This window comes from Nicotiana tabacum, chromosome 1 (assembly GCF_000715075.1).
Source record: "Nicotiana tabacum cultivar K326 chromosome 1, ASM71507v2, whole genome shotgun sequence".
NCBI lineage: Eukaryota > Viridiplantae > Streptophyta > Magnoliopsida > Solanales > Solanaceae > Nicotiana > Nicotiana tabacum.
Genome location: NC_134080.1, coordinates 26785765 through 26857853, shown reverse-complemented (window position 1 = coordinate 26857853; position 72089 = coordinate 26785765). Strand labels below are relative to the sequence as shown.

Sequence of the window (72089 nt, the reverse complement as noted above, 5' to 3'; positions counted from 1 at the left end):
ACCTCCAAATTCTATTGATTCATTTGCTATGCTTGCAGATTCCTTTGTTAAAGCCCATCCTGGCGCTATCAAGATTGATACAAGGAAATTAGACCTCTTCAAAGTCAAGTAAAAAGACAACGAGAGATGCTTAGGGAGTTCGTGTCGAGGTTCCAGATGGAACGAATGGGCCTGCCCCCCGTCGCAGATGATTGGGCCATTTAGGCGTTCACTCAAGGGCTCAACCCCCGAAGTTCCATTGCTTCTCAAAAATTGAAGCAAAACTTGATGGAGTACCCGGTGGTTACTTGGGCCGATATTCATAATAAGTACCAATCAAAAATCAGAGTCGAGGACGACCAGTTAGGAGCCCCCTCGGGGACTATTTACCCTAATAGAGCGAACGACAAATCTAAAATAGTTATAGAGCAGAAGCCTAGGCCGGTCCGAGATTGGTAGCAGCTATACAACTCAGATAGAAGGGGAAATAGACCCGAGTCGCCACCTAGCCAGGAACAACAGGACAAGCGACCAAGGACTTGGAAACCGAGGTCTGATAAGTAAGAATTTAGTAGATTACTTGGGGCAGAGAAGCCCCGAGACTCTCAGAATATAACTTCAACGTGGATGCTACGAGTGTAGTATCGGCCATTCGTCGCATCAAGGAAACCAAATAGCCTAGGCCACTTCAGTCTGATCCCGCACAACGGGAACTTGGTATGTAAATCACCACGGTACTTACAGTCACAGGACCGAAGATTTTCGACAACTAAGGGAAGAAGTAGCTTGTCTATTCAACTATGGGCATCTTTAGTAATTCCTATGTGAGCGGGACAAATATTATTTCAAATATAGGGACGCCAACAAACAAATTGAGCAGAAGGAGCCTTAACACATGATCAACATGATCATTGGGGGAGTGGATGTCCCACAAGGGCCAATGATAAAGCGTACCAAAGTTTCTATCACAAGGGAAAAATGCACTCGGGACTACATCCTAGAGGGGTCCATCTCGTTCAACGACGAGGGTGCCGAGGGCATCATCCATCCTCACAATGACATACTGGTAATATCCGTACTTATTAATAAATCTCGAGTTAAGCATATATTAATTGATCTAGGTAGCTCGACCAACATCATCCAATGGAGGGTCGTAGAATAATTGGGATTATTGGACCAAATCGTACTGGAAGTAGGAGTATTGAACGGGTTCAACATGGCATGCGAGATGACAAAGGGTGAAATAATTCTACCAGTAAACACTGTTGGACCACCCAGGAAATGAAATTTTATGTGATTGAGGGAGATATGAGATACAATGACTTGTTCGGGAAGCCATGGGTCCACAGCATGAGAGCAGTGCCTTCGACCTTACATCAAGCGTTGAAGTTTCCCACCCCAAGTAGAATCAAAATGGTCTATGGGGAATAACCGACCGCAGAGGATATGTTCACTATCTAGGAAGTGATTCAGGTGCCCGAGATCATGACATCAAAATGTAAGGACTGGTCAAAGAGAGAGAAACCAAATAGCAATCAGTAGGCCCGACCCTGACTAGGACGAGGGAACAGGGGGAACACATAACAAACGAGGAGGATGATTTCGGTGTCCCGAGATTCTTTATAGTACCCAACGAAAACGATGCCACCAAATCGAGGAATTGGAATAGGTCATACTGATCGAGTACCTATCGCATAGAAAAGTATACTTGGGCATGAGATTAACTCCCGAGCTTAGAAAAAAACTTATTGATTTCCTTAAAGCTAATGCTGATTATTTTGCCTAGTCCCACTTCGACATGCCAGGGATCCTACCGGAGCTGACAACTCACAAGTTAAGCTTGGATCCAAAGTTCCACCCAGTCAAACAGAAGAGGAGGCCGCAGTCCAATATCAAACGCGCATTCATCAAAGAAGAGTTATCAAAACTTCTGAAAACAGGTTCTGTTCGGGAAGTTAAATACCCATATTTGCTAGCTAACATAGTGGTCGTACCTAAAAAGGAAACAAACTAAGAATGTGTGTAGATTATAAGGACCTAAACAAGGCATGTCCGGAGGATTCATTTTCTTTACCTAACATCAACCGAATGATCGACGCGATGGCCGAGAATAAGACGTTGAGTTTTCTCGATGCCAATACCGGGTACAACCAAATACAGATGGACCAGGCGATTAAGAAAATACTTCTTTTATAACTAAATTCAGGATGGGGAGCAGCGTACATGGGGCATCAAACAATGAGAAAGAATAAATAAGAAAATAGGGTGTCTATTATTTGGCTATATAATGCCAATTGTTTGGGCTATTTTTGTCAAACCTAATGTAAGGCTAAAAAATTGTCAATTCATGTTATGTGTTGTCATAGGATGCCAATTTTTCTTTCATTTTTGTGCCAAATTTTGAGAGTTTCGAGTCAGAATCACGACCCTCTTGACCAGACGACATTAGAGTTGTTCTTGAACAAAGAAGGAGTTTGGGGCTGAGCAACTTGAAGAGTCTGTTACCTTTTTTTATTGTATTTCAATGTATCTCGCTGTATTCTATGTTTTTATTGTCTTTTTCCCCCATTTTATTTCAATGTATCCCGCTATATTCCATGTATTTTTTTGTATTCAATGTCTCGCTATATTCCATAAATGTATTCATATATTTTTTTTAATTAATATAATTTATGTATTCAAATGTATATATGTATTCAAATGTATCTGCAGTATGTATTCATATGTTTTTGCCCTATAGATGACCTGCTATACCTCATGCATTCAATGTATTTTTTTGTATTTAACTGTATTCAATATAATTTCTCTGAAGATTGCTATGTTTTAGGGTGTTTTTCGATCGAGAATCTTTTTTATAACTAGAAATACAAATTGTGTGTTATAATTGAGTTTGAGTTATATTAGGAGTCTATTATGTTAATTGATTCACTTTCCGTTTAAAAACAATTGAACAGACCATGAATTGCGCTATTTACGTTACTGTATTCACAAATACATATCGTGGATACAATCTGTGAGCACGTAATTTTTGCCTTATGTGAAATACTCTTACAAATTACAGCTTGTTTGGATGGTTGTTACCCATTATATCGTATCGTATTGTTACTTTAAATACAATGTTTGTTTTGATTGTTACTTAAATTTTATTGTGTCGTATCGTTAAATCCGCTGTTACATAACAACGAAATGTGTCACTTTATGTAACGACCGATTTGGTGTGGTCGTGTCGTTACCTTGTCTTTTTCTCTCAATCTCACCCTCTATTATTATTAAATTATTTTATTTTATCATTTATCCTACCTTTTTATATAGTAATTTTACGTTGTATCATAATTTTTCTTTATAATATTGCAAGTTTATTCTTCATATTGCTGGTGCGTGATATCATGAAACGATGGCAAACGACACAATCTATCCAAACATTTTATTTATCAAATGATACAGTACAATACAATACAGTACGATACGATACATTATGAAACGATGCGTAACAACCATCCAAACAAGGTGTTAAAGAAATAATTTTTTTCCAATTATTTGCAATTTTATAGGATTTTCGTAGGAATTATTTTGTTAAATTATTTGCATTTTTGTGCATGTTTACTTTTATTAAAGTCATGAAAAATACCAAAAAATACCATGCATTGCATTTAGATTTTTGTTCATATTTTAGGATTAATTAATTAATTAGTTGCTTTATTAAAAAGGAAAATCACAAAAATGGCTCATTTTTACATTCTTAGCTTTAAATTTTTGATTATTAAGTTTTCTATTTTAATTTAGGATCAACTAATTTTTATAAATATTACGGTTAGATAGTTAGCTTGATTTTACAATTTGAATTAATGTAGGAATTTAATTTAGATTTTTTTAAAATTAATTAAAGAAAGAAAAGTAAACAAAAAGAGAAAAGGAAATTGGAAAAGGCTGGTTTTAAATTGAATTGGGCCATACATTTTAGAAGACTAAATTTTTCTCCAACCCAGCCCAAATCGGGTCGACCCGACCCGAACCAACACCCAAACCCAAACCCCTATGCTTCTTAATTGAGTTCGTAACCTAAATATTATTTTTTTGGACTCAAATTACCTTAATAGGTGTTTAAAAAAATACATTTCTATATATAGCGTGCAAATACAAAACTCTATACATTAACGGTAACGTCTGACGTTAAGTTATAGCGTCTTGTATTCATACGCTATACATATAGCGCCCAAAAAAAACACTATACCCTGAATATGGACCCACCAATAAGTGAACTGACAAATACAATAATTTAAATGTGTATAGCATATATTTAAAGAACGCTATACGGTAAAAAAACTCCATATCCCGGGATAGCCATTTCCTATATAAAATGGTTAGGATTTTAGGAAAATTCGTTCACATAAAATTCTAACTCCCGTTCAATTTTTTCTTGTTGTTAAATTCTGAAGCATTTTTTTCGTAATGTCTGAAGAGCATAAAATAAGAGTTTCATTATAATTGGGGGGGAGGGGGAGGTTGTGATGGATAATAACTCTGTGAGGTATAGTTTATCTCCACAGGGTCATGTTAAATTACTACTTACAATAGAGTACGATAAATTGATATCGTTGTTATGCAAAAAAATGGGTGTGAGGAAATGTTCAGTGATACTTAAAGTAACCGGAAGATATCCATATTCTGTTACTCCGCAAGGGGCTGCTTTTTACTCCGAGTTAAACATCTACGATGATGAAACTTTGATGGATTTTCTAAGGACTCTGGATGAATACCGGGAATATCTTGTAATAAATATGTTGGATATGTACGTCAAGGTCGAAGACGTTCCAAACAATGAGGTTGCCGGATAGGTTCTGGATAACCCCCAGTCATCGAATGGCTATTCTGGAGGAGTTTTTGCCGGACAGGTTTCGGATGAAAGAGTTTTCTGTCACGATCCAAACTGGAGGGTCATGACTAGCACCCGACTATATTTGCCGAACACCAACGTACATTTTATCTAACCTTCTTTATTATCTTTTAGGGCTAACGAGATCAATATAAATGGTAGACATGGATCATGGACAACCAACCATAAAATATGATGGCATGAACATACATAACACGGGATGACCAGACAATCAAGAAACTATATATATATGGTACGAGCTACCATGCTACCATGAAAGACTATACAACAAGAACCAGCCGACAAGGCATACCAAACTATACATGAGTCGACACCTATCTATAAGCCTCTAAAGGAACATAAGTGCTGCAACATAGCTGGAACAGGGCCCCGACATACGCATAATGTCTATAACAAAAAATGCATACCAAGACCACGGCAAGTCCGGAGAAGGGATCTCGCCAATCACCGCTGAACTGGACAGCCTACTGTGGTGGGGGAGCTGCACCTGCCTGTCTATCAGGACCTGCAGCACGACATGCAGCGTCCACAAACAAAAGGACGTCAGTACGAATAAAGTGCTGAGTATGTAAGGTAGGGAACCATAAATACGAACAGTAATGTAAGCAGGGATAGAGAATATACAACCTGGAACATCTGAGTACCTCTGAGGGCTACTGACATGCAATGCATGATACATATGTATGTATACATAAACTTTTAAAACATACACCTCTGTGGGCATCATCATCATCATATCGTACCCGGTCGTAATAGGCTCGGTAAAAACGTACCCGGCCATCACAAGGCTCGGTAGAATCGTACCCGGCCACGTGGAGCTCGGTAAAACCCAACTAATCAGTGGTTGCACAATAGGTGCCATACCCGGCCGACTATAGCGCGGCTCGGTAGAGTAAAATAGATACATATATATAATGTATGCTCGACTCATGGAATCACGTTCTAACCCTTTCGGAGTGATGGAATCACATTCTCAACCTTTAGGAGTGATGTAAGGTCGGTAACCTCTGTACACGTTAATAGGATTAACTCTTCACTATGAACCTTATAAGAATCAGGAAGTACCAACAACATTGATAACATAAAAATAAGAGAAGCAACATTAACATCTATCGTTCCATAAGAGGGGAAACAATGTAAATATTGCTAGCTTCTAAGAGTAGAGTATCTTTGGAAGCTCGTTCATTACATTATGTACAATCAGAGTCGTGAAAAAGAAGGAAAGGGATAACCTCACATACCTTGTATATACTGCCCCAATCTCAAGCTATGCAATTGTCACAAATCCTTAGTCTACAATAAGAGAAACGATACTATCGTTATCATTTAAGCGTCATAACTATTATGTATCGACCACAACCTATTTTATGATGAAACGGACAGCATCTCCCCTATATATATGACTTCACACAATTCAAAACAATCACCAAATAGTCCAAACAACATCAATAATAATCATAGCCTCCCAAACAGTCCACGCACAACCTAATCACTTCATACATATGACAGTCACTGTAGTCGTGTCAAACGATCCGAAAATGTTACGAAGAACTATCAGCCTAAAACCCTACATATATATTGTGTTTCTCCACACCCTTACACCTCCAAAACTCCACAAAATAGTAGTAAAACATGCAGCCCAACAGCAACACAAAACAGTCCGCTACAAGTGAATAACTCGAACTCACGGCTTCCGATCACCGTCCCGTGAGTTCTTACATGTATAGAACGAATTATCATGAATTCACAGCAGATAAAAATGTATGAAAGATGGAAGTAACTTACCTTACTTGTTGGATAACTCAGCCCTTCCCTTTATTCTTCAAACTCTAAGTTTTACCTTCAAATAGAACTTGAAAGAGAGGGAAAATCGATTAGAGTTTGTGTGGTATTTTTGGGGAGGATTTGCAGGGGTTAACTTTGGTTTTGAGGGTCTGAAATATGGATAAAATAATTGAGTTCATAACCCCTTAAAAGTCCTCTCTTATCCGACTTAGGTCTTTTAATTTTGTCCTATCATTTTGGCAAGTAGGTGATGCACCTACTTGTCATCTACCAATCTGCGCAGGCTTGCGAAAATATGAATATCTCTATACTCCGAGATCGTATTGACAAAACGGTTTAATGCGTTGAAAACTATACTCATAGATATTTAATTTTGTGGGTAGATCACCCCGTAATTCCTTGTAAATTAGGAGAAAAGCTTAGAAACATTTGACCTAATGTTTAAGTAAAAGTATGAACCTAAGTTGTGACAATATTTGTCGACTTTTGTTTCATAACTCGTTTGACTTCAAGAATTATGATACGGATATCATATGATTAAAATACCTTAATACATGACCTCTTGAGTATATTAAGAACCTCTAGGTTTACCTGAAAATACGAGTTACAACATCCTTGATTCGTTTAACTTCTAATACTTGTTAATCACCCTTATACACCCTTGTATCACTTAAGACCAATAGGATTAACTTCTTATCATCTCAAAGGTAATTCCTTCTTGGATTTATGTTAACTAACATATGACATGAACTAACGTGTGTGGATATGGGTTGTAACATTTTCCTTGCTTTAAACTTATCCCCGCCTGCTTTACATAATTCACAAGACGAATGGTAAGCTTCAATTTTCCTTTGTGTTACGATGTACATTTTAGTTGTATTGAATTTGTATTAACGCTCATATATTTAACAGGGGGTACAGGCCGGATATGAATTTTACAAATTATGAACCTAAGCATAGTTTTGGTGTATTGGATCATGGTGGTCCATCCGGGAGCCATCACCTAAATGAAAATGTCCATCATGGAATTTCATCACATTACGACTTGTAAGTGAAGTGATATGGCTATATGGAAAGTATTTATTAAATTCAACATCTTATTATTTTGTTGATTGTGTAGTGAAAACGAGCAAGTTGAACCAAATGTACTCACTCAATTGCCCGAAGACGACGTATTAAATCAGGATCTGGCAGATGCATAGAGTGAGGAAGAGAACAGTGATTACGACAACAATGCTGATGAATCTGGAGATGAGACACCCTTTTCTCGTGAGGATGGTGATGAGGAGGATGATAAGGAAAGACCTGATTTGACGAGAGAATATGATCCACCCCCTAGATGAAGAGTGTACGAGTCCTAAGTGTCGTTTCATTCAAGGGAGATTCCTTACCTTGATAACTTGCCAAGCATGCCGGATGTGGAAGCTCTCTCAAGGGATTTTGATGAAATTCGGACAACAATGTAGGATGATTCTAGACCAACGGTGCTGGCAAAGGGCATGCTTTTTCCTGATAAAGCGCGCCTAAGCAGGGCTTGTAAAATGCACAACGTAAAAGAGTGTCGTGAGATGATGGTATGGGAGTCAAGTCCGGGTTGTATACAAGTGTAACGACCCAACTGGTCGTTTTGAGATTTTCCACTTTGATCGCCAGTTCTCGGGCATGACTTTCCCAGTGTAATGTATTATGATTGATGTAGATCATTGGTTTTGGTTTTCAGGAAAATTTGGAATGAATTTGAAAGAGCAGTCTCAGTTGAAAGCTTTGAATTTGAAAGGTTTGACCAAGAGTTGACTTATTTGTATATGAGTTCGGATCGGAATTTTATGATTTTGTTAGCTTCATTGGGTGATTTATGACTTAGGAGCGCGATCGAAATGCATTTTGAAAGTCCGTGGAAGGATTTGGCTCGAATTGGCAAAGTTAGTATTTTGGCGAATTCCGGTTGATAGATGAGATTTTGATCCGGGGGACGGAATGGAATTCCAAGAGTTGCTGTAGCTTCATTATGTTATTTGGGATTTGCGTGCAAAATTTGAAGTCATTCCGGATTCATTTTATACGTTTCGGCATGCGCTTTGTAAAAGGAAAAGTTGAAACTCATAAGTCCGAATTGAGGTGTGAATTGTAGTTTCGACGTTGATTGGCATGATTTGAAACTCCGAGTAAGTCCGCATGATATTTTAGGACTTGTTGATATATTTGGTTGAGGTCCCGAGGGCCTCGGGTGGAGTTTGGATGGTTATTGGAGTTTAACTTGGGCATTTCAAGAATATTTTGATCTCGTTCTTCAAGAGTAAGTGGTATCACATTATGCAAATGAGCTCCAAATTCAGTTTTTATTGAAGCATTAGATCCATATCGAAATTTCCTAGCCATATCAAAAAGAATCATCCAATTCGGACATCGTATGAGAGAGTTATGCCCATTTTCGTGTCGGGGAAAAATAATTTCCCATCGCCAGCGCCTAGGGTAGAGCGGGGCGCCATCCATGGCGACATGATTTATTTTGGCTACTGGAACCAGCGCCACAGGCAGCGCCCGGCGCCACCTGTGGCGCCCGAATCGGAAAATGTTATAAAACGGGGTTTTTGGCCATTTTTGACAAAAATAGAGTTGGGGGAGCTCGGGTGAGGCGATTTTTCGAGAGATTTTCAAGAAAAACATTAGGGTAAGTGTTCTTAACTCAATTTTTGGTTAGATTACTCGAATCCATCGTTGTTTTTAATATTTAATTGGTGATTTTAGTTGGTAAAATCTTGAAAACCCTCTTGGTTTAATTTGAAGATTTGAGGGTCGAGTTGATGTCGGATTTTGGTAAAATTGGTATGGTTGAACTCGTGGGGAGATAAGGAACCAGTTGATGTAAAAATTTCTGAGTTTCGAGAAGTGGGCCCGGGGCTCGGGTTTTACTAATTTTGAGAGTTTTGGTGTTTTTGATTTTTTTTGCTTGGGCCTTGTTCCCTTAGTATATTGTGATTTTAAATAGATTCGACGCGCGTGGAGGCCAATTTGAGGGGCAAAGGCATCGCGGGCTAGAGTTTTAGCCAGTTCGAGGTAAGTAATGTTGTAAATGATGCCCTGAGAGTTTGAAACCCCGAATTTGCACATCGTAGTGCTATATTGAGGTAAGACACGCTAATGATGAGCGCGGGGTTGTCTTACTATTTGGGGATTGTGACTTGGTCTGTCTCGATTGATGATTTTACTGCGTATTTGGCTGAAACCTGTCTATTAGCATCATGAATTGGATTGATTGCCATACTTGGGTTTCGTGCCAATTATTTGAACCCTTCGGGGATTTTTGTCACTATTTCCTCATTGTATTGATTTATTACTCGAACTCAGTCCTGTTGATAATTACTATTTTACAAACTTAGCCACTTTTATTCGTATCTGAACTTAAATGATATTTCTAAATGATGTTTTGGGCTGAGAACTACTGTTTTACTAATGCCCGAGGGGCTTATGTGATTTTTGACTGAGTAAGGCCGAGGGCCTGTATTGACTTTTGGATCAGGCTGCATGCCACAGCAGTGTTATACTGATTTATATGAGGTCGCGTGCCTAGATTTGATGTCACGAGATGGCTTGATATTGTGCTTGGGCTGTAAGGGACCCCTCCCGGAGTCTGCACACCCCCAGTGAGCACCGTCGACGAAATATATGGATCGGGCTGCACGCCGCAGTGGTGCTGGTACTGTTCTATGTGTTTACTTTATTTCATTTGTTTGCCATTATCTGTTGCTTGTGCTACTTCATGTGATATCTATCTGATTGCCTGGCATTATCTGTTAATTGAGTGTTGTGCCCGAGGGGCGGATTTCTGTGCTTATCTGCACTATTTGTTTTGCACTCATTTGCGTAACCGTTGAAAAAGTCATTCTTAAAAGAGGTTTAAACTGAGCTAAGATTTTTTTTTCCCAAGGATTTCACATTTTTACTGCTTTTACTCAAAGGGTTTTAGACTGCTCTCTATAGCATGATAGTTTGTTTTACGTGGTTTCTTACCGCTCAATTATTATTTACCTTTATTACTCACTGAGTTAGAGTACTCACTTTACTCCCTGCACCTCGTGTGTAGATGCAGATATTTGTTCACCCGGTAGCGGGTTTTGAGCTGGTCGGAGGCTAAGTTATCGGGGTCCAATGAGGTGACTGCCAGCATTCGCAACACCGTATTTATTCCTTTTGTTTATCAGTCCATTTTTATATGTTTCAGGCCTTGTAGTTGTATTTATACTCTAATAGATGCTCGTGACTTGTGACACCTCAGTTTGGGCTGTGTTTGGGTTGTATTCCGTACTTAATACAGAGATCTTCTTCTTAGTTTGTGGTTATCTAATCATGAAAATTGTTTATTAATATTATCTATTCTAAAAAGGCGAAATGGGTTAGTTGGCTGGCCTTGTCTTCGCGAAAGGCGCCATCACAACTGTATCGAGGTTTGGGTCGTGATAACAAGGTTGTTTGTCGCAGGTGGTTTTGGTCATGTCATTGGATGTTGCGTGCGAGCGAGAAGAAGACAGGTCTGTGGAAAGTGGGTAAATACATTCCCACCCACTCATGTGAAATGGACACATTCAATGGGAATCACTTCTACTTGGATATTGACTTGATTTCTCTTGTTCTTATTCCATACATCGAAGCGTCCATAAGGTATAAAATCAAAGAGTGCATTACAGCAATCCACCAGGAACATGGCCATACCATTACTAAAATAAAGGCATGTCTCGGGCACAAACGAGCGTTTGAAATAGTCTATGGTAACTGGGATAAGTCATTTGCAGATCTGTCTAGGTACATGGCTGCACTGCACCAGTTTAACCCCGGGACGGTTGTTGAATGGAAGCTTGAGCGGATTCCAGGTAAACCAGAATATATATTCAATTTCGTGTTCTGGGCGTTTAAACCAACAAATGGTTTTTCACAAAGTCGGCCCGTAATATCCATGGACGACACTCATATCTATGGAAAGTATGATATCAAGCTGTTGAAAGCCGTGGCAGTAGATGCTAATGGACAAATATTTCCTCTAGCTTTTGCTATTTGTGCCAATGAAAGCCAAGATACGTGGACGCTGTTTTTGAACCACTTGAAAGAGCACATTGTCAAATAGCATTTCGGTATTTGTCTAATATCTGATCGGTACGGTGGTATCTTAAGTTCTGTGGAGAACTTGCCTGCATGGCAAGAACCTTATGCCTACCATCGTTACTGCGTTAGGCATCTTAAAGCAAATTTCCAGAAGGCATATCCCAACAAGGACTGCATGATTTGATGTGGATGACAGCAACAGACCACCAATAGCATAAATTCTGGAGGCCCGTGGAATATATTAGGCAAGAAGACGAGGTAGCCTATTGTTGGTTAATGTGACATGACCCTGAAAAGTGGACTTTGCATGTGGATGGTGGCAGACTATGGGGAACTCTGACTACAAATGTGTCAGAGTCTTTCAACGGGTTATTGAAGTCGGCAAGAGGATTGTCTGTCACAGCCATGGTGCGGATGTCGTTCAAGCAGATGGCAGAGAGATTTGTTGAAAGGTCTGCAGCTGCAACGTCATTGATGGAAAGGGGTGTTGAATTTATGCTAGTGCCGATGCAGAGATTTGAGAAATACAGACGGCGAGCGCATTGGCATTCATTTTTGCAGTATGATAACGAAAGAAATGTTTTTGAAGTTCGCACCGCTATCCATCAAAATCGGGGTAATAATGTACATACCGTAAATGAATCTACAAGGTTATGCTCTTGTGGAAAATGGTCCATCTACCACATGCCTTGCTCACATGCCATCAAGTGCTTTCAACAAGTTGGTTTATGTGTAACCAACTATGTTGATCAACAATATAGTGTTGCAAAGTACCTAAACATATATAGTGGGCAATTGCAGCTAGTGGGTGCTGAGCATTATTGGCCGCCTGAACCATTTAAAATGGTGTGTAACAAGTCCTATTTGCGTCGAATATAGGTGAAGAAGAGAACGCGTATATGGAACCAAATAGATGTTAGTGATACCGTTTATGCGTGCAGATGTGGTATATGCTCGCAAACAGGACACGACCATCAAAAATGTCCTCCGGGTGGCAATAGTAATTAAGCTCGGGGTGGGTGTTCTTCTATTGTGCCTAACTATCAATGAGTTTGTGTTGTAATATTTAGTTATTTTGTTTATGTTGCAAGATTTATAAAATAAAATTATGTTTGTTAATTATGAGTTGAATTTCTCCATTCAGTTTATTAATGATAATAAAAAAAATTATATATTCGGAAGAACTAGAAACAACATTGAACTTTCATAAATCTAATTAATTTATGACTGTGTGTTGTCTTGTCGATCTGAAAAAGCTAACCAACTGACATAAAGTTGTTTCGTACCCATTAGAACATTTAACACGCAAAGCATAGCACGGGTAAATACTACGTTTTGTTTATATATAGCGCGGTTAAATATTATGTTATGTATGTGTGTTATCTTGTCGATCTGACATAAAGCTGCCCAACGGACATAAAGCTATTTCGTACTCGTTAGAACATTTAACACGCAAAGCATAGCGCGGGTAAATACTATGTTATGTCTATATATAGCGCGGTTAAATACTACATTATGTGTGTGTGTGTTGTCTTGTCGATCTGACATAAAGCTGTTTCGTACCCGTCAGAACATTTAACACGCAAGGCATAGTGTGGTTAAATATTACGTTATGTCTATATATAGAGCGGTTAAATACTACATTATGTGTGTTGTCTTGCCTATAAATGACGAGCTCATTCTACATATTTTCTTCGCTCAAAATTAACTAATAGCAAATCTTCCTTGAAAAGCAAGTTTTTTTAACAGAAAAATGTCTCAGCCTATTTATGTCCCAAGGTGCAAGTGCGAAAAAAATACCAGATGCAAAGTTGTTGGGATAATGGTGCAGCTGGACGCTGCTTCTGGGAATATTTGAACAAGTTTTATAAGGTTCTCGGTGAACCTATTTGCGATTTTGAGGTATGGATTGATGAACCTTGTCATCAGGAATACTACAAAGGATTGTTGAACGATCTTAATGATTTGTGTTTAAAACAGTGGGAACGTGAAAAACAACTTAAAAAGAGGTTGTGGAGTTGAAAGCGAAACTTAAAGAGGTAGAAGAAGAAAAAAATAAGTTTTAGAACAATTTAAGTGGTTGGAGCAGAGAATAATGGGCGGCAGTGACTAAATGTATATATTTAGTGTATCAATTTATCTTTATGTGTGTTGTCGTGTATTTTTATTAGTTGTACTGAAGCATTTTTTTTATGTTAAGTTGCTATGTTTGTGTTCATGTGGTAGTATTAAGCTAAAGTAGTTGTAATGAACTTTATTTTCAGTCATTGTAATGGAATTTTACTTCTTTACGACTTGTGTTTGTGTTGTAGTACGAAACTAGCTAATTAACGAAGAAATAAAAAAGTAATGCACATATAATATAAAAATTGTTGTTAATGTATGTAAAAAAATATTATTTACATATAATACAAAAAAAGAATAAAATCAATGTGTCCCGCATCCAGTGTGATTTAATGCAGCCACTGACCTGAGGCGCATCGCATCCCGCCTGGGTACGCTATCGGGATCGTCATCATCAAGTCGCCTCCTTATAGCCGGATGCGCCGCTGCATGATCATCAGTGGTGCTGACAGGATCAGTAGAGGGGTCGTTAGTCCAGTAGAAACCTAAATAAGAATAAAAAGCTCAAAATAACAAAGTATATAATAAGTCACAACAATTTGAATTGTCGTACCACTATCTCGTCGGGCTCCTGAATGTAATCATTTGTCGCAGCCATGTCAACATCACGTTCAGCCTTAAAAGGGAAATTAACAAAGTTATGGAAAACAAAAACAAATTCTAATTCAATACTATGAAAACCATACCTGCGAACATGATGATGAACCATAACTCAGTCGGCGCCCACTATGTAAATCTCGGGCCGGTCGCTCCTCAGCAACAGTAGACGGGCTTGGAAAGTATGTATCCCAATCCACTCCAGAAAGGTGCGTGCCCATGATCAATAATTGACCTGACGGGGTCACCTGCAAAGTCCCTAGAGTGAGATCTATCCCAAGACTGTATAATGGCATGTCCGTCTCATATAGGCCACCCGACAGATCGGCAGCAACATAATCAGCAAGGGCCTCAACGTCCCCTTGTTGGGGACCACCTCCTCTCCTCTCATCGCCATGTCTTCCAGCACCCCCGCCTCGTCGGGCACCACCACCTCGTCGGGCACCTCCACCTCGTCGGGCACCACCACCTCGTGCCACACCAGGGCCTCGCTCATACTGCTCTGGCTCCACATAATAAGCCATGTGTGCCAAACGCTGATCCTCCCGGGCTTGCTGCAGTGTCCGGGCAGCCAACTCTACAAATCGACGACTATAATCCTGCAAGGCGTCCGCAGGATCGCCGACATAATCTTGCATCTGCAGCCCTATCTGATAGACTGTGTGTAGTCCTATAGCTTGCACAACATATAAAATATAAACTATGTATATTGCACTAAAATAAAGTTATATAATGAATAATAATAAAAAATATACCAGGGCCTCGTGTCACCCGGCGTATGGAACATACTGAACGCCAGCCTGATGAATAGGGTCCCGATAAAAATTCGGGTGACGTGCCAGTACCAGGACATATACCTCTGAAGATCAACCTCCTGGATATGTGTAGGTGGGGGCAGAATCATCTGATCTCGATGGTCCCAAATATGGATCTGCGCCGCTAACCATGCCATAAATGCATCGTCCGTCCTGCAACGATCATCCCTATGATAATGTGTAGGCTCCAATATAGGCCCCCTCGGTATATACTACAGGCGGCCAAACTGCCGAAGTACCCGCTCCAAGGCATGATGCTCCACAATATCGAGGAATATGAGTGGGGAAAAATGCTCCAAATCAATCCGTCGGTCGAGCAATAAGGTGGAAGGGAAGCTATCAAATCGTCGTTGTATGGCATCCAGATGAACTATCAAATAAGAACATGAAACGTGAGAATATGCAACACTAAGTTAATCTACACCAGGTAAGTTTAGGTACATATATCCAACACATCCCTGCAGAGGGGGAGATTATGATGAGCATCATGCTCTCATGAAAGTGTACGGCGGAGAACCCACCTCCTAGCTAGAAGGAGAAACATTGGTGCTACAGTAGGAGGTAATTGTGGTCGCGGTGGCTGAAACTGCAAGAACCTCTCCCAGGTCCAAACCTAACATACAAAATTGACGTAATGTTTAAGATAAAGTCTAACTAGGTAAAGTTGGAACTGATGAACACTTTATTTAAATATGTTGTCACTTGTAAAAGCAGCATAAAACCACAAACATCTCTTTTAGTGCCCATGCTCGTCCGGCACATCTTCATATATATGTAGCCGAGAACAGCATCACCCCAGCTGTAATAAGGTAACTCATCTAGCAGCTAAAGATGATGCAAAAATCTAAGGCTGACTAGGTTCCCCGAAGTGTTCGGGAACAAGACCCCTCCAAATAGAAGAAGCAACAACAACCTCGTATACTGGGTGATATGTACCTCCTCTGTATCATCGGTGATATCGGGGTGGAGTAGCTCCAGGTGCTATCTAATAGGGGTCAAAGTCAACCGACTAGCACCCGACGATGCAGTCTCGGCGTCACCTAAGATCGGTGTTTTGTAAAAAGGGCTTTGCATCCTGGTTAAGGATTCTTGATCACTTTTCAGCGTTAGTGTGGCCGGTGGTTTGGGTGTACAACCCTGTTATCTGTTACGGAAGGTTGTGGGAGCATGCCCTATAGGAAGGTTGTATAAGTGTGGCATGTAGTCACTTGATTGAGTGAAGAAGCTAAACCGAGTATGAAGATTTTAGTGATGTTGTTAAATTGAGAATTTGATGCCTGGAGGGCACTCAGTTTATTGTGTTGTGGACTATGGAGGATTACTCCAGTAATGATGGTTATTCTTGTGTGTTATGGAAAAAAGAGGGTTATTATGGACCCAAGAAAGATTATGGACCTAGTTCGGTACGATCAGAATCGGCTTAAGGTCTGTGAATGGATTTAAGTATGAATATGGGCCTTATATCAGGCTGGATGCGTTCATTTCAGCATAGCGCTCCTTATGGAGGAGTATTCAGATGTGGATATTATTTTGTTGTCAGCTATTTCATGTAATAATGTATTGCGTCGTGCGAGTTGTGAGACGGCTTGGTGAATTTATTATGTGTTGAGGTTCCGCGTAGAGATGATGTTATATGAGCAGGATGACTTTTGAAATTCAGATCGTATATCGTACCTCAGTTGTGCTTGAGTTTTGTAGCTTATGGCGCTATATGTCTCCCTAGGGATGGAATTATGCTCTTAGCGTGCTTGTGATCGATATTCGGTATTTTATTGTAATGAGCAATCTAGCTCGGTGTGTATCTCCTTATGTGAATTTTATGTGTGGATCGGGTGGCACGCCGCCATGGTTATGTTGTTTGGATCGGGTTGCGCGCCGCAACATTGTGATGTTGAGTATAGTTTTCTACATGCTATTTTTGTATGCCTTGCTTCCTATTTTCTAATGAAAGTCCGTATTAGTGCGTGAGTTGAGTAGTTCCTTCTAGAGTTCGTTTTCCTTTTGTAACGCATCCGAATTAGCAGCCTATTGGCACATTGCAACATCATATGAGGTTTTTGATCATGTACGGGTGGCTTATTGCCTAAGCAGTTCGTACTGGGTGAGACGAGATCATCGGATTTAGGATCAGTGCAACCTGATTATATGAAGCATATAAGGAGCTAAGACCATTATTTGGTTTAGAATGAGGCGATAGTTCTTGTCAGGAGTATAGACCCAATGATTGTTGATTCGGCAGTTGGTTATGAATTTCTGCACATCTCCTCCGTTGTGACGGTATTGTAAGAGTTAGAGCAAGACCTATGTATGTCATGAGATGCCATGGGAGCATCGGATTCGTGTAATTTTGACTATTGTGCTTAGATGATGTTATTATGGTCCTGTGAATAAAGTGGTGCAAGGCATGGATTCAGCGAAGGTATGCAGTCATGTTCTGGTGCATCATGTGGTGGTTGATACGGTGTTCGTATGTTAGAAACAGGCCTGGCGGAGAATTCTGGATGAGACTTATATGCTTAAGTGAAAAAGGATATCTTCAGAGTGATCAAGCAAAAATGCCCAGCTGAGTTGTGATAGCACGGGTAGGTGCTCGAGGTGTTAAACAGTGATTTCGGACAACTCCAGTGCAGTTCTTAGCACGTTCGAGGACGAACGCATGTTTAAGTGGGAGAGAATATAACGACCCGACCGGTCGTTTTGAGCTCTAACGTGTCGTTCAGCAGTCTGAGGCAATGAGTATCTTCATTTCAGGTATCATGACTTATACACGCGGTCGGAATTGAATTTCGGGAAGTTCAGGGTCGATTTGGAAAGAAAATTCTCATTTCGGAAACCTTAAGTTGAAAGAATTGACCAGGATTGGATTTTTGAGTAAACGACCTCGGAATCGGGATCTGAAGGTTCCAATAGGATCGTATGATGATTTCGAACTTGAACATATGCCCGGATCGGGTTTTGGATGAACCGGGAGTGTTTTGGCACCTGTTGTAGGTTGTAGAAGTTAGCATTTTAGAAGAAATTTCATAAGTTTGGGGTGAAGTGCATTTCAGTGTTATCGATGTCCGTTTGAGATTTCGAGTCTGGGAATAGATCCGTATGGTGATTCTGGAGTTGGGAGCGCGATTGGAAGTGAATTCGGAGGTCCGTAGGTCATTTTGAAGTCATTTGGCTAAAGATAGAAAATTGAAGGTTTTTGAGAAGTTTGACCGGAAGTGGACTTTTTTATATCGGGGTCAGAATCCGATTCCGGAAGTTGGAATAGGTCCGTAATATCAAATATGACTTGTGTGCAAAATTTGAGGTCAATCGGACGTGATTTGATAGGTTTAAACATCGAAAGTAGAAGTTTGAAATTCTAAAGTTCATAAAGCTTGGACTGGAGGTCGATTCGTGATTTTAGCGTTGTTTGATATGATTTGAGGCCTCGAGCAAGTCCGTAATGCATTTTGGGAGTGGTTGGTATGATTGGTTGGGGTCCCGGGGGGCCTCGGATGGATTCCGGGTGGTTAACGGATCGAATTTGGAGTTTGAAGAAGAGCTGAAGTTGCTGGTGTAACCGCACATTCGAGTCTAGGGCCGCAGGTGCGGAGCCGCAGAAGCGGCCCTATGGTCGCAGATGCGGTATTGGCGAAAGAGAGCTGGGACCGCATCTACGGAAGAGAGGGCGCAAAAGCGGAATGGGCTGGGGAGCCCCGGACCGCAGAAGCGGTATTTGGCTCGCACCTGCGGAACCGCAGAAACGGTAAGGCGACCGCAGGTACGGAAAGTGCTGGAGGCAGCAGGTATTTCAAATCGAGGTTTTGGCCATTTTCTCTCATATTTTCTTGTCTTGGGCGATTCTTGGAGGGTTCAAGAGAGGATTTTCATCATCAACGATAAGGTAAGCTATCCCACCTATCTTGAGTTAAAATACATTGATTATGTATGGATTTGAGCACGAAATTTGTAGAAACTTGGGGTTTGAGGGAAAACCTAGAAAATTGATATTCTTGGAATTTGACCACGATTTTGGGTATGGAATTAAGAGAAAATCATATATTTGAGTTCGTGAGTTCATGAGTAAACTTTATTTTCGAAAAATTTTGGAATCCCGGCACGTGGGCCCGAGGGCATTTTTGTCAACTTCTCGATCGGAGTTAGGAATTATTATAAATTGGATTGTAATGAGTAATTGAACGTATATTAATGGATTTGCATAATGATTGGCTAGTTTTGGAGCATTTAGCATCGATTCGAGTCTTCGGAAGGGCGTGGAATGCCGGTTATGGATCTTCGGAGTGAGGTGAGTCTCCTTTCTAACCTTGTAAGAGAGAATTGTCCCCATAGGTAAAATAATTGGTTATGTGCTTCTATTTGTGGGGGCTACGTACGCACGAGGTGATGAGAGTCCGTGCGTAGCTACTATTATGCTATTATCCTGGTAGTTTAGGACCCAAAAACATGCTATACTTGGATTATTTGTGATCTGATTGACAGCTTGAATTGCTTAAATCACATCGAATTAGTAAATGAATTTCTAAACAGATTAAACTTCATTTTTTCTTAAATGGTTAAAAGAGGATTGACTTTCTTTGGATAATTGCTCCGTGTGGACTTCTTGATTGACTATCTGTGTGTTTATTTTTGGAACGGACCGAACGCCTCGGCAGATTAAATAGATGCATCTATGGTTCGCGTCGTTCGACCCTCGACAGTGTACAATTTATTTTCTGTTGGATTGGGCCGTACGACCTCGGCATGATTTGTGCATGCTTGTATTGCTTGCCTTGAAACTTATTGAAGTTGTTGTTGCCTCTTCCCGGCTTAAGAATATATATATAAATGATGAAAAGGAATTTGGAAAGTTCCTATAAAAGAAAGAATTGTTTATTTGCTCCAACCCATTGAATTATAATCATGTTTATAAAAAATTCACGATTTAATATATTATGGATATAACATTATTGGACAACTAGTAAGTGTCGAAGTCGACCTCTCGTCTCTACTTCTTTGAGATTAGACGGGATACTCATTGGGTACACGTTATTTTCGTACTCATACTACACTTCTGTGCATTTTTGTTGCACAGGCACATGCGTCTCTAGTGGCCTACTGGGCATGATAGCATGGTTGACACGGAGACTTAGGTGAGTTGGACTTCTCGAGGTGACCCGCAGCTAACAGAGTCTCTTTCAGTTTTCTGTATTTATTTTTTGTCCAATATTGTATTCCGGATGGTTGTGGTATTACATTATTTGCTAAAAATTGCTCATGCACTTGTGACACCGGGTTCTGAGATGATTATTGGGTATCTTGTATTTACTTCCAAACATTCTTTTATTTACATTGTAAAGATTGTCTTTTACTAGTAAAATTGAAGGAAAATCTCAGTTTTCAAAATTGTTAAAATGAGAACTTAATCAAGTAATTTGATTGGCTTGTCTGACAACAATGTCCGGCGCCATCACGACCCTTAGTGAATTTTGGATCGTGACATAAACCGACTATAATAACATGTAACTCCCCAAAAAACTTAATATGGTAATACAAAGATAGAGTAATACACTGTTATCAATTAAACTACACTGATAACTTAAATGTTTTTGTACTACCGGTATACGCAGCTTAAACTCTCATTTTAGATGAGAATTTAAGTTTGTACTTTGTTAGTATATAAATTTTTTGCACCATCAAATTAAGTTGATCTATTATAGTTAGATTACATTAAAGATGTAAAAACTATTTTTCATAATTTCAGTTTGTGCGGCTTAATCCTTATAAAATTAGTATATAATAGGCAATAATTGGCAACATGTTAAATTAGCATTCATTATGTTCCAATTTATGTTAAACACGGAGTTTAAGAAAAAATATATTTGAAACTTGTGGTCTAAAACAAATCGTAAATATTTATTGGCTATAAATTATCTCATTAAAGTTAACTTGTTTTTAAATATAACAATATATCATTCTTTTTGTGGGACATAATATCACGTAATTTTGATACAAAGGAAATAATCGATTTGCTCTCAAAAAAATTAGATTACATAATATTATCAAAAGAAGTTACACTATCTGTAATTCTGTATAAGTATATAAACTTAAATCCAATCAAAAAAACTGACCGCTACCCTCTTTCTCAGATCCCCACTACTGTCTCTTCATCGAACAAGTTAGGTATGAAAGAAAGAAATAGAGTTACATTCACAGGCCACGACACGACAATGTTGACATTCAAAAAGCCACTGCCCAAAACAACTTTTAGTATATATTTCAAAAATCTAATTACTTAATTAAATTTAACTTTAATTGATGTTCTCTATCGAATTAACTCTATTTCTTTTCATTATTATTTATACAATATATCATTCAAATAAACCTTTTAAAGGTGCCAATAACTTGGACGGATAAGGTAACATCTTGGTAAAAACTAGAAGTATATTCTTTTGGGATTACATGAGTTAGACAAATCAAAATTCATAAATCTTGTATGCCGGCCACTAACTAATGAAAATTTGGTGGTGATTGCCATCGATCTACATTCAAGTTTAGGAAAAAATTACCATTTAATTCTGGTTATTAATTAATATTTATTATATATAGTTATATTTTATTATCGATTAGATAACAATAAAATGTAAATATACTCCACCCGTTCACTTTTACTTGTTTACTATATTAAAATTACATTTTTACTTTTACTTGTTCATTTTAGCAAATCAAGAGAGACAATTTTTTTTTTACCCTTATCATTAATTATGCATTCCTTAAATCATTTTAGAAGACTTCTTAAAATGTTAAGTCTCTTTACGGACTAAAATAAGCACCCAAATAATGTATGAAATTTGATATATTTCATTTATTATTTCTTAAGGGATATGTAAAATTTATTGTGCACAAGTAAAAGTAAATGGAGGGAGTACTTTACAATATAAATGCATAGAATTAAACTCAAATAAATAACAAGTACAACTGGAAGAAAGAATTTACATAGAAAAGGAACACTTGAAAAAAGAAAGGATATATAAATGTAAATACACCCAAAATCTTCAAATTAAAGCCGGGCGTTACAATATGATCCGAAATTTTCTGCTTCTATGCTACTCTAGCTAATTTACTAATTCCAAAAGTACTGAAATCTGATCTTGTTGTGTGAAACTTAATTCCTAAATAATAAACAACTAAAATTGTCTAAATATTTTGTCTTCCTCAATTAATCTACATAATTACAGTAACATAAAAACTTTTCCTTTTGGAGAAGAAAAAGGAAATTAATAAGAACAAAAAAAAATTATTCCTTATATAATCTTGTTCATATTGTCAGTCCCAAGTCCGAGTCCGAATAAAGGAGAAGGGTTACGGCAGGACAGCAGTCAGCGTAAAACTTGCAAATTAATGATGAAAAGTCCTAATGAGCATAAACGGAACAGTTCGACTCCAACTTGTTTGAGATTGAAGCGTAATAATTACTGTTATCGTTTAGGAGAAAAATGAAAATAAAACTATTGGCAAGTAGTGCTGGAAACAGAACTGGACCTGTGTAAACAAGAAGATGTTAATTTTTTTATAAGCTTGTTAATTTTTATTTGACCTGTATTTGTAAATAATAATTCTGGAGAAAAGAACGTTAGTCTATAAACGTAAATATAAATGAAACAGTAATTAATTCGAGTCCACTGAATTCACAGTGTTTCCTTAAGGAATTTAATCCCCTCCTAGTACCCAAGGTTATGGATTATTTCCTCCCAGGATAGAACGAATTACACACTGGTGTAACGGTATTTCAAACCCTAGTGTTTCAGCGAACACAAAGTTCGGCAGCAAATCACACTTACGGTTGCTTTGTTTGTAGTTTAAAGCAATGCACAAGAAAGGAGGAGAACTCAGAAGTCGAATGGAAATTCTGAGAGGAAGGAATGCAATTTATAGTCAATGTTGAGCGATAACAGAAGAGGAAATCAGATTGCTCGTTGCTTTCTGTTTTCTGTCCGTTTTTTCTGTTTTTCAACAAGCTGTTGGCACCTTTCTTTTATAGTGTAATTAGCTGGTAAACACACTCATTTGGTGAAGCATTTTCTCATGGTGGCTGGAGCACTAAGGCTTTTAATTAACGGAGGAAGCACTCATGGCGGCTGGAGCACTATGGCTTTTAATTAATGGAGGAAGCACTCAACATGGTGGAATGAGTACTTGCTCATTAATATTCACGAATTGGAAAATATCCGTTACAAACACGGATAATATTACATTAATATTCACTATTAACAAATAAATTTGGTCCAAAAAATTAATCAATCAATCGATCATTTGACAAATCCAAATCCAAATTCGAAGCCGAAGCCGACCCGAGCGACGACGGCGGCGCGAGGCTTGCATTCTTCCTAACTCTTTAAGAGCTACATAAAGTGCATTTGAAAACTTAAAATTTTACTCAAAATTTTCATTTCCCTCCATTTCTCATCCAGCCTCTTTTTAATACCTTTCCATAATAAAAAGAAACTAAACAGAAGAATAATTCAAGAACTCAATGCGATCTTCAATAGCTTCAGCTCTTTGAGAATCATGAATACTTTCTGCATAAGAACGTGATCTTGCTAAGCTTGCTGATGATACTTTACGTGATGACCTTTCTCTATTGGAATTCGTAGAACTTTATTAATTGCCTTATCTATATGCAGGTGTGAAGCGAGTTGTGGATTTGTGTGCAGCACCAGGCAGCTGGAGTCAGGTATTTACAATTGGAACTTGGTTTTTGTTGGTTCTGTGTCGGTGTATAGCTCTGTTATCAATAATCACCTGCTATAAAGATTATGCCTTCACCCCCCCCCCCCCCAAAATAACACAACTGATATCTTTGGTCTTGTGCTTACTCATGATTATTTGAAAGGATTACTATACTTTATAATCATTTAAAGAGTGTGATATAGATCTTGGAGATGGAATAGGATTCTCAAGTTCTCAATATATTTTTGCACATAAACGTGTTTTCCCTTTGCTTGACGAATGCCATAGGACAAATGTTTTATACGTAGAGAGGTTAGTCCCATCCCCCCTTCCCCCTCTCTGTGTGCGTGTGTGTCTCTCCTCTTTACACAAGGTTATCCCTATTTTGGTCAACTTTTGTTTTTGCTGTATGATTTGGGTTCTAAACTTGAAAGTTTTTCCCTTTGTGCTTAAGCTCTGTTGGATCAAACTTACATAGAACATAAGAACTGAAAATATCTTGAGAATTAAAAAGAGGGAGTTCAGTCTAAGCCCGGAAAGTACTATGTTTTAGACTGTAATCTTGAACTTTACTAGGGAAATAATGGGAAAGAATTTTCTTTTTCTGATTTTTAGAGGTACTCATTGGTAAAATATCTACGTGCTGTTGGATTTGGCATGATGTTTTATAGTGCACCATTATTTTGGCTTGTGTCTGATAGAACCATTACTTTCCACAAAGAAAGATATGAAAAAGTAAAGAAATATAATTAGCGTGCTACATGTCTTTCTCCTTATTGTGTGCTCCATTTCCTTGTCCCTGGTCATAAGCTAAAAACTCGTATTTTAGTCGTTGTAACAACAATTTAATTATTGTATTTTATTAAAGTTTGAGCTTAAATGATAATGAATTTTACTAAATTCATGTTTTATGCCTTGCAGAAAGCTAATCCGACTTAAGAAATAAATTTGGCATGAATTTGATTGATTTGGGGCTTTGAAGTCTAAGTAAAAGCTAAATAAATCAAGTCGGGATCGTGCTCGGGGTCGCAAAGCAAGCCCAGATAGCAAAACAAATAAAAAAACGAAGCAGCACAAAATTTTGCACTGCCGCAATCTGCGTTGCATTGTTTTGCTCCGCTAAAATGCATTCTGCCTCTGTCCAATCCATGTACGGGCTGCAGGGGGCGCCGCAGACGTGTAAAAATCGCAGAATTACTCTATTTCGGTCTAAAAAGGGCAAATTGTCAAAACCCCTTCACACACGATTAAAAAGAGAAAAACATTCATTATTGACGGACCAGACCAGTTTTGAGAGAGAAAGAGACGAGGAGATCCATCTTGGAGGATCAAAATCAAGAGGAGACAACACTTTGGAGCAAGGATTAAAAGAGTTTTTCTAAACTTTCTTCTAGTATCTATTTATTTGGTATTTATGACTTATATTGTTGATGTTTGTATAATTATGAGTGGCTAAAAATCCAAATATTCTGGGGTTATGGGTGTTAGATGATTATATTGTTTGAAGATTAGATTGATGATCTTGATATTATCGTTAAGGGTTGTTTCTTTGATTCTGATGTTAATTATTTTACTGCGTAGCTAATAGTGAAATACTATTTACGAATCTTGAGTTATACTTGAAAAAGAAAATTCTTGATTGCATATAAAATCAAATAGAGCAAGATCTGGATCCTGGGCATCGGGTGAAAGACTCGCGATTAAGATAGAACTATACTTAATTGCCTTGTTTGGTTGAGAAATAGGATTTGTAAATGCATTTGAGTTAATATTAATACCATAGAAATATAGGTATTAATTTAACTTGCATAGGCGCATAAGAAATCGACAGATTCTTATGGGTATTATTAATCCTATAATCAATAACCCAGATAATTCAATAAATCATTTTTAAGCTAAAAACGTAGCATGATCTCTAGCAAGCCCATAACCCCGGGATATCTCCTTTATTAATTGTTAAAAGAAAAATTCATAAGTGGCGTAGTAACTTTGCGTTGTATTATTGTTTGTCTACTAGTTATATTGTAAATTGGTTATTTATGTATTTTATGATGAATTAGCTTGAATCGATAATTGTTTGAGTTTGCATCAGTCGTTAAGTTAATCACAAGTCCTCGTGGGAACGATACTCTACTTATTACTATATTACTTGAAGATCGCGTACACTTGCGTGAGTGTTTTGGTTGCAACAAGTTTTTGGTGCCGCTGCCGGGGACTTAGAAATTAACTGTTTTTCTAGATCAAACTTTTATTCTTATCCTTACAAGTTTTTTTTTTTTTTGTAAATATTTTATTTTTATAACTATTTGATTTTTCTCTTAGTATGTTTCTATTTCTCTCAGGATGACATAAGGCAAGGTTAATGATGAAGACGCTTGGTTGACGGAAGATTTTTATGACCCGTATTTTTGGGCTAGCCATGGCCTCACCTCTTGTAGATCTGAATTTGAATATGGGTGTAAGAGTTGGTATTGGGACGGATATTCTCGATTAGGGGAATCTGCGGAACGACGTTGTTTACTAACAACGTTGATGAAAGATTGGTCTAAGGAGAGAGATGAGCTTGCACAAAAAATTGATAATTTTAGCTTGGTTATGCATGACTTGGATTCAGATTTGAGTGCAAAGGTTGATGCGTGTAACGCCCAACAATTTAATGTTGTGTTGTATGAAGCTGGAAAAAATCTTCTAGACCAAATTGAGGAGCTAAAACAAGAATACCAATCATTAGGTCATGTTTTTCTTAATGATGCCAATGTTGAGAAAAGTGCTCTAGAGTCATGTGAGGGAATAGATAACATTACTTTAGGAGAATTGAGTATGTGTATAAATGGGGATGTAAATAGTAGTAAAATTCATGAGTTAGGGAGCATTAGACCGCATTCCAATCATTTTTCCACATTGTGTTTAGATAGTAAGATAGTAATCGAGCCATCTGAGCCTATGGGGGTGTCAAAGAGTGAGGGTAAAAGTGCCTATATTTTTGAATTTGTTGTGACAAAAAGTAAAAATTACATTCCTCATCTAAAGGCCGAGAAGTGCCGAGTGAACAATTTATTACATGGCCTGGTTATCTTTGTAGCCCCACCAAATGAGCATAGCCACAGACTAGATACCCTGTTAGGGGTACAATTCATAAGTTCAAGGTGGAAGCAAAAAGTGGTTCACGTCGTACCGCGATGTTAGATCAGGCGCTTGTTGGGAGGCAACCCAATGACTAACACCATTAACTTTTAATTGTAATTTAGAAATATTAGATTTTAGAAGTTATGATGTCTTTAGTCAGGTACAAGCATGCATTTGTACATTGAATATTATTATGAAGATGTGGTGATGTTATAGTTTTGAAGTGAGGTATATTTGTGTTGTTAATATGGTGAATTTTCCTCATTTCAAGTTAAAATTTAAAGAATGCAAGACATACAATGTGTTTGTTAAAATGTCTAAGTGACATGAAATTGAGTAATGTTGCAAATTGAGAAACAAATTGCATTGTAAGATGTTATTAGTGGTAACAACTATAACATTAGGCTAAACCATGATGTTTCGCTTGCTTTATGTAAAAATGAAATATAAGATTCAAGCTAATGTACCTATGTAGTATATTTTTTTTTTACAATAATTTTGAATTTTGTAAAATAGACTAATTTCTTTTTATGTTTATGTTTAATAATAATCTAGCTTAATTTTATTTAATATTTATGTTTATGCTTAGTATTAATCTAGCTGCAAAATCTAGCTTAGTTTTTTATTTTTATTTTATTTTTAATTATTGCAATTGTCTCTGATATTGGGTAGGTCGATAAGCATTATACCATTCTAATTGAAGAACAGGGTAGTCTGAATCCCTGTTACATGTTAAGTGTCAACATGATGATACCATAAGTGTGGAGTATTTACTCTACTTGCTCTTAAAATAATTTTGTGTATCTTTAACTAATATATCATGTTGTGTAGGTATAATGTCTCGGCGCCCAAGCAAAAGATCAAACACTGGCCTATCTGAGGCTGCATCTACTAGCCGACGTGGAGGTAGAAGGACACCACCTCCGGCACCAGTGGAGGAGGAAGAGGAACACTTTGACCCTGATGCAGATGAGGTGCCAGAGTGCAAATATGGCATCAGGGCTATTCCAGCCCATACAATACAATGGTTCCAATCCTTTGTCCTTGCTGTGCCACCAACCCCAGAAGTTGTCATAGATGAAGCAAAGCTTGCCCGTAAGTATAATGCCATATATACTAACATTCGAGCTTTGGGTTTTAAAGGGTTGTTTCGCCAAGATGATAGTGTGCATCAACTTGGTAAAAGAATTTTATGCCAATTGGCAACCAGGCGGTGATTTAGATGCCATCTATCAAGTCAGGGTCAGAAATAGAGTGATCCCATTTTCGTCAAAGGTCATAAATCAAATAATGGGTTTCATTGAACATTCACATAAGTTGTTCCAGAGGTTCGTGCATAGACCAGATTACCTAGACATCCGCAGACAGCTATGTAGTGGAGATTCCTTTGCCTTGTGGACTAGAGATACAAATGAGTGTCACAAGGAAATGAAAAAAGGAACATTCCAGCGTCCTGCACGAGTCATTTTGAAGATAATAAATGCCAAAATCATGCCAACACAAAGTGATACAGACGTATCAAAACTAAAGATTTGCTTGATTTATGCATTTTTAACAGGAATGCAGGTGGATCTTGGGAAAATTATGTTGGAACACATGTCAAAGGTGAGACCTTTTCGGGGACGCCGCCTACACTATCCGAGTATGATTACTCGGTTATTGCGGATGCACTTCATTGAAGAAGAGTATCACTATGATCGGCGGATAGAAGTAACATATCCTATCAGGGCGCTCGATGTCACGACTGTGATAGATCCGCCTGCAGCTGCACTTAACCCCGATCAAAGGTTTATCTGGGTGGAAGAGACTTTGCAGATATTATTTGCTGACCTGCGCCTTCGCGCTTCTAGAGGGGAAGTGAACTTGGAAGATTTACAACAAAATCACCCTTTATCTCCTTTCACACAACAGTGGTTAGGAATGGCTCAGCATGGACAAATCCCACTGGATGAAGATGTGAACTCTATTCCCTCAGATGACGAGGAATATTTGCACACCTTTGAGGATGACGATGCTTAGGCAAATGGCCTCAGGGAGTCTTTTCTAATCTATTTTTGATCTTTTTGCATGAGGGACAATGCAAGTTTTTCAGTGTGGGGTGGTTGACCCCTATTGTAATGTACTTACTTTTATATTTTTCGTATTTTGTTTGATTGAGTTTAGTTATTTTGTTTGATTTTGTTTAGTTTGTTAAAATTACTTTTAGTTTGTTTTGTTAGAATATACTGTTGATAGCTAGTAAGTAATCCTAATTTCGGTATAGATCCCTCCTGGATTTTCTTGTTGAAAAATAAAGTCGAAATTCAAAAAAAAAAAAAGTCCATCAGAAAAATTCGAAATTTTTGAGTTTGCAGTTTTTGTTTTGTTTTGTTTTCAGTTTAGTGTATGCTAGTTTTGGTTTAAATTAAAAATTTCCCCTTAGTTTTTCTTTACACCACGGTTCTTTTCCAAGGGTGTATTTGAACCGGGTATAGTGTAATTTTTTATTTCAATTGAATAAAAAGTTCCTAACTTACAGAGTTAATCTCCTCAAATGCACATGCTTTAGAAGTTACATGTACCTTATTTGTGATGTTCAAATCTCAATTCTTGATTCTAAAGTAAGTGTCTTAAATTGTGTATTTATAACTATGCTTAACTGCTTTGACTAAAGAGTCGAGAAAGATCCAAGCTTGAATGAGTTGTGTGCCAATGTGTGAGTGAGGTTATTGAAATATTCTGTGCGTAACAGTTGATATCTAGAACTTGCTCTCAAGTGTTTTGCAAAGCGAAATAGTAGCATTATTCAGTTTAGGAGATGATATAGGCATTTCTTTGTTGAACCAGTTTGATAATTATCTCCACCTAATTGTATATATCTTAGTCAAACCTTTTGAGCTGTTAATCCTATTTCTTTGGCATCCGCATTATAAACCTTACCAATTGATGTAAATATATCAGTTGTTTGAACCTCTATCTCTTATGAGCACTTAGTCGTGTTTTAATATTGTTAAAGTTGAGAAGAGACTTGTTGGTTTATTGAAGGAGTTTAATTAAAAAAAAAAAGAGTGAAGAATAATTCATATATGTGTATATATGTATATATATAGGGGTGAATTTTCAGTAGTAACATTCCCTAACTTATGGTGCTTAAAGAAAAAGGGATTTGTTGTTAGTATGAAAAATCTCAAAAAGGTTGGAGATGGTTTAACATAAGAGTAATGCTGAAATTGTGAAATGAAATGGTGTATATATGAAGTGCTCAAAGAGATGTAGCTACTACATTCTATATTTATCACACCCTTCCTCAGCCTGCATTACAACCAATTAAAGTCTTATTTGATCCTTGATTGAATAAGCTCAATTAGTAGAGTATTACACTAGGGGCAAGCATATGGTATGTCATCTGTTGCACATGAATTTCAATTCTGAGAGTGAGTTAATTCTTCCTATTTTGAGTTCCTAAATATTTGTGAATACTATGTTGAGAGGAACTAGTCTATATTAGTTGTGGGAGGGCACATGATTTGTGAAAGTAAGGAAACGTTTTGACCTTTGTGTTAGAATAAGTGAGCAAGTTATGAAAATGTGTGGCACTTGTGAGTCATGTCTTGAGGATTGAACTATTATGAATTGGTACTTAAGTGTTGGCATGTGTTGTTAGAGAAATTGTTTGATAAAAAGGTCGTCCTTATATGAAATGTAGGTCAATTGCTCGAGGACGAGCAATGGTTTAAGTGTGGGGTGTTGATCATAGGCTAAAAACTCGTATTTTAGTCATTGTAACAATACTTTAATTATTGCATTTTACAAAAGTTTGATCTTAAATGATAATGAATTGTACTAAATTCATGTTTTATGCCTTGCAGGAAGCTAATCCGACTTAAGAAATAAATTTGGGATGAATTTGATTGATTTGGGGCTTTGAAGTCTGAGTAAAAGCTAAATAAATCAAGTTGGGATCGTGTTCGGGGGTCGCAAAGCAAGCCTGGATAGCAAAACAAATGAAAAAATGAAGCAGCGCAAAATTTTGCACTGTCGCACCACCGCAGGGCGCCGCAGCAGTGCAAAAATCTGCGCTGCATTGTTTTGCTCCGTTAAAATGCATTCTGCCTCTGTCCAATCCATGTACGCTCCGCGAGGTGCGCCGCGGGAGGCGCTGCAGACGTGTAAAAATCACAGAATTACTCTATTTCGGTCTAAAAAGGGCATAATTGTCAAAACCCCTTCACACACGATTAAAAAGAGAAAAACATCAATTATTGACGGACCAGACCTGTTTTGAGAGAGAAAGAGACGAGGAGATCCATCTTGGAGGATCAAAATCAAGAGGAGACAACACTTTGGAGCAAGGATTAAAAGAGTTTTTCTAAACTTTCTTCTAGTATCTATTTATTTGGTGTTTATGACTTATATTGTTGATGTTTGTATAATTATGAGTGGTTAAAAACTCAAACATTCTGGGGTTATGGGTGTTAGATGATTATGTTGTTTGAAGCTTAGATTAATGATCTTGAAATTATCGTTAAGGGTTGTTTATTTGATTCTGCTGTTAATTATTTTACTGCGTAGCTAACAGTGAAATACTATTTACGAATCTTGAGTTAAACTTGAAAAAGAAAATTCTTGATTGCATATAGAATCAAATAGAGCAAGATCTGGATCCTGGGCATCGGGTGAAAGATTCGCGATTAAGATAGAACTATACTTAATTGCCTTGTTTAGTTGAGAAATAGGATTTGTAAATGCATTTGAGTTAATATTAATACCATAGAAATATAGGTACTAATTTAACTTGAATAGGCGCATAAGAAATCGACAGATTCTTATGGGTATTATTAACCCTATAATCAATAACCCAGATAATTCAATAAATCATTTTTAAGCTAAAAACGTAGCATGATCTCTAGTAAGCCCATAACCCCGGGATATCTCCTTTATTAATTGTTAAAAGAAAAATTCATAAGTGGCGTAGTAACTTTGTGTTGTATTATTGTTTGTCTACTAGTTAAATTGTAGATTGGTTATTTATTTATTTTGTGATGAATTAGCTTGAATCGATAATTGTTTGAGTTTGCATCAGTCATTAAGTTAATCACAAGTCCTTGTGGGAACGATACTCTACTTATTACTATATTACTTGAAGATCGTGTACACTTGCGTGAGTGTTTTGGTTGCAACAGTCCCTAAATGCTTTTATTCTCTTTATAGATTTTAAGCCGGAAGTTATATCTCCCAGCAAAGTTGTCACCTGATACCAAGTATGTGTACTTTCCTTTTTTGTAGAATGGTTCTATGACAATTGCTTTTACCTCTTTTTGTCTTTTTAATGGTAAATCATATTAGGAGCTCAATATGGTTGTCCAGGTCAATGGTTCTTAATCCAGCAAATATCTTAGTCACTTAGCTAGTTAGTCTACTGAGAAAAAGTGAATAAAGATGCCCATTATAATGATATTCTAAAGTTTTCTTTTCAAATCTAATGACTGAGTGTTCCTGTGTAGTTGGTTCCTCTGTGAATTGTTTTCCCGTCTCATTTGTTCCTATTTATCATTCAATCTTTTGGAAAGAGAGTTAATCAGCATGCTATCATATTCATCATGTAATAATGTGGAGGAACAATTAGTCATGAACGACAGCTTCAGCTTGCTGCATCCTCTTCTCTTAGATCCTAGTAACACATTGACATTGCCCCACATGACCACGTGGAATGGGAAAAAGTTTGCTCTCCATTAATTTTTTCTAATGGTGATTGAGCTAGGCTATTGACAAGTTTCCTACCTTAGAGGCTTGCCGCTGCAGCTACACTACGTCTATGAGAGAGGAGATTTTAACATTCACTCTTCGGCCAACTTTAAAATTGTAAAAGTCAAGTTACTACCACTTAAACGGTTTTTTGTTTTCCTGGCCATGTCACCAACATATAATGTGAGGTGCTACTATCTTTCTTATTCATGTGATTTCCAGGGACGATGATCTACCACTTATTGTGGCTATTGACTTACAGCCTATGGCTCCCATTGAATGTGTTAAAGTACAGGGTGATATACAAATGCTAAAACAGCGGAAGTGGTATGGATTCCTATGATGTTTTATTTTTTTGATAATGGTAACATGTATATTAATAAATAAAACAGCACTAGGGCAGTGCCAAGCCATATTTACAAGGAACAAAAACCAACTATGTTAACCTAAGATTACAAAGCACCTATCAGGTCTACTAAAGATTCTGCCTCCTCTACACAACTTTCTTGACACCAGAAATGAAACAAAAGTAAACACTTCATCTTGATTTTCTGTAAAGAATTGCTTCTGTCTTCAAAAGTTCTTAAATTCTCTCCTTCCAGACTGTCCACCATATGCACGCAGGAACCAATCGCCGCCATTTCTTTTGTCTCACTATACCCCCATTGTAATTCCAACACTTCAACAGTTCACAAGTGTTAGTTGGCATGCTCCATTTAAGGCCCACAATATTAAGACAGAGCTGCCACAATTGTCAGTAAAAGGACAATGAAGAAACAAATGGTATTAGTTTCTATAGCTATACCACATAATAGGCATCTAGAGAATAGCTGAAAACCTCTTCTTCTCAAGTTCTCTTGGGTTAGACAAGCCGTTCTTGCAACTAACAATGAAAAGCATATCACCTTGAACGGTGCCTTTACTTTCCGAATATACCTCCAGGGCCATTGTTCTAACTGTTGGTTTGAAGCAGCAATTAGAGTTATGCGGATTTGACCGTAAAATTCCCACTCCTGCAAAGGTTCCAACAGAGTTTATCTTCAGTTTCTCCAAGACCTTGGAATTGTTCCAAGATATTAAAGAAATCCACAATCCTCTCTAATTCCCAATCATTCAGGGGCCTTCTAAAAGCAACATTCCATCCTTGCTGACCCCAGGCAGTGTCTAAAGTCGATGTAGGCGATGTTGTAATGTTGAAAAAATCAGGAAAAAGTTCTTTGAGAGGGTCATGTCCTAACCAGTTATCACTCCAGAAAAGTATTTTCCTTCCATTACACACTTTTATGGTTGTATTATCATCCAGAGTATTCCAGTGAAGTCTGATTGACTTCCATACCCCAACCCTATGTGGACTATTAACAATGTTAGAGCACCATAGTCCATTTTGTCCGTACTTGTCGTAGATGACCTTTCTCCACAAAGCATTAACCTCCAAATTGTACCTCCAAAGCCACTTCAAGAGTAAAATCTGATTGTGGGCTTTAAGGTTCATAATGCCCAAACCCCCTTTGTCTTTGCTTGTGATAAGAGAATTCCAGTTAACCAAATGAATAACTTCCTTCTCTCTGTTTCCTTGCCATATAAAGTTCCTTCTTAGTGCATCAATTCTTTTCCTTACCTTGCTTGGTAAGGGAAACAAAGACATTACATAAGTAGGAAGTGTATCCAAGACCCTATTAACCAATACCACCCTTCCACCCAAGGATATATACTGGCTCTTCCAGATTGACAACCTCTTTTTACATCTTTTAAGAACCCCATTCCATATTTCCTGCGCTTTGCTCTTGGAGCCTAGAGATAAACCCAAATATATAGTTGGTAGGGAACCCACCTCACATCCCAGTATAGCTGCTAGGGCCTGGATATCATCCACTTCTTTAACGAGGAACAACATGCTCTTCCTCTAATTTACATAGAGCCCTGAGACTACTTCAAATATAACAAGAATGACTCTTAGATATTTTAGTTGATCTACATTTGCCTCACAAAAAACTAAAGAGTCATTAGCATATAGAAGATGGGTGATCTCCACACTATCTCCCTCCCTGTTTGAAGCTTTAAAGCCTTTCAGCCAACCGTTGTTGTTTGCATTTCTTAACATTTGGTTCAATCCTTCCGTAGCAAAGAGGAAAAGAAAAGGTGATAAGGGTCCCCTTGTCTCAAACCTCTCTCAGAAGGAAAAAAGCCCTCCGGAGAACCATTCACCAAGATGGAGAATCTGACTGTTTTGATGCAGAAAGATATCCAGTTGATCCACTTCCTACCAAAACCCATATCCTGAAGAACTTTGAGTAAAAAGTTCCAATTAACATGATCATAGGCCTTCTCAATATCAAGCTTACAAAGAATTCCAGGAACCTGCCCTTTTAGTCTGGAGTCCACAGATTCATTTGCAATCAAAGAAGCATCCATGATTTGCTTGCCTCTTATGAAGGCCATTTGATGCCCATTCACTAGTTTGTCCACCACTTTCTTGAGCCTCTCTGTCAACAGTTTGGAAATGATTTTGTAAATGCTTCCTATAAAACTAATAGGTCTGAAATCCTTGAGTTCCTTAGCACCATTCTTCTTTGGAATAAGGGCTATGTAAGAAGCATTGAAACTCTTCTCAAAATACTCATTATTGTGGAAGTTCCTGATGGTCTGCATGATATCTTCTTTCACAATCTCCCAGCAATTATGGAAAAACCCCATAGAGACACCATCAGGGCCCGGTGCCTTGTCAGCTGCACATAGCTTCAAGGTCTCAAACACTTCTTGTTCTTCAAATTCACCTCGCAACAATTCATTATCTTCCTTTGTAACGCTGCATTCACTTTGGAAGTTAAAATCAGGTCTCCAGATTTCTGTTTCTGCATATAGTTTCTGATAAAAAGACACTATCTCGGTTTTAATTCCATGTGGCTCAATAATTTCTTCTCCTTGAACCTCTAGCTTATCTATATGATTGGATCTTCTATGATAGTTGGCAATTTTATAGAAAAACTTGGTGTTTTTGTCACCTTGTTTCAGCCATAAAGCTCTAGATCTTTGTCTCCAAGATATCTCTTCATTCTTTGCAATCTCCTGGAATTCCATGTGCAAGCTTGCCTTCTCAAGTAATTCGGCCTCATTTAATGGTCTTTGTTCCTGCAAAAGATCCAAGTTTTGAATTTGGTTCAAAAGCTCATTCTTCTTCCTCTTTACGCTCCCCCCATTAAGCACATTCCACTCCTTTAACTTAACTTTCAACATTTTGAGTTTATAAGCCAGAATATAATCTGGCCTTTAAGTGATCTCACATGAATTCCACCATCCTGCCACCCTCTCCTTAAACCCTTCCACTTCCATCCATCAATTCTCAAATTTGAAATAAGATTTTGAGAAATCTCATTCCCCACATTTCAGAGAAATAGGGCAATGATCAGAGACAATTCTATGAAGAAGAGACTGCTTAATATTTTTAAAATCCTCGTCCCACTCAGCTGAAAAAAAGAATCTATCTATTCTTGAAGAACAATCATGATTGTTTCCCCTATCCCAAGCTCCAGATCTTCTATAACTTCTGAAAAATCATTCATAGCTCTGGTAATACCCCTGCTATTCTTCCTTTCAGTAGCGTATCTAGTAGTGTTAAAATCGCCACAAACCACCCAAGCACCTTCACAAACTCCTCTAATCGCACTCAGTTCCCACCAAAGCTCCTATTTCTCCCTTCTACAGTTTGGGGCATAGACCCCAGTAAGGAACCAAGAGAAATTCCTATTCAGAGAAGAAAGTTTACAAGAGATGGAATGTAACCCAGTATTAACTAATTCCCCGGCCCACACCCTTTTGTACCACATAATTAGAATACCTCCACTCATCCCATTAGACTCTAAACTTTCATAGTCTGCCCATCTATTGCTACACAAAGACCTAACCACCGCGCCATACTCCTCTTCCATCTTTGTTTCTTGAAAACAATAGATATCTGCTCTCCATTCTTGCATTAAAGATTTTATCACCATTCTCTTTTCAAAGTCATTCAAACCCCTCACGTTCCATGAAATAATTTGTACCTTCATCAAGAACTGGTAGAGTTGTTTGTTCCCCTGCTCCTTGATCCACTTTCTTTGAATTTGATGCCAAATTATAGATTCTTGACTTCATTCACCCTCTTTGATGTTTTATTTATTTATATGAAATTTGATTTTTGAAGGCTGGTTTGTAACTTCCTAATTAGGTTTAGAGAATAACTAGCATTTTGGCACGTTTGATGCATGTGCACTTTAATGAATTGAGATGATTATTATCTATGACATGTAATACAAAAACGGAAAAGGGTCAAAAATGCCCTTGAACTATCGGAAATAGTTCAAATATACCATTCGTTTGTGTTTGGTACCAAATATATCCTTACCGTCTAAAAATTGGACCATTATTGCCCTAAAAACTAACGGCGTGAGCTTTTAGACCTATTTAGATATTATAATCATGTTGACATGGCAGTCCAACATGGCATAAAAAAACCTTCTCCACCTGCAAGAACCCATTTTCTGAGAGGGGTTGCTGCATTTCCCGTGAAGGCGCAGTGAAGCACTTCAGGTGGCCTACTGGCTAGGCCATTGAGGAGGGGAAGGATTAGGTGGTGTCTAAAAGTGTATCTTTTTATGAGGTTTTGGGTCTAGGTCTTATTTGCCGTCAGTCTTGTTTTCGTTTCTGTTGATGAAGGCTGGAAGTGGAAGGGTAGAGTATTTTTGAAGATGATCTCTTTCTAATGGGTTTTCGAGTTTTTGATGAGAGTTGTTTTTAAAAGGATATATCTCTACAACTAATTTGTGACCTTTTTGAGCTATGACCTTGGATGGCTAGCCATGGGAGTACTGCGATATGCAGCTTTTGCTGTTCTCCGCCATTTTTGTGATGTTTAGATCTCTGTTTTTTTCCTTTTTTTGGTGATAAGATTTCTGATTTTAAGTGATTAAAGTTGGTTTTTTATTTCTTGCATAGTATACTGAAAATATTTTACAGATTTGTGAATCTTAAGAATAGCCCAACTAAATTTCTCATAATAAGATATGGTGTAGCTTTAATTATTTGGAAGGAGCAACACTTAGATGAGTCAACGAATGAAAATGGAGAAAGGAATTTTAGCCTTGGAGGGCTTTTGTCAAGATGGAGGACCGTCTGCTGGGGATAGACTTTTGTTGTCCACATGAGCTCATGTGGCAGCCGTTAGTTTTTAGGGCAATAATGGTCCAATTTTTCGACGGCAAGGACATATTTGGTACCAAACACAAATAGAGGATATAATTGAGCTATTTTCGATAGTTCCGATACAAAAACTTATAAACTGTGAGAATTGACTGTGGATGAGAATTGATTGTGGATACTGCTCTGCGAAGATAAGAAATTTAAGTAGAAAAGAGTGTTTGTCTTTTCAGAATGTCTTCCATTTGAAGAACGAAATTTTAAAGTTGAAATGGATGAAGCAGACATGTTGATAAAACTGACTACCTAAAAGGAAAGTAACTTTCTGTTCCAAGTAAAGCTATTTAAGAGAATTTAAAATTAATTATTAAAAAAAAAAGAGCATTTAGAATGGATGGAGTATTCGACGGCTGAGAAAATTTAGTAGATGGAACAGTTATATCACTCTACTTTCTTACTTTTAGCCACTATTATTTATTTTGTTTAATTTCTCTTGAAATATCTTAAAGAAATTATCTCCCTTAAGATTCAATGCAATTTTCATATATAATATCATAATTTTCCTTTTCTCAGATATCTTCTAAAATGTATACTATAGCAATTAATACACTTGGAGATAATAAGTTTCCGTGTTATAATAACTCATACAAGAAATTAAATAGTGGCATTAAGTTTAAGTTGAATGAGGAAAAGTGGGTTTATCGGAATCTAAATTTCCGCACACGAGAGGTTGAGTTACTAACTCTGGTTGATGTTTGAGGGGATGATCAATAGAAAGGAAGAAAGAAACATGCATTTTATATTAGCAGTTTAAGGACATTGTTGGTTTCCCCTTTTTATGTCGATTAGACACAATGGTCAGAGAAAATGAAGGTTAACTTAGAAAGAAGGTGGCTAGTTTGGTGTCCAACTGCATCTTTGAGAGTTCATATGTAAGTTAGGATATGTGGTGAAACTGAACTCGGTGTGTGTCTTTTTATACCTTGATCTGTGTCACTATTGGCTGGAGTGCTACACACATAACTTTTATAACACGAGACATGATCCATGAGTTCAGGCTGTGAAACATTGAGTTTGCATTTAGGCTGCGATTTGCTCAACAAAAATCTTATACATCCATGCTACTCAAAATGTTGTAATACATTGGGCTTCTTATATTAGTGTGTTTACATTTTCTCTTCTTTGTTTTTCTCGCTCTTCAAGGAGTATATTAGGAGATATTAGTTCTATGTTATAATCCCTCATGTTTTATCGTTAACAGTTTATATGCATCATTGTTAGTTTCTAACAGGTTATTAGACATTTTGACGGATGCAAGGCTGACCTTGTTGTCTGTGATGGTGCACCTGATGGTAAGAAACTGCTTTCAACTGCCCTGATACATTACTTTGGTCTTTGCTGTATTTGACGAAACTAATCTGTGCTAATGTTTATCTTATGTTGCAGTGACGGGACTTCATGACATGGATGAATTTGTTCAGTCCCAGCTGATATTGGCGGTTAGTTTCTAAGAGAAAATAGGTGCAATTGGTTTAGTGAATAATATTCACCTCAATATAGCAACACTGTAATAACTCTAGAAGGCACACTCATTTAGACGTGTAGTTTTCATGGCTCTGCTGCATGCCTGCATCTGTAAAATTATCAGTGCCATTGTTGTCTAGGAACACTTGAAAGCCTAATTAGAAGTTCCTTGTTTTCTATTTAGGATGTGTGAAAGAAATGCCTTTTTGTAAATCTCCACCATTCATTGTGTTTTCTTTTGAGGAAGATGACTAATGTTTCTTGAATTCTAGCATAGGTGAGTATCTAATGTTTTCTACCTTCTTTACGTGGCAAATTTTCCTGCTAATGAAACCCATTTTTTTCGAGCTTTTGCTAATTAATAATGTTGTAATATTTCTTGAGAAGTTAATATTGCAAAATTCAGTATTTGCTTTATGCCCTTACAATCTAGAAAGGACCCCAAGTTTTTTGTTTCACACAGAAATATTCATAATATTGACTGCTTCCTATTGCCCTATGATATTTCTGCAGAGTTAGCTTGTGTATCCGGCTTCAACTTTGGTTTTTTCTCTGAATTAGCGGTAGGTGTTTTAGGATTAATGGAGTCTATCGGGTATATCAAATGCGAATTGGAATGAAACTTGGGGTGTGTTTTGCATGAAGGAAAATGCTTTTCAATTTTTCATGTTTAGTTGGCTTAAATATTTTGGATAATATTTTCCTTATGAACTCAATTGGAAGAAATGACTTCCCTAGAGGAGGGAAATCATTTTCCAAAATTATTTTTCAACCTTCCTCACCCCATCCTCTTCCCCAATCCACACATTTGCCAACCCGGCTCCCAAACCCCTAACTTACCACCCTGCACAACCACCTTGCCCCAGCTACTCCGAATCAAAACGGGTGAGGGCGGGAGGAGGAGTCGAGCGGGGGTACACGTCCAATGTCGAGGTCACTGTTCGGGGTTGGGCATGAGATCCGGGGTCGGGGTTCAGGGTTGAGATGGGATTGGAGTTTGGGGTGGGGGCCGGGGTCGTACCCTAGACCCTCTGCCCCGACCACTACCTAACCCCCAATTTCGAACCTCAACCCCGGACCCAATCTCGACCTCGTAAACTGATATTGACCTTGATCTCGAACCTGACTCTAATCTCGACCTCGATATGGCTCCCGACCGTACCACCAATCCGACCGCGAACTCTCGACCATGACCCCGAACCCTGACCCCGTCCCAAACCACGACACTGATCCCATCTCCTACCCCGAACCTCAACCCCGACTTGGACCCCCGACCCGTAACTCCACCGCCTCGCTCCTCCCTCGCTCTTCGTCGACCATAGTGTTTGTTTAGATTTTATATTTTTCATAACATATTTTCTGCTAACTAACCAAACACCAAAAATTAAGTAAGAAAACTACTATTATCCAAGAAAATATTTTCCTTCGTACCAAACACACCCTTGTACTAGTATATTTCTGGGTGTAGAAGATATCTTAAAGCAACACTAGAATTGCTATGCACATAAATCTAATACTAGCTTTACCTTGTACAGAGGCATTTGCAGTTTGCGAGAATTACTCCACACCTGAAGGATTTAATGAGAAAGATCTTCATCGCCTTCTTGAAAAGATTGGAAGTCCATCTGGCACAGAGGACCTAGGTAATTTCATGTGCAGATGCTTCTTCTCTATATGGCCTTTTACTTTACGCTAACTTTAAATTTTGTCACCTTATATTTTTTGGGGCGAGTGACATGGATCTTAAGTCTGCCTCTATATCATTTTCTTTGTGTTGGAATATTGTTTTTAGTTGCTGTTTTTTTGTGTTGGAAGTAATGTGGCTTCCATTTTTTAAATTCAGATTATATTTAATTCCGACTATTTGTATTTTACATCATCTTTCAAGCATTTGTTACATGACAGATTGCAGTAGTGCATGGCTGGAAGGTCCTAATAAGGTGTATATTCCATTTCTGGCTAAAACTATCAGTGTTTAGATGGAACCTATCAGTGTTTAGATGGAACCTATCATTCAGACCGTTCATATCCACTTCCTAAAACTGCAGATGGAACCTATCAGTGTTTAGATCCTGTACAACCTCCAATTGCACCGCCATGTAAACGAGCTCTTGAAATGAAGAAAGCGTCAAGTCAAGGAATCCAAAACCTAGACAAGCTTTCTCTTAGCTCCTGATCTTACCATCCAGAATTATTCCATTCTGTGACATCTGAAAATTGCTTATATGTCACCAAATGTAAGTACTCTTTACTTGAAATTAATGAATTTAATATATTTTGTTAAGACCTTAGATAGTTTAAAACCAGATGAGAGTCATCTACTTGTGTCCCAAGGCAAAGGTAGGACAACACGTGATGTGTGGTAGGCGCATGTCAGGAGTTTTAATTCTCATGTGAACTAACTTTGGTATTTAAGTGGAGAAAGGCAGGGTAGCTAGTCCATTATCCACAAGTTTCAAGTTCAGAGCAACTGATTTATCAGTTATCAAAAAAGTATGATAGTAATATAATTGTGTAATGACAAAGTTACTATACTACCTAAAATAAAAAAACTTTTTGGTCTTTTCTCTAGACTAACTTCCCTCAAGAAACCGTCTCAAATATCCATCATCCGGAAGAGTCCTTATATGCTCTCTTTTTTTGTTTGTTCGACTAATGTCCCTCAAGAGACCTGTCGAAAGGTGTCCGTCTTCGGGCCCAGTCGAAGTTAACTACATGACCCTACGATACCAAACAATCAAAAAGAAAGAAAGCAACATCATACACAGTTATACAATCTTTTTACAACAACAGCCATCCCTCACCCCACACTTAAAAATTTGGCATGTCCCCATGTCAACAAATAGAAAGCAGAGTAGGGTAAGAGGACTTCCCTGAAGCTCAATCCTGATCAGAGACGGTGCTAGGATCGAGATGACATGCTCGTCCTAGCGCTCGAAGTCATCCCATAATCGTTTTCTTCGACTTGACTTGTTGAGTGGCCAGAGTGTCAACTCTGGTGCCTTGGTCAGTGACAGAAGTGCGGAGACCAGTCATTTCCTGCTCCAGGGCTATCAGGCGGGTACTTCGGCGGGGCTGTGATGTGCCCGCCTCATCAACTCTCGTAGGTGGTGGGATAGCAGCTTCCTCAGCATTATCATTAGATTCATCATCATCCTCAACTATCACCACCGGCTCTCTTCCAATTCTGATTTTGCTTGCGCGGAATGGAGCTTTCAATGGTAATTTCCCATCAAATCTAAGGTTTTCAGGGACTCTAGCAAGACGGCATAGCTTGGTGACCAGAGAAGGGAAGTAAAAACCTTTAAGTATCTCTGGTGAGCGAATGGACATCTCATCGTGGAGGAGCTGGGCTACATCAAAATCCTGGTGGGTCATAAGACTGTAGATAGTCGATGCCCGTGGACCATTGACATCAGTCGTGTTGTTGGAGGGTAGCAAGCGGTTGTTGATAATGGTGAGCCAACACTTAGCCTCCCAATTAAGAGACTGTGAGTTCAACGTGATCAGACGCTTTATCCATATAAACTCCCTATCAGGCACACATATGACATCAAGCATTGGTGCCCAATTGACCCTTGGACGATGATTAACAATGTAAGAATCTATCTCCCCTGTGAATACTGGTAGCCGGTACACCCAGCGGATGGCCTCGATGGATGCATTTACCCGGGTATTGCGTACAGTGACAAACCCATTCTCATGTTCCGGGCAGTTAGCATAAAATTCCCTCACCATATGGACATTGGCCTCCTCCGGTTCCTGAAAGAAGATGTCCAGCTAACACCTCCTCAACTCAACAAAGATAATCGGGCATTCCACTTGCATAGTTTCCCGGTCAATATGCACCTCATGTAACAATTTCTTCGACGCCTTTGCATTGTACCTGTCCTCCGCCGGTTTGGAGACAAACCTAGTGCGGTCAAACTGTGTCGCACTAGCTTGACCCCTAGCTCTCGAGGAACTGTCTGGTCCACTAGCGGAGGACCCTGTGTTGCGTCTCTTCCTAGATGGATGCATTTTACCTGTCAAACATAGAATCGACTATCAGTGAGGGTGTGAGTTGTGTGAACTATGGGTGGTTACTCAGACTTCACCACAATCATGGTTACATTAGCCCTTATAACTCAATTGGGGAAATTTCACAAATACCTTGTGGGCAAGACACTTTCCTAACACATATAGCCCATATGAATAAATTAATGCTTCCCCCAAATCACAATTTACACATCACAACACTAGTCTTACACACACAAGCATACACTACTCTACAACATTGTGCATATAACCCATTAAAAAGCAAGAAAAGAAGAAAATTAAAAGGAAAACAAATTCAACTAGAGATACTACACAAAGAAATATTGAACTAAGATAAAACTTACACAAAAATACAATAGAAGAGGGGAAGAAGAATGCCATCCCTGGGGTGAGTGGAGAGTTAGAAGGATGGGAGTTGGGGAAGATGGGTGGGAATGTGGTAGAAGAAGAAAGGAAAGGATTGTTGGGTTAGGGTTAGAGAGAGAGAATTTGGGAGAGTGAGGGGGTTGAGCGGGTGGGTTAGATATTAGTAGGGGTTAAAAAAAATTATAAAATAAAAGAAGAATAAAAGAAGAATAAAAAAAACTTACCTGGTTCGAACTCACCGCGGTTGACCGCGGTCCCACCATGGCAGCGGTATGTTAAACAAGTCGAGGCAGAATATATGCCTTTCACCGCGGTCCTACCGCGGTCGCGGTGGATAGAGCGACTGGGAGGCAGAATACTCGTCCTTGACCGCGGTCGCGGTGCGATATTTTTTTTATTCATAGGAAGTTACAGAAGAAAACAAAAACAACAACATTCATGGGTTGCCTCCCATGCAGCGCCTGATTTAACGTCGTGGCACGACGCAGGCTAGGATCATCACTTCTCATTCGCGTACTAGGGCTCTTCCAACGTTATTATCTCTTTATCCCCTTTCTCATATTCCATTCTAAGGTAATGTTTCAGCCTTTGCCCATTCACTGTGAACTTATTCGTCCCATCTTCTGATTCAATCTCAACAGCTCCACTTGAGAATATTTGCACCACTCTGAAGGGTCCTGACCATCGGGACTTCAACTTACCCGGAAACAATCTCAATCTTGAGTTGTATAACAACACTAGCTCTCTGGATTTGAATTTTTGGTCCACTATGTGCTTGTCATGCATTAGTTTCATCCGTTCTTTATATAATCTAGCACTCTCGAATGCCTGGAACTTGAATTTTTCTAGCTCATGTAACCTAGTGACTCTGTTAGTGCCTGTTGTCTCCATGTCCAAGTTCAACTGCCGTAATGCCTAAAGTGCTTTATGCTCGATCTCTACCGGAAGGTGGCATTCCTTTCCAAACACCAACTTGTACGGTGACATACCAATTGGAGTTTTGAAGGCTGTGCGGTATGCCCACAATGCATCATCCAGCTTCTTTGCCCAATCGGTCCTTGTTGCATTCACTATTGTTGTAAGGACACTTTTAATCTCTCTGTTGGACACTTCAACTTACCCGCTCGATTGTGGGTGGTACGGAGTGGTCACTTTATGGCGAACTCCATACTTTTCCAATAGTTGTGCGAACGCTCTATTGCAGAAATGGATTCCGCCATCACTAAGTATAGCTTTCGGGGTGCCAAAACGTGTGAAAATGTTCTTCTTTAGAAAGCCTGTTACCCCTTTAGCATCATTGGTTGGGAGATCCACTACTTCGACCCACTTGGAGACGTAGTCAACTACTACCAATATGTACTTGTTACCATACGAGCTGACAAATGGCCCCATGAATTCGATCCCCCACATGTCAAAAACCTCCACCTCTTGAATTATGGTTATTGGCATCTCGTGTCGACGAGATATGTTGCATGTCCTTTGGCATTCATCGCAACTTTTGACCCAAGCATGGGCATCCTTGAATAGAGTTGGCCAATACAAGCCCGACTCCAACACCTTAGCTGCTGTCCGAATTCCTCCAAAGTGTCCACAATATGGTGAAGCATGGCAAGCCTGCAAAACAAAATGTTGATCTTTCTCGGGGATACACCGCCGGATCATGTTATCTACACATATTTTAAACAGTATAGGTTCATCCTAATAATAAGACCGACAATCACGAAATAACTTTTTCTTTTGAATTGAGGAGAGTTCATAAGGTACAAAACCACTTGCTAAATAATTAGCAATATCAGCATACCACGGTGTTGTTGTTGTTGTTGTTTAGCATACCACGATGCCTCCTCCATTGTCATTGCTAGTAACTGTTCATCGGGGAATGTCTCTGTTATATCCTCAACCTCTACCTTCTTTTCACCTCCTTCCAACCTTGAGAGGTGGTCAACTACTTGGTTCTCTGTCCCTTTTCTGTCACGGATCTCCAGAACAAGTTCTTGTAACAAAAGAACCCAGCGAATCAAGCGTTGCTTTGACTCCTTCTTTTCTATCAGGTACCTAATTGCTGCATGGTTAGTGCAAATAATAACTTTCGAGCCAATCAAGTATGACCTGAATTTGTCGAATGCAAAAACGACAGCCAACATCTCCTTTTCCGTCACGGTGTAATTGAGTTATGCACCGTTTAGCGTTCTGCTTGCATAGTAAATCGGGTGCATCAGTTTATCCTTTCGCTGCCCCAAGACCACTCTTATAGCATTGTCACTCGCGTCGCACATGAGCTCGAACGGTTGCTCCCAGTTGGGTCAACAATGATTGGTGCAGTCGCCAATCTCTTCTTCATCTCTTCAAATGTCAACCTGCAATCATTAGAAAAACACAAAGGGGTGATCCTTTTCAAGGAGTTTTCATAAAGGGTTAGCAATCTTAGAGAAATCTTTTATGAATCGTCTGTAGAACCCGGCGTGCCCAAGGAAATTTCTCACTGCCTTAACTGAAGTAGGCGGTGTCAACTTCTCAATCGCGTCAACCTTAGCATGGTCAATCTCGATTCCCTTACTGGACACTCGATGCCCCAAGACTATCCCTTCCTGTACCATAAAATGGCACTTTTTCCAGTTCAACACTAAATTTGTCTCCACACATCTCCTGAGCACTCTTCTTAAGTTGTGAAAACAGTCCTCGAATGAATCCCTCACCATAGAGAAATCATCCATAAATACCTCCATAATGTCCTCCACCATGTCCGTAAAAATGGCTAACATACACCATTGAAATGTCGTCGGTGCATTGCAAAGCCCAAAAGGCATTCTCCGAAAGGCAAAAATGCCATACAGACAGGTGAATGATGTTTTCTCTCTGTCTTCGGGGGCTATTGAGATCTGATTGTACCCTGAATATCCATTCAAGAAACAAAAGTGAGATCGCCCGGCCAGCCTATCTAATGTTTGGTCAATGAATGGCAGGGGGAAATGGTCCTTCTGGGTGGCTGTGTTCAATTTTTGGTAATCCATGCAAATCCGCCATCCCGTGACTGTACGAGTCGAGATCAACTCATTATTCTCATTTTGTACGACTGTCATTCCTGCCTTTTTCGGCACACACTGAACAGGGCTGACCCAATTACTGTCAGAGATGGGGAAGATGATACCCGGATCTAACCATTTGATCACTTCTTTCTTCACCACCTCTTTCATATTTGTGTTTAGCCTTCGTTGATGTTCTCTGGAAGGTTTGTACCTTTCTTCCAAGAGAATCTTGTGCATACAAAATCTGGGTTGATATAGTCCAATAATGGTAGTCTTACATTCTTGTAGGAGTTGCTCTACCTACACATCTAGCAAATCGGATGATATAATAACAAGCAATGTAGAATCAGGCCCTAAGAAAACGTACCTGAGGTGAGCTGGGAGCGTTTGAGCTCCAGTTTGGATAGTTCCTCTACTGATAATTTTGCTGGTGGTGTAGCCCTTTTTTTCTAACTCAAGGGACTCGAACTGAGGTTCCCTCTTACAGAATCCTTGGCCTTCGAGTTCCATGACCCACTCAGCCAACCCTTCACCATCCATCTCCTATAAATTTTTCAGGCAAGCCTTCAATGGATCTTTAGCAATCAGGGTCACATCATCTTCGTGCAGGATCACATATGCTGCCTCCACTAGGGAGCAATTAGCATATTCACTGGGTCTACTCATGGATTGTTGAACGTTGAATATGACTTTTTCATCGTTCAACCGCATTTTTAATTCCCCAATTTCACAATCGATCAGTGCTCTCCCAGTGGCTAAGAATGGCCTCCCTAAAATGATCGGTATCTCTTCATCTACCTGGCAATCCAGAATAACAAAGTCTGCAGGGAACACAAACTTCCCCACTTGTACCAACACATCATCAAGAATCCCTGTCGGCCTTTTAACCGTGCGGTCAGCCAGTTGCAAAAGCATCGAAGTCGGTCTAGCTCTGCCAATGCCTAGTTTGGTATATATGGCCAGTGGCATCAAGTTTATGTTGGCTCCTAAGTCACATAATGCCTTTGTAAAGGCATAACTCCCAATAGTGCATGGAATAGTAAAGCTACATAGGTTAGACATCTTTTGAGCCATGGGTCTTGTCACTATTGCACTGCATGTCTGTGTCAGAGTTACTGTGGATAGGTCCTGGAAATCAAACTTTCATGACATTAGGTCCTTCATCATCTTTGCGTAGCCTGGAATCTCTCTCAAAGCATCCATAAGAGGAATATTCAATTGAATTTGACGCAGCATCTCCATGAATTTCCTGTATTGATCTTCCTTCTTTTGTTTTACCAGTCTTTAAGGGAATGGTGCATGTATCACCCTTTGTGCACTGTTTGATGGCTCCTCTCCATTGGGGTTCTGTGGCACAAGAGGTACCACCTGTTCTGTAGCTTGTTCACTCTCTTTAGTTTTACCATTATCATCATGAACCTGTTCAACCACCACTTCAGTAAGTTCTGTTGATTCATCTACCTCCAATGGAACTGGAGTGGCTGGCGTAGTCTCTTTGCTGGCTTGTGCAACTTCCTGCTCCCTATCAAAATCTCTCCCATTCCGGAGACTTACTGCCATCAGCTGATTCGGGTTTTGCTCCTTGGGGTTAATGTTCGTGTCTGCTGGCAATGTTCCCTGAGGGTAGTTGTTTAAGGCCATAGACAGCTGCCCCAACTGATTTTCAATGTTCTTTATTGCTGAGTCATGCACTGCCAACTTTTCCTGCATCTTACCATTTGTTCCAATAAGTTGTTGAAGCATACCCCTGATCTCTACCATGTTGTTATCTTGTTGCTAAGGAGGTGGTTGATATGTCAACTGTTGCTGGTTCTGCTGTGGATAGCCTTGTTGTCTCTGATATGTCACCATTTACCCTTGGGGTTGCATACCTCCAGGTTGTGGCATGTGTTGGTCTGTATTGCTGATTTGGTGTCGGTCTCCACTGTTGTCCTCCTTGTCTCTGACCCCCAAAGTTGTTGACATAATTCATATCTTCTCTTAACCCTTGGTTGCCACCTTCTTCACTCCATGAACACACATAAGACTGATTAACGCAGGGGGTACACAGTCCTCCATTTGTCATGTCGACAATATGTACTTGCTTTGTACCCATCTCATCAATCTTCTTTGTCAATATACTCATCTGAGTCATGAGTGTGGCTATGCTCTCTGCATGCAAATTATTTGGGTCAAGAGGAACTGAATGCACTATTGGTGCCAGTGTTGTACCTCTCGTCATCCACCTCGAATTCTGAGACATCTTGTCAAGAAGGATTTTGCACTTGGTGAATGTCTTACTCAAAAATGCACCCCCAGCTGAAGCATCTACATTGGCCTTTAGATTGTCAGCTAACCCCATGTAGAATCTCTAGTCGAGCATCTGGTCTGGAATACCATGGTGGGGACACTTCACTAGCATCCCTTTGAATCTTTCCCAAGGTCTTAGTAGGCTGCTACTTGTACTGCAGTATCTCATCAATCTATCTTGTAGTCTTATTGGGCCGGTAAAACTTATTCAGGAACTGCTTGACTAATTCCTCCCAGATGATAATGGAATTTATTGGGAGCGAATTCAGCCAAGTCTAAGCTTCCCCAGTCACAGAGAACGGGAACAGTAACAGCTTGATAGCTTCTGTGGTCATATTTGGCTGTCTTTGGGTCATACAAATCGATAGAAAAAGTTTCAAGTGTTGTTGAGGGTCTTCAATATGTGACCCGGAGAACAATCCCTTATTCTGTAGAAGATGCAGCATGTTGTTGGTGATCTGGAATGTCTCCGCTTGTATTGGGGGCACAGCTATGGCAGTGGCCAGGTTGTCAGTTGTCGGTTGTGCCTAATCATAAAGTGCAGCTTCTGGTACAAGAGGTGCCACCACTCTGACGTTTGGGTCAGTTAGCTCATCACTAATGTTTCCGTTGACGTTGTCTACGTCACCCATGTCAATTTCAAGTTGGTGTGTTATTGTGATTGTTGGGTCTTCTTGTTGGCACGGTTCAATGCCCTGAATGTTTTCTCGGGGTCTGAGAGTCCTTCAAGCAGTTCTCCGGTCCTCGAAGAATTTCTAGGCATACACCTGAATCCCACAAGAGTTCAAACGTGAGAATTGCAATGAAAAAATATTGTTTAACACCTTTGAAAATTGATCTAGACTAATAATTCTAGCACTACTTCTAAGTTGTAATAAATAATACCGTTAGTTCTCCGACAACGACGCCAAAATTTGATCATGCCCAACTATGCCTTCTAAAAGACAAAGCGGCCGTTGCAAATATAATCCGATTTTAAGTCCGGAGTCGAATCCTCAGGGAACTAACCTATCTATTACAACTCTTCGCAATGCTATTATCAACTCAAACTATTTCCAGATGCAAGATTTTTATCAATAAAGGTTGGATTTTTGTTTAACTACTTCAACTGATATTAAAAATAATAATATCCTAAATCAAAGATAATTCAATGGTAAAAAGGTCTAGGGCATTGATTTCCCCAATTGCTAGTTTAGGTCTTAACTCTTTTGCTATAATCCTGTCGTAATACTCTATGAGGATTATGAGCTATGAGTTATCGTAATTATCTCTCGATCAACTACGATAATTTACTAGAGCATTCTCTCGAACTACTCTAGCTGAAAATTTGTGCAGCTCTGAATTATCCCACCAAAGTTTCGTTATCTCTAACCCCACTTTTAAGTTCAAGTAATGAATCTCTTCAATTACCCAAAAGTGGTGTTGTTCAACAACAGTCTAACCTAATATTCTTTCTCAAGCAACATAAGGCAATTAGACATGATTAATCAAGGGCTCATTTAATTAATCACCATACAAAACGTAGTTGAACAATCATATAATAAATCCAGCTCGATTATAACAAAGTTGAATCAAAACTTCATCCAACAATTGGTTCCATCAACCCTAGATCAAATGTTTAGCTACTCATAACAAATCAAGATAAAACTACAAAATTGTTCATAATGTGTAATTGTAAGAAATAAAAGGAGATAGAAAAATTCTAATGTTTGGTTGATCTTCTCACACTTGTTCTTGCCTCCAAAATAGTCTAAAAATAAGCTTGATACTTTCTTCGGCAAGCTTCTTGAGTTTATAAGGGTTTGGAATAAGTTTTTCCTGAGTTACACTTTGGTTCCACAAGTTCTGGGCACTGCACAGTTCACCGCGGTGAGAGACAAACATTCTACCTGTGTTTGTGGCCTGCCGAGGTCCCACTGCGGTCCACCGCGGTCGCGGTGGATTCAAATCCAGTCCCCTTTTTGCTTCTTTCCGCTCAGGTGCTTCTTGCTTGGATGGTTTCTTCACAGTATTGACTCCAAAACACTCCATAGTTCTTCCTAACTTGGATCAGTCCCTGCGAAGCAAAAGAACACCAATTTGAGCATTTTGTTATCAATTAGCCTATAAAACAACAATAAAGCATGGTATAATTAGGGTATAAATATCGTCTATGTAGCCTAATATTAGGAATCAAACACATATTGCGGTATCTAAAATGGACTACCGATATGGGCATATTTTATGGCAATAATTGCAGTCCCGATCTTGTTGCTTATGTTGATGCTGGGTATTTATCTGACCCACACAAGGCTCAATCTCAAACGGGTTATGTGTTTATCTATGGAGACACTGTCATATCTTGGCGATCGACTAAGCAATCAATTGTGGGTACCTCATATAATCATTTTGAGATAATTGTTATTCATGAAGCAAGTCGAGAGTGTGTGTAGTTGAGGTCTATAATACATCTTATTCGAGACAAATGTGGTCTAAAATGTGACAAACTACCCACGATTTTGTATGAAGACAATGCAGCATATATAGCCCAATTGAAGGGAGGATCCATAAAAGGAGATAGGACAAAGCACATTTCACCAAAGTTATTTTTCACACATGATCTTCAAAAGAATGGTGATATTAATGTGCAACAAATTCGTTCAAGTGATAATATGGCTGATTTGTTCACAAAATCTCTACCGACGTCAACCTTCAAGAAGCTAGTACACAAGATTGGGATGTGAAGGCTCAAGCATGTGAAATGATGCTCTCATCAGGGGGAGTTTAATATGCATTGCACTCTTTTTCCTTTACAAGGTTTTGTCCCACTGGTTTTCCTTGCAAGGTTTTTAACGAGGCAACCAAAAGGCGTATTGTTAGATATGTATACTCTTTTTCCTTTTCTAGGATTTTTTTCTTATTGGATTTTATTTTAGTTAAGGTTTTAACGAGGCACATTTCTTATTGGGTAGACATTCAAGGGGAAGTGTTATGAATAGAATTGTAATTAGAGTGAATGTCTATCTTTTAGAGAGTTTTACTTTGTGGCTAAGTCATTTTTCCCCTATAAATAGAGGGGTCTTACCCCATTGTAAATCATCCCAAAATTCAATAAGAATTACTCTATCTTTCTCTACAATATTGTTCTTCTACTTTTATTGTTTTATTACCGTTGGCTTGAATTATATATTTACAGAGTTCAAGTATCCGATACTGTCAGTTGTACAGTTCGAGCTTTGTGAGACCAAGGATTTAAAAATTTATCTTTTTAGAGATGTGCCAAATAAAATATCTAGCAATTGAAGTTAATACTTCATCTTTGGTAGATCGATAGCCTTGAATCTAGAGAACTATACGCACTAGCATATATGCCACAAGTCCACAACAGCAGGGCACCATTTGCTTCTTACTCCCTCCGTTTTATTTTATGTGGTGACGTTTGATCATGTACAACATTTAGGAAAGAAAAAAAAAATTAAAACTTGTGTGAGAACCGAATCATCATTTTATTCAAAGCTTATATGGTTGTAAATTACATAAATTTGAACATAATATAACAACAAATAGAGTTTGATCTAGTGAAGCTAATTAAACCCATCCTTTGCATACTTGCTAAGTACAACTTTCCTCTGCAATTTAAGACGATCATAGCCAAGTAACCATCTTAAACCAGGAACATACTCCATTGATCCTAGAAACCTTGCATATATAATCACAATAGAAGAAGAAATCACAGCATATGCAGCAACTTTCCCCGGCGGAAATATAGCTAACAATGAAATCATGTAACTCAACATCATGAAAACCAAAGACAATTGTAACGGCAAACTATACCTACTAGTTTGTACCAAGAAAATAATCAACCCAACTGAAATTACAAAACATATCGTATTCGTATACATTATGGGGTTGAAGTATTTCTTCGGCAAAACCACCGTCCCAGGACGATCACCGCTGCTCGCGGTGGTTGTTGTGCTGCCGTCGCTTTGTGTTACGCCGCCAGGTGGGCTGAGCAAGGCTTGATAGGTAGCTGTTGCAATGAGTATAGCTACAACTAGCAGAGCATTTCGTACGTCATTTGATAAACCTTTTCTTAGATTAACGTCGTATTTTACGAATTTTTCGGTGATTGTCTCTTTTGATCCAAGAAAATCTGATAAAAGAACGTCTTTTTTCAGTGAAGAGGTAGTTGAAGCACCAGCAGAACGTAAAACTTTCTTCATTTCTCTGCTTTGTTCGTCTGGAAGTCCTATTGCTATGTCAAGAGCTGTCATTCCTTGTGTATTCTTTTCGTTTATATTTTTCATGTTCTTGATTAACAACTTAACTATCTGCAAAATGACAAAAATAATTAGAATTAATAGTATTGCTTCTAAACCTACGATCTAATCCAAAAAGGGAAAAGGATAAATTTTGCGCTTGTATTATTCGAAATTGAGCAAATTTCCCTTCGTTAAATTTTTGGTTTAATATCGCCTCCCCCATTAGGAAACAACCTCGTCTTTTGCCCTTGTCCCTAATGGAGTTCTAACGTCAGGGTAATTTAAATTCACAGTCAGAAGTTGAAGGATAAATTTGAACATTTTCTCATAAAAATTTTGGACATGTGGAGTCCACTCATTTCATACTGTAAATAACAAGGGCAAATATGAGATAATTTGCTAACGATAAAGATATGAATGGACCAAGAACGTAAAATTAAGCAATTTCAAATAGTAAGGACAAATTTGAACATTTTCCCTTCCAAAAAAGTAGTTAGAAAAATAAGAGCACAAACCTGAAGCTGATTTGTGGACACGGCAATATGAGTATCACCATTTTCATCTTTCAACTTAAGAATCTCTCTGTTGTTTGTCCTTTGGAGCCATCCTAGTAAAACTAGAACACAATTTAACTTGCTGTTTTTGACAGCAACATGTAAAGCAGTCTCGCCACGAATTGTCACATCCTTGCTTGATGCAGGACAAGCATAGAGAAATTCCCCTAAAAGATCCATATTTTCTGTTTCTGCTACATAATGTAAAGGAGTAATTCTTTCTCTTCCTCTAACACGAATGAGTTCGGGATCATGCTTGATGAGTCGTTTCGCGGTCTCAACATGTCCTTTTTTCAGAGCTGAGTGCAAGGGGCTTAGACCTTCAGAGTTTAGCTTTCTACCAAATGAAGGCTTTAAGCTCAGGATTTCAATGGCTAATTGAGTTTGTCCAGCTGATGCAGCAATGTGTAATGGAGTATCCACAAATGGGATCTCATCGATTCTTTCAAGATCCGGATTTAGCAAGTAGAAGTCATCAATATCTCCTGCTTCACAAACATCGGTCAGTATTTGATCCATGTTGAGTTATTAACCGATGAAGTTACTTGTAAGTAGTAACGTTTGTTTTAGCCTTGTAGAAACAAAATTTGAAGAAAAATAGAGTGCTAATAATAGATGAACTGCATTGACTTTGTGTTGCTTTATGCTCTCTTGTTCTTCCAATGAGAATTTATTGAACAATAAAAAAAGGGGAAGTTCCCGCGTATGATAGTGAAAAGCTTGCTGGTTTTATTCATTCTGTCCAGCAAACAAATAAGTATTTTATATGAAAATGGACTGGTGGTATTAGTTTATTCAAAGTCAATTTGGTTGTTGGTTGCGTGTTCGATTCCGCGTATAACAAAAGAAATGCCTGGAAAATAATGAAATCAACATCAATATTTATGAATTATATGCACAGCTACCAAAATAGAAATAGAATAAGATAACAAATGTAAGAAATTGTCAAGGGGCCATTGCCTCTATACTTTGCTATATATGAAAATATCAAAAGGGTCTATTCTAAAGGGCTAATCACAGCAAATTTAAGTTCCAATGGATGCAGCTGAGAAGCTAGCGGAGGCTGATCGCATGAATAATATTGATGTGTTGTATGAGCTTCTATGTTCAGATCCATTTCTACTGGAAAGCTTTGAACAGGTACAATTTATCGATACGCCTCTGCATATAGCAGCCTCAGAAGGTTGTACACACTTTGCTATTGAAATAATGAGCTTAAAACCTTCATTTTGTGGGAGACTCAACACCAACGGATTTAGCCCCCTTGACTTGGCTTTGCGCAACGGACACAGGGAGACTGTGTCAAGGCTGGTTCAATTTGACCCCGACCTTATCCGAGTGCAAGGAAAGGAAAGAATTACACCTTTGCATTATGTTGCAGAAACAGATGACGTAGAATTTTTGGCCGAATTTTTACTAGCTTGTCCTGCATCTATCGAGGACTTGACCATTCGCGATGAAACTGCAGTTCATACTGCTGTGAAAAATGGCAATGAAAGAGCATTCAAAGTCCTCTTGGGATGGCTTCAGCGGACTGAAAATTTGGATATATTGGACTGGAAAGACGAAGCCGGGAATACAGTTCTGCATATTGCAGCTTCTACAAATCAACCCCAGGCATGCTTTCTTGATAAATTTCTATACTGTTAACTTTTCATTTGAAAATTAGCAAACAAATTTGTAATCCTAGAATGGATATTTACACAGGTGGTTAGACGTTTGATCAAAAGAGTATACACACTTAATGAAGTTAACGTAGAAGGCTTGACAGCATACGATATTGCCTTAAGACTACCAACGGAGTCGAGCAGAGAAATTAAGAAAGTTTTGCAAAAGGCAGGAGTTTGCAGATCTTCATTACTTCCCTCAGTTTGTAGCAAGGCGCAATTTTTCAGTTCAAAAGAATACATGTCTCAGAAAGTAGTAAAGCTCCACGCTTTTCTACATAAGGGTTTATCAGAAGATACGCGCAATGTGCTTCTAGTGGTTGCAGTTCTAATTGCAACAGCTTCTTATCAAGCTGTATTGAGTCCTCCAGGAGGACTTTATTCCAATGATAATGGAAAATCACAAGGTGGTTTAAGCAATGGACAAGTACAAATGCCGACTAATTATCTGAATTTGTTCCTCATTTTCAACTCCTTGGCCTTTGCTTTGTCTGTTGGAATGATGGTGTTATTCATTCAGGATAGTTTGGGTGGCGCGCTGCTAGATCTGGCGCTACTTTTTCTAATGTTTAGCTATTTCCTATCCATGTTTTCAATTTCAGGGAATACTAAAACTGGTTTAATGAGTGCAGGTGGCGCGTTAGCTATTATTTCTTCGCTTTTCTTGTTTTTCTTGATAATAATGCCAAAGATGTGGGTGGATGCGCCAGGAATGATGCTACTCGATTGTTTGACACGCCGGGAAACTGTTTCTGATCGAATGCAGTATCGTCTGGTAGCTAAGAAGTATTCATCATTAGTTGGTCATAAGTGTAAAGGGATCCATTGTAATGATAATATTGGAATTTTGCACAATCTTGCCTTTTTCAGCGAATGATGTTGTATGAGATGGAAGTCCTGCATTAATGTAATGTCTTTTCTTGTCAAGAAGGAATTTGTTTTTCTTTGTTTTCCAACTTACACAATAACCATTTGAGCAAGAAAAACACGAACATCAGCATATACAAACATGTTTTGGAAGTTTTGTTTTGCAGAATAACAAGACGACCACTATAGTGGATCGTCTTAGACAGCTAATCCAAAAAATCTAAGTGTTTAAACACATGCTATCTTAAACAATTAAATGTTCTCAAATATCTTGAAAGGAACTTAATTCGGATAACTTACTATGTTTTTCGGATAACTTGTGCTGTGGATAGACTATTATCATACCTTAGCTAAGTAATGTATTTGCCACAGAAACAAGTGCATAGACTATTATCTCTATAGTGATCACTTCCTTTGTTCTTTAAGGGTAGCCACTCTAGTGATATTGCTAAAGATAGGATCGGTTCCATTATTAATGATGATGAAGCTGCTGTCATTACTTGTTGAAGATGGCAGCATATGAAAATTAGCTATGGCAATGAGGACGGCTACCACTAGGAGAGCATTTAGTGTGCAAATGATGCAAATGTAGAAAGTGCAGTCGCTTCTAAAGCTCCATTTTTAGGCAAAAGTTTGATAATTCTTTCATCAACTTGTCCTGGAAGTGTCTCTGCAATATCAAGTGTTGTGAGACCTTTTGAGTCTTTCATGTTAATGTCGCTTTGTAGGTTGTTTGGTGCGTGTATAAAGTCCCACACTAAAAGCAAAAAAGAAAAAGAAACTACTCATGAGATGTTTGCTGTGAGGCCTTTTGAAAGAAAAAAAATACGGAATTAGCCCAAAACAGATAGTATCACAGTATGTTAAAATTAACTTTGACTTGTTTTAGCCCAATAACTCGTATCTGAGTCAATGATTTGGCCATCCAAGTACGGAGATGGAGTAGTGATGGTGTGAGGTCCAACTTAGTACTGCTCAAACCTTGAGGGAGGCACTAGCCCTTGAATGGTGACTGGTCTTGTGGAACTTAGGTCAATGGAAAGAGTATTGGGTGTTTGTGAATAAAGTTAAATGCTTTTGAAGGTGGTTTGAGAAAAACTGTCAGAGCTCATACCATGTTAAGGGTATTTTTTGGTTGCTTTCAACTTAAGTATCATCAATCCTATAATACGATTAAAAACACAATTCAATTGATTGATCACATATATAATTATCATCAACTGTATCAACAACAAATCACAAAAGAAGTTAAATGTAGAAATAGTTATTATCTAATCATAACCTTCAATTTTTTGTTTCAAATAGTACTCCTTGTCCTAAAAGAATGAGAAATTTTTCAAGTGTCGAACTATTACTTTCAAGGTCATTTTCGTCAATAGCTTAGGTATTTTGTGAGGATTATCTTTATATTCGAGAATACCCATATACTCTGGGACAGATTTATATAGAGGAGAGGGATTAGTACGCCACCCGCACGCTCGAATACAATATACATGTATATAGTACTATCTTGCAGAAAAGGACTATATATTTAATGAGTGGACCTAGGAGTGTTCATAAAAATTCGAAAATTTGAACCAAACCGAAAACCAAAACAAACCGATAAAAAAAACTAATACTTTTTGGTTTGATTTGGTTTTGATTTTGAAATTTAAAAACCGATCAAATTTGGTTTGATTTTGATTTTAATTAAAAAAATTCGAACTAAACCGAATATAGGAGTAACTATTTTAAATTTATTATTAAACCGAATATAGGAGTAGCTATTTTAAATTTATTATTATACCTATATATATGTATACTTTTATACAAAGTTTTAAAATTTTTATAGTAAATATTAATCGTTTGCACTTTTAGTACAATTCTTTACCTTTACATTCTAGTTTAATTGGTAATTTTCTTTTGTTAAGTGTAAGAATCTATTTCATGTTAAAAATAATATATTTTTAATTGAGTCCTTAAATTATTCATCACTATTTGATTCAATTATCATCAATATATCTTGGTAAATAATAGATTTCTCAGAGGGCAATTGATTTGATAGTGTTACGTTGAAAATGTGATCGCCGAAATATATGTTTGGTAACCGACAAATAACCGACATAAACTGAATCGAGAAAAAACCGACTTAATTGGTTTAGTTTGGTTCTAATATTTGAAAAACTGACTTACTTGGTTTGGTTTCTTTTTAGGGAAAAACCGTTCCAAACCGAACCATGAACACCCCTAAGTGGACCCCTAAGTAACAAAATGGCCAGGGTGACCCTCCTTTCCAACTAGCACGTGCAGATCGAGACTCATTGATGGCCAGTCAATAACCCTTTTCCTCTTGGCCCTACTTTCCTTTTTCCATTTCTTTTTTCAGTTCTTCTCTTTTTCTTAATTTCTTTAATTTTCTTCATCTTTGTATTTATTCTTTTTGTACAACCTAATTTTTATCTTTTGAATTATATATTGGGAAAATGCATAAGTACCTCTGATCTATACCCGAAATTTCAACTACCCACTCTATCTTTGCGGGGTTGTTATTACCCCTAAACTATTTTAAAGTAGAATTATTTGCACCCTTAAAGCTGACGTGGCAGAGTGTGTCCATTTCACTCTCCCGGGGAAAGTGAGAAGCAAGAAAAAACGATTTTCAGATTTTTCTTTTTGCTTTTTTACCTTTTTTCTTACTTTTTTTTCCTTTTCCTTTTTCTTTGTCTTTTTCTTTTACTTATTTTTTCGTTTCTTCTCTAATTCCGGCGGATATTCATTCACCGACGACTTTGTCTAATCGTTTTTCTGTTTTTCTTTTCCTCTTTCTATCATTTTCACACACAAATTAAACTCTCAAAAAGATCTATTAATAAGCAAAGCAAAATACACTCACATTTGGGGTGGGGGGGAATTCATCATCGGAAAATCTTCCCACACCGGAAAAAATTCTTCTCAACTTATATTCGTTTTTCTTTCTTTTGCTCTTCCTCCCACACATAAATTAATCTTTCAAGCATTTTATATATATTATAAAGCAAAATACACTCAGATCGGGATACAAATCTGTAGCTGAAAAAAAAAATTCGGCGGAAAAATGGTATCCTTGAAATTCCGACGACCACCATTTTATGTCGCCGGTGACCAAAATAAAAAGAAAGAGAAAGAAATAACAAAAAAAAAAAGAATAATATGAAATAAGAAAAAAAGATTTTTTTTTTTTTAAAAAAGAAGAAAGAATAAAAAAAGTATTAAATATACACGTGGCAACGCGTGTAGTTCACTACTTGCTAAGAGTTTGGTTGTCTAGTTTTAGGGTGATATTTAATCCATTTTAAAAAAGTTTAGGGGGGTAATAGGGTTCCCGCAAAGATAAAGTGTATAGTTAGAATTCCGGATATAGGTCAGGGGGTACTTATGCATTTTCCCTTATATATTTGCTTCCGTTTATTTTCTAGATCTCAAAATTAATTCTTATTTGAATATGATTTTAATCATTTTTCTTTTTAACCATCTAATGTTATTTTTCCCTTGATTTCACATAAAGGAACAAACATCTTCAGTTTGGTTATCATGTATTTAATTATGCACCAATAAGCTTGTAATGAAAATAATTTAAAAGATTAATCCGAACCGAATTAAGTCAAGAAAGAGCGAACCAACCAAATATATACTCTAATTCAATCTTCTTGATAGTGGTAGATTTATATTAAAAATAGCCTCTTACAGAAATATAGGACAAGATTGCGTAGAATAGACCCGTGTAGTCCGGCCCTTCCTCGGACCCCGCTCATAAAAGCAGCTTAGTGCACCAGCAGACCCGTGTAGTCCGGCCCTTCCTCAGCCCCGCTCATATACTATGATCTAGATATAGTAATACTATGATCTACTAATAATTCAAAGTCTTAATTAATTTGTTTAAGGCCAAATACATCGACAACCCATTAAGGTTGTCTACACTTTTCACTTATACACTTTATCATGTTCCATTTAAACACTTTAACTAGACTTTTACTGTGTCATTTAGACACAATATGCTGACATGACAAAGCAAGTGTCTCTCACATTTTTCAAACGCGTGAAAATGATCTGAAAAAACAAACATTTCATACTTCGGAAATGAATATTTTTGCCGAAATTCTTTTCTGGTGGATCTTCCAAAAACGCTTCAGATCTGAAAGCTTTGCGATGAGACCAAATGGGTCGTAGGTGAATTTTGTCGGCACAAATTTATTCCGGCGAGGCAAATATCGAGTATGTGCTTAACTTGTTTGGTCCACTCGATAAACAAACTAACACCCAGAATTTTGTTCCTATTGCAGCAAATTAACAAGAAAACTTTTGAATACTCAAAGGTTGCTTTTATTTGATTGGCCATTAAGAAGAAGGTATTTTTGGTTTCTCTTATGCTGTGATGTGCGGGGTTTTGCGTAAAGATTCGACGCCGACAGATGGTGATCAGCGACAGCGGCCATGGCGTTGTCATCTTCTCTTTGCCCCATTTTACACAGATCTATGCCTCAAGGATTTTCAATAAATGATGGCCGCCCCTCTCTGCTATGTCCATGATTTTTTCATTACTAAAACTAGCAATGCTTTAAAAAAAGAAGAATAATGAAAGGGAAAATATTGAACCATCTCAGCAACACTCCTTTATCTTTGAAAAAGGGGCTATTATGCTCTTTCTTTTTCTGCTCCTGCTGTAACAATAGCTGATTTTCTTCACCAATTTTTTTTCTCCAGTCATTTTAGTTTCAGAACTCTCAGTAGTTTTAACCTAGAAAGGAAGAATGAAGAAAAAGAAGATAAAAAACCTAAATTTCTGGAGAAGAAGAAAGAGCTAGAAAAACGATGGACGGAAATTGATTTTTCCGGCAAGGAGGAATCATTAGGGAAGATGACAATAGTGGGGTGGGGTTCTCGTTTTAATTTTTTTTTTAAATTTGATTAAGTTAAATCCACATGTCCTTGGCTTATTCGATATTGTGGTGTGTGAATTACGCATAACTTTTGTGTCTGGCTATTTACAAATTTTGTGTAAACGACACAGTAAAGGCTTTGTTAAAGTATTCAAATAGAAATTAAGATAAAGTGTCTAAATGAAAAGTATGGACAACTTTATGCCACCCGGTCTCTGATTGGTTAAACCTTTTGAGGTATCTACACCTGTTGGGGACTCGGTGATAGCTAAGCAAGTATATAGGGGTTAAAATTTAATTTAAGTTGACTTCGGTCAATATTTTGGATAGACGGACCTGGACCCATGATATGACGGTCCCGGAGGGTCCGTAGGAAAATATGGGACTTGGGCGTATGCCCATGTTAGAAATTAAAAGAAATTTTTTGTTAAGAATATGTATATATGTTATCATTATTTCCGTGATAAGGTGTTTTAAGGATGGGATTTCAAGGTTTAAAGAATGTCTCCATAATTGAATGATAGGTAAAAGAGGTTGTTGAAAGGTGGTGATTTGGTTTGGCAGAGTGTAGTTCAATTTATTGGTTTAATTCCAAGGAGATTATGCGATGACTACGCGACCTGCATATTGATTATGCGATCGCATAATTGGCCGCATAAGTGACCTCAATATTAACCATCAAACTGCCTCACTCTGCGGCGACTATGCGGTCCGCATAGCTATTATGCGACCGTATTATGGACCGCAGAAACGCGCTCTTCTAAAAAATATTATTCCTTAATTTTTTAATGCACCTATCGATCCAAAGGGTCCGAACCGTGGCGAGCTTGCTCGCCGCGAAGAAATTTACGAATTTCTAACACATATTCCTAACTTGGCACCACGAGATCTCGGGTTTTGAGCAAAACTTTTTACGGGGCCTTACACATTAACTTGGTTAACAACAAGGAGGCAGTCACACTTGACTTGCTCACCTCAACCCCCAGGCTTTTTGGCCAGTTCTAGACCTGCAATCATAGCCTTTTATACCATTTGAGGAAGGCGAACGTAGTAACCGATGCCCTCCGTCGTAGATCTATGGGTAGCCTGTCGTATTTACAGCCAGAAAAGAGGGGAATAACCCATCTCCAGGAACCGCAGATGCGGTATATTTTCTGCAGAAGTGGTACCACACCTGCGGGTAAAGGGCCGCAGTTGCGGATTTTGGCCTTTAGGTGGGAAGTAGCAGATGCGACATTGTCTTGGTCCCCTAGATTAACTGCTTCTGTGTCATTTTGGTTAGGTTTGGGTTTTTCTTCAAAATGACTTAATTCTTTACTAATTTCCTCATAAGCTTCATCATTGTTACAATCCACCCCATCATCACACTCGATTTCTTGTAGTTTGGCATTTATTCCTGTTGGGGAGAGATATCTTGTAGCCGGGCTATACGAACTATACAAACACTAAAATAAATAAGTGAATAAAATATAAAAGTCGAAAATAATAACAAAATCTCGTCGTTGAAAATACATGGGATCTTTCACCCGTTTCCTTCAATCTTTTTTTCTTTATTATGATTTTTCTCTTTAATATAATACTCCTAAATTTGAATGGAGTTGAAAGTGTAAAACTTTATTAACAAAACAAACTCTTACAAAGCGGACGAAACTTTCCTAATTTGAATTGAAATGTGTAGAAATTCCAGAATTAAAAAATTAAAATTCTAAATTTATGGGAGGCGACATCGCTCGGGGCGTCTGATGGCTTTTGGCAACAGAAAGGCTAAACATCGTGCAAGTAGCGCCGTAAGGTGCCGTGCGCATGGGGCGAAGCTTAGTAAGTTGTCGATTGCCATCGGTTGTTGCGGGCAACATCGGGAGGCGACATCGCTCGTGGCGGCTGATGGCTTTTGGCAATAGAACGGCAAAGCGTCGTGCAAGTAGCGCCGCAAGGTGCCATGCCTTCCGCCTTGGGCCCGGATGGATCCGTCGTGGAATCGCCTAATATTTGTCCCGAACATCAAATACGGCCTAAGAAACAATTTCCACCCACCCGAAATGACCACATTATATTCTTTGGCATTTTTTGGTTGAGGTCCCGGCGGCCTCAGGTGAGTTTCGAGTGGTCAATAGAATTACAACTTAAGTCAAGTTTCACACTACTCAAATAACATTTTCACACCTATTCCCTGTGGGATTCGACCCCAACCTTATTGGGTTATTATATTTGACACTGACCGCCTTACACTATTTATCTAAAGTGTAATTTGAGTAGACGAAGAGTGGGCAAAGAAAAGAAAAAATGAGGGTTGGAAGTTACCTCGACCATTGCCGGATTTATATGCAACTTTCATCAGGCCAAGGTACGCCGAAGAAGAAGATGATGAGGTTTTCACAGCTGAGGAAATCGAGGAGATATGTGTGGCGATGAGAGAGATGCTCTACGAGGTCCACATGGTTCAACCAGGTGAAGGCACAAGCACTGCTGAGATGATGTACGTGGGGCCGAACGCCAAACTTCAAAACTGGGAGGCCACGCCATTCCCGACTAGACGAAACCAAATCAGAATAAATTTTTAAATACATATTTTTACAGTCGATTTTGTTCGATTACTTTTTACCTAAAACCAAAATCAAACCACATTTGGTCGATTTTTAAAATGTAAAATCAAAACCAAATCAAACGAAAATATTGTCAGTTTTTTGTGTCGATTTGATTTGGACTTTCGGTTTTAAGGGCCCGTTTGGCCATAAAAAAAGAATCCTTTTTTTTTCAAAAAGTTTTTCACTTTTTTTTTTGTAGAATCAGTGTTTGACAATGAAAATTTTAAATTTTACTTTAAAGCATACAAAAAAATGGGAGCAGATGGGGTCCTGGTCATTGTGATTCGCGTTCGTGTTGTGGAGGTCGTGTTCGCGATGGTTTGGGAAGCGGAAACTTCGCGTTCGCGAGTTGGAGGTCGCGTTCGTGTTAGAGAAATTCTCGTCAATGAGTTTTTTTCTGCGGACCGCACTGGTTTTGTGCGGATCGTTGTCGATTTTGTGCAGTCCGCGGAGGTGGAAATCTGTGAGGTACTCTATAAATACTGACTTAAATACTATATCAAATTTGTACCAGACTCCGAAACCAAAATACAGGCCTGATACCAACGAGATTACACACTATTCTATTTCTAAAATTCCTTATATTTTCCAACAAAGAGTTTTCTTCAAAAATTTATTTCTCGGGCTAGAGACCTCGGAATTCGATTCTGGGCATACGCCCAAGTCCCATATTTTACTACGGACGATCTCGCGGGTCCCCGGTACGTAGCCCCCTCCTCGACTCGAGTTGTCCGCTCGGGTACACGGTCTAGAACAAATACCCAGGTTATAAACCTAGTATAACCAAACCCAGTACGGTCCCTGATCCCTACAGCCTCACCAAACGGCGTCGTTTAGTGCCAGTCAAATCTGGACCTTTGATTTAAACAAATCTAACGGTCCAATGCAACCCTTAATTAAACCAAACGACGCCGTGTAGGATATGCAATCTGAATTTTAGCCCCGATGCTTCATCCTCCTACACTTTCGCGAACGCGACAACCTTACATGAACGCGATGAACAAAATGCCTCGGACGCCAATTTGCTCTACGCGACCCCGACCCCAACACTAAACCAAACGATACCGTATTTGATTAATTCCTTGATCCTAGCCGTTGATCTTAATTGATCTAATGGCCGGGATTAAATCCCTCACGTCGTATATATTCCTAAATCCTACCCCGCCCCCTAAACCAAACCCCCCTACCTCTTCGTCTCTAAGATTCAGAGACCAAACAGATCCCCCGCCTATTGCCACCGTGCACCGCCCACCGAAAATCACCTCACGGCGGTTGCGGTGGTCCAAACGACCCCATCTTTTCACCACTGATTCCCCACGCCCTCCTCTTTCCAAATCTACCCTCCATTGTCCTCGAATCATCACCGTCTGCTTCGAATATCAGATCGAAGAATCAGTCAAAAACCCTAGTTCGTCCAATGACCCCCAAATTAACACCCCTAGAACATCTAATCACCCCCAATCCAAATCCAGTACCCGTTTGCTTCGAAACCAAACGGTATTACTATCTTTAGGTTTAACCCTTTTTGCGCTGTCAATGTATTTGACCTTTGATTAACACCTATTTGTTTGAATTTAGGAAATGCATGTTCACATAATATTTGTTTTTGGGATATTTCATATATAAATTGACTAGACATCTGAATTATACGCTCAATGAATTTTTTATATTTAATTTTACACATTAATAATGTAATATTTTTTTTAATTTTATTAGTGTGATTTGATTCAAATTTCTTAACATTGTAAACGTGCTTGTGGATCTCCATTGGACCGGAAGGCACGGGCTAGCCAGTTTTCGGACTGGTAATTGAAAAATAGCCAGCATTTGCAAAGTCATTAAAAAATAGCCATTATTTTGCTGTAACTCGGAAAGTTCCAGCATAATATACTGGAGATTGGTGTACTTGTATATGAACTTCCAGCATAATACACTGGAGATTGGAGCACATATGTATGAACTTCCAGCATATTATGCTGGAATATTTTTCGGATTTGAATAGTGTTTTCGTTCAAATCTATATTTACATGAAAAATGGGTAAATTTCGATTACTTTTGAAATTGTGGCTATTTTTCAATTATCACTTGTAAATCTGGCTATTTTAAAATTGTTCTTGAGTTGCAATGGATGCAGCTGAGAAACTGGCGTGGGTAATATTGATGTATTATATGAGCTTCTATGTTCAAATCCATTTCTACTGGGAAGCTTTGAATAGGTACAATTTATCGAAACGCCTCTACATGTAGCAGCCTCAGAAGGGTGTACACACTTAGCTATTGAAATAATGAGCTTAAAACCTTCATTATGTGGGAAACTCAATACCAATGGATTTAGCCCGTCTGTCTTGGCTTTGCGCAACGGACACAGAGAGACTGTGACAAGGCTGGTTCAGTTTAGCCCCGACCTCATTCGCGTGCAATTAGGAAGGGAAGAAACAGATGATATAGAATTTTTGGCCGAATTTTTACTAGCTTGCCCTACATCTATCGAGGACTTGACCATTTGCGATGAAACTGCAGTTCATATTGTTGTGAAAAATAGCAATGAAAGAACATTCAAAGTCCTCTTGGGATGGCTTCAGCAGACTGAAAAGTTGGATATTTTGGACCGGAAAGATGACGTTGGAAATACAGTTCTGCATATTGCAGCCTCTATAAACCAAATGCATGCTTTCTTGATAAATTTCTGTACTTTTAACTTATTTGAATATTAGCAGAAGATAAATTTGTAATACTAGAATGAATATTTGTACAGGTGGTTAGCCGTTTGATCAAAAGACTTTACACACTTAATGAAGTTAACGCAGAAGGCTTGACAGCATATATACGACATTGCATTAAGACTACCAATGGAGTCGAGCAGAGAAATTAAGAAAGTTTTGCAAAAGGCAGGAGTTTGCAGATCTTCATTACTTCCCTCAGTTTGTAGCAAGGCGCAATTTTTCAGTTCAAAAGAATACATGTCTCAAAAAATAATAAAGCTCAGAAGACACGCGCAATGTGCTTTTAGTGGTTGCAGTTCTAATTGCCACAGCTTCTTATCAAGTTGTATTGAGTCCTCCAGGAGGACTTTATTCCAATGATAATGGAAAATTACAAGGTGGTTTAAGCAATGGACAAGTACAAATGCCGACTAATTATCTGAATTTGTTCCTCATTTTCAACTCCTTGGCCTTTGCATTGTCTGTTGGAATGATGGTGTTATTCATTAAGGAGAGTTTAGGTGGCGCACTGCTAGATTTGGCGCTGCTTTTTCTAATGTTGAGTTAATTCGTATCCATGTTTTCAATTTCAGGGAATGCTCAAACTGGTTTAATGAGTGCATGTGGGCGTTAGCTATTATTTCTTCGCTTTTCTTGTTTTTCTTGATAATAATGCCAAAGGTGTGGGTGTATACGCCAGGAATGATGCTACTCGATTGTTTGATAGGCCGGAAAACTGTTTCTGATCGAATGCAGTATCGTCTGGTGACTAAGAAGTATTCATCGCTAATTGGTCATAAGTGTAAAGGGATCCATTGTAATGATAATATTGGAATTTTGCACAATCTTGCTTTTTTTTTTTAGCGAGTGATGTTGTAATTTGTATGAGATGGAAGTCCTATATTAATATCATGTCTTTTTTCAACAAGAATGATTTTTTTTTGGGTTCATTTTCCAACCCACACAAGAGCCATTTGATCAAGTAAAACAAGATCATTATCTACTCCCTCTGTTGCATTTTTGTGCGACAATATTTCTTAATCACTAGGGGTAGTTTGGTGTAGACAATTAAAATTTTGTCAAATTTAAATCCATAAGAAGTTTGGATTTTACCACAAATTAAATATATATTGGTCCAATTAAGTAACATGGACTGGTATAATTGGGTTTGTTATTTAAATTCAATTAAATTGATTTAAATAAAGGTCCAATATATTATTGGGCTAGCCCGTCAATTGGTCTTCTATCAAATGGGTCGGCCCATAAGCCTCAAGCTCAATGATCCACTAGGGTTTTCTTGAAGATTACTCCACCCCACACCGATATAAAGGGGTCAAAGGAGAAGGCTAAGGGACAAGCAACTACGTAGAAAGAAAGGCTAAAGAAGCTCTGAAGAATAGCATCAAGGTCTCCATCCATATCTGCAATCGTCGTTTGTGGTCAAATTCCAAAGGCGAACTCAAGTCATAGGCGGACAGCTTCAAATCGTCCGTTCATGATAACCCAACACCAAATCCTGGTTCGTGACGACCTTCAAATTGTTCGTGACGTACTACAAATCTGAAATCCGTCAAGTTCAAGATCAAGCTTTCAAGCTCTTGAACCATCATCCGTGAGGAGAAGAATCAGAGGACTACATCTCTTTAGATTTAGAGATATTTTAGAGATTGTAACCCCATCACTTGAAATTGAATATAATATTTGTCGCTATATTTCTTGTCTTGATTATTATTTTTCAAGAGCGAAATTTAGTTGTTACAAATTTTGGCACGCCCAGTGGGACGATCTCTACCTCTCATCTCTTCTCTTTGAAGTTCAAGAACACCAAGATGGACATAACGAAGGTCAATCCCAAATTCAACGTTACTGAGGATGTTGACTCCAAAACCGGATAGGAAGTTGCCATGGAGATTGTTGGCCAAATCAAAAGAAGCAAAACCGAAATACAAGGACAACAAGTGCTTGAAGTTCCGTCTACAAATCATGTTTTCGGTTCATCTTCTCCGAAAGAAGTGAGATCCTCATCGTACATGCTAGAAGAAGGGGATTACATCGTTGAGGTGGTCGAACGAACTTTGGCGCGATTTAGCCTTTCAAAAGAATTCCACCGATATTCCCACAATCCCTTCATGCAGAAAGATGATGACGTCTTGAGCATCGAATTTGCTCCAATATCTCCTCATGTCACTCCAAAATCTGCTTTCTATCCAAGTGATGATCCATATCATTCTTCATCATTTGCGGCAGTCATGCAAACAATGATGGTTGAAGCTTCTACCATAGAAGAACAACTTGCAAATTTGACAAAAGCTGTTGAAGGCCTGACAAAGTACATGAAAGATCAAGATAATAAACTTTCCAAGTTGATGAATAAGGTAAACAGTATGCCAAAGGAAGAATCAATCCAAGCACCTATGAAACTTTCAGAAATTCAAGAGAAAGGAGAGTTCTATGCAAAGCTAATAATAATGACCAAAGAGCTCCAAGTCTCTTCTGATGCGCAGATTCATGTTGAGCAATTGATGGACTTCATCATAGGGGCCATCAAGGATAAAATTGAGCCTTCGCCTAAATCTTTCCTTACATATGGAAAGCCGTACACCCAAAGGATTGATAACTTGAAGATGCCAAGTGGATATCAACCCCCTAAGCTTCAACAATTTGACGGTAAAGGGAATCCCAAGAAACATGTTGCACACTTCGTCTAGACATGCAATGATGCTGGAACTTATGATGATCACCTTGTCAAGCAGTTTGTTCGATCTCTCAAAGGAAATGCTTTCGATTGGTATACAGATCTTGAACCTGGTTCCATTGATAGTTGGGAGCAACTCGAGCAAAAATTCCTCAATCATTTCTATACCACGAGGCGCATTGTGAGTATGATTGAACTTACAAATTCCCGCCAATGGAAGGAGGAGCCAGTTATTGAATTCATCAATCGCTGGAGGAGTTTAAGCCTCAACTGCAAAGACCGTCTTAGCAAAACTTCTGGCATCGAAATGTGCATCCAAGGTATGCATTGGGGCCTTCGCTACATCTTGCAAGGAATAAATCCTAAAACTTTTGAAGGTTTGGCCACACATGCTCATGATGTGGAATTAAGTATGGCCACAAGTGGATACCAAAGGTTTCCTGGCTTTGAGCCTCGTGATGAAATAAAAGCAGACAATGCTGAGAATGGGGGCAAATATTCATCCGAAGATGAAACTGAAGAGTCCATGCATGTTGCTACGCTTCTTGACGTATGAGCCTAAACTGCAAGTCTCAACGCTCCTTGACGTATAAGCCTAAACTGCAAGTCTCAATGCTCTTTGACTTATGAGCCTAAACTTCAAGTCACCACACTCCTTGGCACATGAGTCTAAACTGCAAGTTGCAAAATACTCCTCGATGCATGAGCCTAAACTGCATGTTGCAATGCTCTTTGATACACGAGCCTGAACTGTATGTCACAAAGTTCCTCAAATTCGAGCAAAAGTCTTCAAGTTGCAAAGTTCTTCAGATACGAGCTAAGACTTTAAATCGCAAAGCACTTCAAATTCGAGCAAAGACTTCAAGTTGCAAACTCTTCAAATTTGAGAAAGTCTTCAAGATGTAAAGCTCTTCAAATTTGAAAAATGTCTTCAAGTTCCTATACTCCTTGTCCGCACGAGTATAAACTGCATACAAAAAAAAGAAAAAAAACTTATACTTTATATGAACTACGTAATGACTTGATCCTCTTTGTTGGGGTACGTAGGCAACTAAGAGTTCATTCTAAGTTCAGTCACTTAAGCAACAAAAAAGATCAATTCTTTTTTATGATAGCCAAAGAGGATTCTAGCTCCACGTATGCACCATGCGCTTCTTTGGCAAGTTAAAGAAGAAGTTACTCCACGTCAAAGCTTAAAAGGTGATGCGCCATGTTTGCTTTCATCAAGCCGCATGAAAAAAATACTTCATGTGCTTCTTTCGATAAGGGTTGAAGGACGAGGTGCTTTGCTAGCTCTATAACTGTAAATATGGAGCACTACATGTATCTTTTCATCAAATCATGAGAAGAACGTTCTAGGCACTTCTTCACCAAGTTGCAAGAGGACGTGGTTTTATGCCAAAGATTGAAGGTTAGGATACTTCGCAAACTTCCTCACAAAATTGCAAAAAGATGTGGTTCTGCACAAAAGCTTGAATGTTAAGATACTCCATGCATTTCTCCACCAAATTGCAAGAAGAGGACGTCATGAAACTCCTTCTAAGGCAGGGAAGGAATGCAAGTCGTAATCATGGCAGTGAAAGACGGACAGACTCGAGTGACTGTGTGTTTGCCAAAGATCGACTGGAAAGGTGGATGTACCAAAGCCTCAGCCGAAAAGGAGGATGCTCCAAATTTTCGCCCTCCAATTCTACGAAGGTGAGGATGCACCAATCTTTCACTCGCCAAACCTGCAAGAAAAAAAAGTATGCTGCCCAAAACAAAACCTCCTAATTTCGGCGCCTGAATAAAAACCTTATTGTGGTTAGATCAAAAATGTTAGGGCTTCAAGTTTATATATGTTTTAGCTCTCTTATTCTTCTTTTCAACGGTGCAAACGGATCATGATTTGGACCCTCCTACCTCGAGATATGAATTTTTCAGCGAGAGTGCACAAAGCTGAAAGAGCCGGCACGTCGGATTTCGTCGTGTAATTTCTGAATAGTATCTAAAACGATCTAAGAGCAATCTGATTGTGATCTTTACAGAAGTCAAATTTCGGCGAGTCTAGTTTCTATAGCCGCAAACCGCTCGTGATTTCGGTACTCCTACACCAAGATATGATTTTTTTTGTTTAAGGAGCGCAAAGCTGAAATATCGAGCGTGACATAACTTGAACCAAGTTTAGGAAGCTCACCTGGGATGATACGATGCGAATTTAAATCCAAATTTCTGATATGTTGCAGTACTTTGAGTCTAGTTTCTATAGCAGCAAACCACTAGTTATTTCAGAATTCCTACGATGAGGTATGATTTTTTTTCCAATAGACGTGCAAAGCTGATAATTGGAGAATCGAGCGATGGGATTGCGTAATGCTAACTATTGAAGAGTGCCTACTAAAACCAACCAAAAAGTGGTACTGTTGCTTTCATCAAGAGTGGAGAACTGCTGCTATGGAAACAATCATAGAAGAAGACACTGAATTTATAGAAAGGGGAATTGATGAAATTTAGGAAAATTCTTGGCACTCAAGTCACAGTATGTGTAAACAAGGAAAATATCACGTCCAAATTGGAGTTGGTCAAGTTTGAAAGATACAAAACAGAAAATTAAAGGAAAGAATTTTGGTCCATATATGTTCGTA

The 72089-nt window shown here is 38.5% G+C and overlaps 2 protein-coding genes and 1 pseudogene across 2 annotated transcripts; 2 read left to right on the top strand and 1 right to left on the bottom strand.

The window, feature by feature from the left end:
- Positions 1–23941: 23941 nt before the first annotated feature.
- Positions 23942–39527, top strand: LOC107789732 (uncharacterized; annotated as a pseudogene).
- A 13193-nt stretch (positions 39528–52720) lies between these two features.
- LOC107789735 (ankyrin repeat-containing protein BDA1-like) lies at positions 52721–54707 on the bottom strand. Its single transcript, XM_016611603.2, has 2 exons — positions 54016–54707; positions 52721–53569 (listed from the first exon to the last, which is right to left on the bottom strand). The coding sequence occupies exons 1-2, from the start codon at positions 54571–54573 to the stop codon at positions 52823–52825; spliced, it is 1305 nt and encodes a 434-aa protein (XP_016467089.1). The 5' UTR covers positions 54574–54707; the 3' UTR covers positions 52721–52822.
- Positions 54708–54952: 245 nt separating this feature from the next.
- LOC107789736 (ankyrin repeat-containing protein BDA1) lies at positions 54953–56669 on the top strand. Its single transcript, XM_016611604.2, has 2 exons — positions 54953–55671; positions 55762–56669. The coding sequence occupies exons 1-2, from the start codon at positions 55090–55092 to the stop codon at positions 56596–56598; spliced, it is 1419 nt and encodes a 472-aa protein (XP_016467090.1). The 5' UTR covers positions 54953–55089; the 3' UTR covers positions 56599–56669.
- The last annotated feature ends 15420 nt before the right edge of the window (positions 56670–72089 follow it).

Coding starts and splice junctions, on each gene's coding strand:
- LOC107789735 (XM_016611603.2), bottom strand. CDS start 54,573: ATGGATCAAATACTGACCGATGTTTGTGAAGCAGGAGATATTGATGAC. Junction 53,570..54,015: donor TGTCCACAAATCAGCTTCAG/GTTTGTGCTCTT, acceptor GTCATTTTGCAG/ATAGTTAAGTTGTTAATCAA.
- LOC107789736 (XM_016611604.2), top strand. CDS start 55,090: ATGGATGCAGCTGAGAAGCTAGCGGAGGCTGATCGCATGAATAATATT. Junction 55,672..55,761: donor CTTCTACAAATCAACCCCAG/GCATGCTTTCTT, acceptor ATATTTACACAG/GTGGTTAGACGTTTGATCAA.